The sequence below is a fragment of the Pagrus major genome, chromosome 23, assembly GCF_040436345.1.
Source record: "Pagrus major chromosome 23, Pma_NU_1.0".
In the NCBI taxonomy this organism is placed as follows: Eukaryota; Metazoa; Chordata; class Actinopteri; order Spariformes; family Sparidae; genus Pagrus; species Pagrus major.
The window spans coordinates 4,903,335-4,974,915 of record NC_133237.1 but is presented as its reverse complement, the minus strand read 5'-3'; the positions used below and the strand labels follow the sequence as shown (position 1 = coordinate 4,974,915).

Here is a 71,581-nt window from a genome sequence, read left to right as displayed (position 1 = left end):
TTAAGGTCAGGTGTGAATTGGTGGATAAGCTGTCAACTTATGATCGGATCACTTGGGATGGAGGGTAGAACCAAACGTAAACAGTCCCTCTCTCAGAACACACCTGTTTAGCTCCTAGCCTATTTATCTATGTTTATCTTTAATTTAGAGACCCCCACAAACTCTTATAAGTCGAACCCTGGATCACACATACTGCACATTACTGTTCTTGAATACAGTATTTCTTTTCCAATTTTCCAGAAATGCATGGAGTCCATAAAGAGGGAATTGTGGGCCCAAACTTTACAGGCTCATGTGTCATTCAGTGCTAATGTAGTGCTTCCTAGATTTACTATATCAAGTAGAATGAAAAATGACATGGAGAGCACATATAACCGGATGCATTTCCTCTGAAATAGTAGGTCACAGCTCTCATCAATCTTGCTTGTTCTTGTTCTGCGGCCCACCAATTGCCCCCCACCCCCACGCCCCCAGTTTTGTTGCCACTAACATGGCTGGATATTTCCCAGTTAAATGTTGAGACACTGTCTTGAAAGGTTGTCTCTGTAACAACTTCTCTGTAACTTCTGTTTCTGCCCATCACTACAGTTACCGGCAGCAAGGCATGTCTGACAGTGACCTACACACACTGCTGGACTCTTCAGCCTGACAGCAGAAGTGCAGGTTTGTTGCCTGATATGTTAGGACTACTTTGAGCTACAATGAACTGTTGCAGTTTTTAGCAGATGTACTAACGGTAATATTGCTATGTGTTTGTCTTACAAGTAACCCTGAATCTGTAATGTTTTACAAATCATCTGAGTGACCACATGAAGATCAGGTGTTCCTGCTGGACCCAATAGAGGAGGAAGTTATTGCTTGACAGGTGGCATACCTCAGTCAAGTGAAAATCAGCATCAGAAAAAGTTTGGGTATCTACAGAAAGATGCATCAGGACGAGCACTGTGACCTCAAAGCTCTATTACCAGCTGACACTTTAGTTTACAAAAACCCTTCATCTCAATGGAGGACATGATCTGGACAGTTTACATTAAAGTTGTGGCTTTGATACTTTTTGCATTTTATATACATAAAAAATAAGATATATACATTAACAAATTTCCATTTCATTGGCTATGAATAATGTACTTTATTTTTAAGGCTGGTTGGACCAACGACTCTGATACTCAGAGCTCACACGTGTCCTTAACGACTCTGTAAGAACACACCTACACAGAGTTAAAAAAAACCCTGCCAACTCCTCTCTAGTTAGTTAGAACTGAAGAAGCCTCTTGGATGAGAGGTGAAACGTCTACAAGAAACTGTAACAAGTCCAGCTGCCTACGTTACAGCACCTAGATTTATTTTTAAAGAAAATATTGTTCATGTAGCAGTAAGGGTTCTGTCACATTAAAGAAATATGTTCTTTACAAAGGTCTAATGTCATTTCACTGTTTAGAAAGGCGTCAAAACCTTGCATTTAGGAGGGCCAAAAGGCCTGGTTCATTTAATCCTGGCTATGAAGATGTTTTGCTAGTTATCCTTTGATACATGTAGTAAGCAACACAAAACGTTCCAGTTTTACAGTCAAACTTAATTACTGGGTTACTAAAAATTCTCTACAGCATTTTAAAAAGTATATCAAGCATGTCATCTGCAGCTTTGAAAAACACTTTCAAGCATTAATATGGTAATAACAGTCTGACAGGTAAAAACTTCAAGTGAAAAGATCAAATTTACTCTAAATCATGGACACAGTCTTCACAGTAGCTGCAGATACTTCAGTTACTGTGCAGGTTTGTCCACTACATATGCAAGTCACTATATATGTCACTACAGGAGGTTTATTGTCTCTCTTTTTTTTCCTTTTCTTTTTTTCCCCTAGAAATCATTTCAGAAATCAATGTGTCACATTGTCTGTTGTTTCATTGCTGTGCTAAATGCGCATGCTAACATGTTACCAATGGAGCTCCTCACATCAAATACTATAATGTAACTTCACTGTTAGTCGGTTGTCACAAATGAACCTGTAGAATACAAACGTAAACAGTGTACGTTGAGTATGTATGTATGATTCGGATTTGCTGTTGTGAACAACCGTTGGCTACCGTATGATACGGTGCCTATAAAAAGTAGTTTAGTCAGTCAAGTCAGTATTTAGTAGATGCACCTTTTTGCCGCAATCACAGCACTGAGTGTATATGGATAGGTCTCAATCAGTCCTGCACATCTAGACATTATAACTTTACTCCATTCTTCTTTGCACTACTCCAGTTGTCAGGTTGCACAGGGATCTGGCATGATCAGCCCTTTTCAAGTCCAGCCACAACTTCTCTCTTGGATTGAGGTCTGACTCGGCCACTCCAGAACATTCACCTTGTTGTCTTTAAACCATCTCTTTGTAGCTTTCGCTGTATGCTTCGGGTCATCATCTTGCTGGAAAATAAATCTTCTCTCAAGTCATATTTTTCTTGCAGACTGAATCAGGTTGTCCTCCAGGATTTTCCTACATTTTGCTCCATTCATTTTACCCTCTACCTTTACAAGCCTTCCAGGGCCTGCTGCTGAGAAGCATCCCCACAGCATGATGCTGCCACCACCATGCTTCACAGTGGGGATGATGTGTTTGTGGCGATGTGCAGTGTTTGGTGTCTGCCAAACATAGCGTCTAGTCTGATGGCCAAAAAGCTCCATTTTGGTCTCATCAGACCAAAGAACCTTCTTCCAGTTGACCGTGGAGTCTCCCACATGCCTTTGGGTGAACTCTAGTTGAGATTTAATGAGCTTTCTTTGAAAGTGGCTTTCTCTTTGCCGCTTCTCCCATAAAGACTCGTGAAGAACCTGGGCAACAGTTGTTGTATGCAGAGTCTATCCTATCTCAGCTGCTGAAGTTTTTACTCCTTCAGAGAAGTCATAGGTGTCTTGGTGGCCTCCCTGACTAGTCTCCTTCTTGCACGGTCACTCATTTTGTGAGGACGGCCTGCTTTAGGCAGATTTACACATGTGCCATATTTCTCCCATTTCTTAAGGATGGATTTAACTGAACTCTAGGGGATGTTCAGTGACTTGGAAATGTTTTTGTATCCATCACCTGACTTATACTTGTCAATAACCTTTTCACAGAGTTGCTTGGAGTGTTCTTTTGTCTTCATGGTGTAATTGTAGCCAGGAATACGGTTTAATAACCATGATTCTATTTATAAAAGCCATAAAAAGGAGAAAGCAATTAAGGGGGTGAATACTTTTTATAGGCACTGTATGACATGTACAATTTTTAGCATATCCTTATTTTGCAGACATGTCAAATGGCAACATTTTGTAGACTGGGCTAGACCATATTGTTTATTGTCCCAGTTGGGTTCATCAATCAAATCTTGTGACTCTGGGTTCCATAACAATATAATCTCAGTTTAATAAATAAGTTCAATAATGTTGTAGTAAAGCAGAGACTGAACATGGTGAGGTTAAATCCAAACTAATATTGGATGAGGGGCATGGAAAGAGCGCCAGGGCACTTCATGAGCTCTTAAAGAATAAGAATAGAATATCCACTCTTTTTCTTTTTGCCAATTACTCTCATGAAAAGACCAAAACCAATAGTCAACAGTCAACCAAGTCCATCTCTCTGTATTTTCCCACTTCCCCACCCTTTTTGTGGTACTCAGCTTCGAGCCGTTTTGAGACATCAGTCTTTAAATACGGGTCACATATAGTTTGAAAAAGGATCATTTATTTTCAAAAAAAGCTGAGCGCTGTAGTTTTTAGCGAACATTATTCAACAAGTAAAATGTGCAGTTGTTTGGAACTATTTTCAGCCACAGATTACTCCACATGAGGTGCTCGAGTGAGTATTTCCTGCAGCAGTACGGTGTGTGTGAAATTGTCTTGGTGTGTGCGCTGATGGCAATAATGGAACATGACACCTAGTGCAAGAAGCTCTGTAGCACAGAAGAATACGATATATCAGGCTTATGTTGAACTTGTTAGTTGAATCAAAGATTCATTTTCTATCACATCTTTTGCTACAGAACAAAACAAGAATCAGTTTAGAACTTTAATCAAAAGTCAATTCTGAACATTACATTTCAAACTCACTGAGAGTGACTGATTTTGCCTTTGCTATTTCTCCTCCTCTCTCTCTCGTTTGCTCCCTAAAGGTGTAAACTGACCTGTACGTGTTCCTACAAGCTACTGTGCATGAGCTCCGTCTCATTGCTGTCAGACGGTAACTCATCTCCAGTTGATAGCAGATGACAAATTGCCTCCCTGCAGGCCAACAAATCAGTGTAGTTGTCTGAACGCGGTCATTAGCCTGTGTTACTTGTTGAATCAGAGAGTTCAGCAATGTGCCTAAGTCGTAAATTCATCCATATTTGTTCTTCACTGTAATGCGGCAGCCAAAAAGACATCAGAACATACAACCAATGCAACATGAATAAAAACTTTGGCCAGGTTTGTGTTAAATGTGACAAAAATTATATGAAGTCTTGCATTCGTTTCAATTTCGAGAGCGATTCCTCATGTTGTGGACTTTACATTCCAGATCAAGTACTGGAGATTGAAATGGTGGAGACTTGGAACCCTTGGCCTAAATGCCTAAGAGAACCCTCAATTTTATGTCTTGCACAATTGAGTTTTAAAAGAGCGATAATTTTCTCCAATGTTGTGCTTCTCTCCAGCCCCGCCGACTGACCGCTTTGCCTTTTTTCAGTCGGCGTTAAAAAAAGCAGAAAGAAAATTTTGACGACTTAGCAAGATTGTGCCACTAAATAACAGCATTGACACAGCAAAGGAGGGTGTGTCTGGCGCTCACAGAGGTGTAGTCAGGGAGGGGAGGAATGTTGGCTGCAGATGAAAGCAGGAGTGCAGGCTGGGATGTGTAGTAACTCTCCACACATCAGCCTGTTGGTATAATAAGCCGGATCCTAGAGGCAGGAGACGAGAAAGGAGGACGAAACATGCCAAAACATCTCTCACTCCGCTGTGTGTGTGTGTGTGTGTGTGTGTGTGTGTGTGTGTGTGTGTGTGTGTGTGTGTGTGCGTGCGCTCTCCTCTATGCCGACAGTACGTTCAAACTACAATTTTGTCCGGTTGGTGTGACAAGAATTATGCTGTCAAAGCTAATACTGATGGGAGTAGCTGACTGTCATTGATTCATTCATACTTCAACTTCAATTCAGTCAACTTCATTGGCACAAATCTGCATTTCAGAGAGTCAAATCTTGTCTGTCTCTTTTTCTTTCTGTGTGTGTGTGCTTGTGTATGACAGCAGAGGCTTTAAAGGAGCTGTCAAAGCTAAGATTAGAGACTAAAGACGGACCCTCAGGCCTCCGGGGCCGGTCTGAAAGCATTGATATAGCCTGACTTTTAGCTCCAACTGGTAGGGTGGTAAATCCTCCAGGAGCACCAACAGTGATGGAAGTGTTCAGTTCAAACTTTTAACTGCCTACAAAACAGTTTCAGTTTAATACTGATGCATCTTTATAACCTACATAAGCAAACAAGACCATCAGTGAGAGGACTAGTTTTTTTGAATTAATATTTTAGTTATTCTTAATGACTGTCACCGGGTCGGATTCGACTTTAGGATAAGTTATTGAATTAAAACTATTTGTTCTGGCGGAGTGCTGAGGATGAATTGAGAAGGCTCACAACCTGAGAAAGAAGCTGCTCTGTAGTCTGCTGGTGCTAAAGCAAAGTTTACTTTGATTCACCATTGCCATCTTCCATGCACAGGTGCCGTCAGGATCAACAAAAAAATGACATTTTCTTGTAGTAGCCTAAAGTAAAAGTAGCAATACAACCCCATTAACATCCATCATTACAAAATAATGTTCTGCATTAAAAACCTTACTCAAAAAGTACAGAATTACCATGAACTTTCAGAAAACCTGGGACTGATTGCTAATACTGATGCATTGATGCATAAGCAGCTGTGTTTGCATTGTAGCTATTAGAGATGGAGTTATATTAAGTACTTCATATACTGTTAGTTTAGTACACTGGGCCCAGACTTAAGGCTCTGGGCCCTCTGAAGGTCACAAGATAAATGAGAGGGGTCATGATGCGATGAAAAAAAAAGAAATACTGCCACACAAATTTATTAAATTTTTAAAAATATTTTGTCTAGTGGCAATGCAGATAGCTCATAGTAGATAGAGCTCGGGATATGGCTTTAAAGTAATGTGATACTTTTTTGCTACATTGGTATACACAATATATATGTCGCTATTTCGAAATCCCCTCAAAAGCACTTGTGTTAAGCTAGGACTGGGTAAAAAAAAATCAATTATCACAATATTTTTGACCAAATAAGGGTTGGAAATTTGTTTAATCTTTACAATTTCATAGAAGCTTGTCATATGATTTTAAGTATAGCTGTCAAATATATGTGGTGGAGGAAAAAGCACAACATTTCCCTATAAAGTAGCAGAAAATGGAAAGACTCAAAATCATACCAAGTTATTTGACTATCTGAAGCTGTACTTCCTCCAGCTGAGCACCAGAGTATTCCCACACCAGCAGTGTGACTCCATGATGTTGGCTTCTCAGACTCAACCTAATGTCTAGAAGTCAGATTGCATCTCGTGTTTATTGCTGCATCGTGATAGAAGTAATGATGCGTTCCAAATGCGTCTCTGGTTTCCTTACATTAATGTTACTGAAACCATAAAGCCTCTTTGAGACAAATAAACTCAACGGTAACACTATTACAACCATCATTAATGAATGGTAAACTAGTTAATTAAACTTTAGTTGATAGTTCTCTCACTGTTAGGAAACAATAAAATGCTTTATAAACCATTTATTAAGCAGTTGTTAAGGTTTATAAAGATCAACTTTACAATAACCAACTGCTTTAATGGTTTATAAAGCATTTAGTTGTTTGTTAACAGTTAAAAAACTATTAACTAAAGCTTTATTAACTATAAATTCACCATGTATTAATGATGGTGATTCAAAGTGTGTACCAGGGCTATACAGTCTAGACTACAAACATGAAGTTGCAGTTATTCTCAGCAGCATCCTCCAACATCTTTATGCTGCGTTATATTTATTTACAGTGATGTGTCCATGTCTAATAATTCCACTGAAATGACTTCATCCTACAGTGTTTTTTACATTTAATCTGGTAATGCTGTGGATTTTTTGAGTTTAATTTGAAAGTAGGCCCTACAGTCCGGGATTTCCACCACAGATGAGCATAATGACCGAGAGCTGAGTGAAATTACAGTGTCCGAGCCTCTGCTCTGCCAAAATCACAAGTTTAGGGTTTCTCCAGAAGGGCGATGTTTGTTGTAATTGTCCCTCGTGTGGGACCACAGGCGGTGCCCTCAGTGTCAGTGTGTGTGTGTGTGTGTGTGTGTGTGTGTGTGTGTGTGTGTGTGTGTGTGTGTTGTTATTACGTTGGCGTAAAATCAAGCTGATCTCGATTAAGGGCCTGCCTTATCACTTCAGCTCTTTTTAGACAAAAGGAAAAAAAAGGAAAAATAGAACAATATGGTGTTTTTGGGAAATCGGATTCTTGTGGATTAGTGTAAGTGTGTGTTTAATCAAATAATTTGGATAATAAGGTCTGCGGCCTTTCACCAGCCGCTCGTGAAGATAATTTGGTTTGATCCGCCTTATTTTGCTTTTGGCAGGCGGGAAGAATTTCATTTTGGAAAAGCCGGTGGGTTTCATGAGTCAACCTGCTGCTGTCGCTTTTTATGAAATAAGGCACGGCTTTAATGGAGAGTTGCTTTTAAATATGAATTATTATAGTCTGTATGTAGACACGATGGCGATTTTATTTAATTTTACGCGAGAAACGAGATATTTTAACCTTAAGTTGCGTCTATACTGATTTATTATTAGCTTTTTAATTATTTTTTTATCATGATGCAAAGGATCGAGTGAATCAGAGGCCACAGGCAGTCATCTGTCGCCTCATAGATACATAATAGATGAGATCAAATCACTCTAAACCTGTTTTATGTATCGTCATAATAAACCCAATATTTTAGCAGTTATCATGACTTATTTATTTGTTGGTTGAGTCATTTATTTGTTCATTTAATCCGTCAGCCAGCTACTTAATTTGAATAAAGCGGTGACCTTGAATTGTATTCAGACGAGGCTTTTGTGGATATTTAAACCAGAATTTCACACTTGCGGAATCATATTTTAATGGTTAAAATGGCTCCTAGTGTGCATTAAGGCCTTTTTGTCCGCCAAAACCGAGAGCAGCCGGTGCTGATTGTGATTTGTGTGACACGGTGGAGCGCCGCAGCCAATGAGCGCGCCGTGTGTGCCAAGTGGAGGCAGAGAATGGTGCGTGCGGACGCACAGTGCGCTCCGAAGAGGAGGAACACACTCCACTCATGTGTGCTGCCAAGCGCCTCTTCACAACACGGGAGCGAACGAGAAACCGGACTGGTTATTTTGGACGGAGAGAAGGAGGAAAATAACCCGAGTTGAAGGATATTAAATCACTTTTACGGCCGCCATTTGTCAGGAGTTCCTGCTTTGTTTTCTTTCTTTTTCCTCCAAGTGCCGCGCGTTGGCCTCACACGCGCCCTGTCTTTGTCAATGGTTTTAAGCACTGCGCGTCACGTTTCTGGACCCTTCAGTCGGGATGTAGCGGAGGGCAAAGCCTCCTAAACCCGCTTTACCGTCGCCTTCTCATTCAAGAGGAATATAGTGACTTTTATCGCAGGTGAACTGAACGGCTGCTGTCGGTTTATGGAAAGCGAAAAACTTCCCTGAAAGTCTCCAGACTTTGTTAACATTGATGGTGGGTTGTCTTATGATGACCCCCGCCCGGAGGTCATAGCTGACTCTTCTAGTTTCCCACCACATCACTGCCCCTCACCCCAATGATGACTATGAGCTCTATATCGGACACTTTAGTCCCGCCCGATCCGTCCAAATCGGCGTTTTTGGAGTTCGGCGGCCACGGATACCCCGGACACCAGCAGCCCTCCCCCGGCCTGTCCCACAACCATTATCCGGTCCACGGTCTGCACGCCGTCGGGCCCTCGCAGCACGACGGGCCCTTCTCCTCCGGCGCATCCTCGTACGGTCGCCCGCTGGGATACCCGTCCTATCACAGCCCGGTGAGCGCGCACCATCCCGGGGCCTACCTCCCCTATCAGCACGGCGGTCACGGCGGCGCGCTCGGACACACCAGACTGGAGGATGCAGGTAGGTTTACTTACGAATATTCATGTTAACACTTTTCTTTTGAAAGTCACAGTTTGATATTAATATTTCAGATATTGGCCGTGTGGAGTCGTAGCACAGTGACATCGGTCATTAATTTCAGGTCTTTTCAGCCGCTTTTGGTCCGTTTTCGAAACATGCCAGAGAAAAGACACCAGCAGGAGCTTTAGTTTCACAGAGTCGTGGGTTATTTGATTTTTACATGCTGCTACAAATATGTTTTTCATTCACGATGCTGTGTGTCCTCCTGAATAAAGACTGACGTAACTGTCCAAGTCAAGATGATGCTGATTGTCCCATCACAGAGGACATTAAACGCAACAGTACGCACGGAGGGAAAAAAAGGAAGACAAAAAAAAAAAAAATTCTTCACAGATGTCTCAGTCCGCCCCATTAAAATACTTGAAGTGGGTCTACATTGTTTTAAAAACACGAAAATAAGTCAGACAATAATTGGATCCACACACAGGTCGGCCACAGTCATGTTCAGTGTACTTTGGGGTTGGACGGGAGATGAGTTTAAGGCCTGCACACACTGTGCGCCTCTCCACAAGAAGCAGCCGACACCGGCCCTGTGGTGTCCCGCAGCGGCCCGCGAGGCTGCAGCGCTCCAAAACCCAAAGCCTCAAAACTGAGCCCATCATCTCCAAATAACATCATCCAGTGTGTCTGCTGTCTGCTGTCTGCACACACACTCACAGGACACTCACATAAGACTACTACTAATAATAATGATAACCACTACAAAACATTATAATGATAATAGCAAAATGTCTTTCCTGTATTATAGATTTAACTGTCTTTCAAAATAAAATAATCTAATAATCATTAAAATAAATACTCAACATTACTTTTAAATACTATATATTTTTTTGTGGTTATCCAATTTATAAAAGCTTTATCAACAAGGCCCATTGTTAGGAAAAATGAATTGCTTGAAATGTCCATGAATGGGAGCTGTTATATTTGTTAACGTGCTGTATGTTTAAAACAAGTTACATTGCTTCAGTGCAATATGCCACTAAAAACATACAATTCCCCAGTTTAATTTAATGATATCAAGAGCACCAGTCCTGTTTACACTGACAGAAACTACAATAAAAGATGTTAAATTTATGTGTTCGGCTCATTTTATAATATCAGATGTTTGGCGGTGAAGAAGAGCGATCACATATATACATTTTGTTGATCATGTATGTTTAATTAATTGTAAAGGGATGTAGAGTCTGACCATTTATAACTAAAACTAATTATACAGGTCCTTCTGTACATATTCAATTAAATGAATACTTGACTAACCCTTTCTGTCAAAACTGTCACTTTCTTTCTTTCTTTCTTTCTTTCTTTCTTTCTTTCTTTCTTTCTTTCTTTCTTTCCTTCTTTCTTTCTTTCCACCTCCCATTTTCAGAACAAACTCGGCTTTAAATTCACTTCTCATCTTGTCAATTTAATACGTCGCCTATAAAGTACAAAAATGTGCAGCTCTTCAGTGATAGTTATAAAGATAAGAAATTAAAGTATAACACAGTATAATAATATACTGTATTATACTGTAGAATATTCAATTCTAAATTCTGTACGTCATTGTAAATCTATAAAAATAACTCTCAGCTTGATTCAATCTCAGTGACTTTAAGAAATGTGTTTTTGTGTGGTCTTATCTGCAGACATAAATCAGATGAAGAGGTGAAAGTGCCACATCAGCACTTTAAACTGTTTTTTTCATCTCTACATGTTATAATAATTAAAGTGTTTTAGCAGAAATAAAGCATCCTCCGATGAATCCACTGACTCCAGACACACACGTGGCATTGTTTTATCGCTGTTATACTTCATAAAATTTACTGACCTTATGAGAGTTGCCTATAAACGTGATTTTGAACTGATGACATATTGGCACATTACTGTACAACATGGTTAAACACAGTAGATTATTTCTTTGTGTCTGTGATTGGCGGTAGGACTTTAGCAATACGTCCCCCTTAAATAAGTTATTTTTATTTCTCTAATTTGAGTTTTATGTATTTATTTTTCATAAGAGGTCAAACAGAGAGTTCAACCCCTCCGGTGTGTAACTGACCCCAAACATAAGTCGGATAACATACTGTACATGTGTTTGTCTTTGTTTGACATTTTTTGGAAACAATTAATTCACACATGCAGCCCACATCACAGATAGAGATTACATATTTGCATATTTGGTTGGATTAACAATTTCTTATTGTTGTTTCTGGATGTATTACTGTTATCAAATGTCCAGGTCCAGTTTGTGGTAAAGTTAAGTGTTACCACCTCAATATTATACTACATATGGAGTAATGTTAGACCCCGTTGGAAAAAAGGTAGGAAAGAAACAACAGTTAATTTGACAAGCGTTTTTATTATTTTCATATATACAAATTAAAGCTAATGTCAACAAATCATAGAGTGTAAAACCTTGCCGCGCAAGTCGTAAATTTAAGTTCAGGTTTTCTTCCAGTGTTGATGTACTTGAGTGCGGCGGTGCTCAGTTACAGAATCTGAACATCTTGTGGGGCCTTGGCTCGTCCGCAGCTGTTCTCTCCTGCCACAGCAGGCTATAAGCTCATGTCATAACACAGATCAGTGTGAGCGCATATACACTGTCGTATAGCTTTCTTCAAGAAAAAGAAGAAGAAGAAGAAAAAAAAGGCTCCCAGGTTTGCGGAGGACAAAGAGGATTCATCTTTTTTATCTAAATCCTTTGACAGCCATTATACTTAATTTACAGCATTCTCATTATACTATATTTAACTGTGTGCTGGTTGTGGCCTTTTTTCCTTGAGCTCATAGCACTGTTAAATCAACCACCGTATGATTATGATCACAGAATTATAATGATATTCTATCACACAATATCAGAAAAGGGAAAAGCTTTTAAAATATAATAAAAACATTTTATTTTTTTAAATCATACGCACAAATTGCCTGTGAAATTCAGTTTACTCTTACCGACTCCCATCACACCGGAGGAGACATTCATAGGCTACTGCATACAAACAGAACTGATTCCTTAATTTCAGTTTAAACATTTAAATCTACATAATACTGACATTCTTCTTTCCTCATCATTTATGTGGAATATACATTTGGATTTGTCAGGAAAAACCCCACATTGTTTTTTGTATTTTTTTAAATGGGACAGACCTGAAAAGATCTTTGAGCTAAAAACTACAATATATATCCAGAAGCAGGATTTTAGCGGTTTCCTTGTGAGAATTCCTATTTTTCCCGACTTCTTGAAGCTTCAATGTGTTAATAGACATGTAAGATGAATCACTGCGACTGATCTTGTTATCTTTCCAGGAAGGCCAAAAGTCTGTCCCTACAGAAATCCCCCCCGTTGATATTTATCTTTGTAAAATTCTGCTCTCCAATTCCTCATCTCCTGCAGAACACGAGAAGCCCACAGCGGTGATAGAGAACGGAGAGGTGAGGCTCAACGGGAAGGGGAAGAAGATCAGGAAGCCTCGGACCATTTACTCCAGCCTGCAACTCCAGGCGCTTAACCAGCGCTTCCAGCAGACCCAGTACCTCGCCCTGCCCGAGAGGGCCGACCTGGCAGCCAAACTGGGCCTAACGCAGACCCAGGTACTATGATGGATAACACACACACACACACACACACACACAGAAATAGACACAAAATAAGCCAACATGGGCATGAATATTTTATACTAAAATATATATATATATATTGTTGTTGGTCAAAACATAAATATTTTAAATATGAAGTGTCGGCTAATTTCTCTAATTGAGGATGTACGCACATCACCTCACCCTAATTTCTGAAGAATATATGACACACTGTGAGGGAGACACCTAATTAATCACTGGAATTCATGACCAGAACACAGATATGTACACAACAAATGAACATGTTGTTTTTTAATTATGGTAATTACAGAAAGAAGCCCAATTTATTCTAGAGTCTGTATCTCTAAATTAATAAGTGGAATTGTAATTGAATAATTAAAGTTGTCCTTTGTCCACGGTGAACAATGTCAGTATAAAACAGGCACCGGTGCATTCTTGTTAACTGTTGTCACCTCACGTTCCTCTTTGTGTCATTACATACCGGTATGTATTCATCAGTCATGTGAAGTTTAGTCATGGATTGATTGTCATGAAATGGTAGCACGTAGGATGTAAAACCAATGACGCCGAAAAGAGAATTAAACAAAGAGCCGTGAAATGCACAGGAGAAGTTCAGAGCGTGTGTGTTAGTGTGCACGTGTTGGGAGTAACAGTGATCGTACATTTAAGACTTGTCCTGTCACTGGTCATTTTTTACACTCCCAATGCTTTTTATTTGTCTGTTTTGTTTCTCTCAGAACACACACACACACACACACATGCAGTCACAGGCAAATAAATGCCTAATGGCAGCCATTTTGTCTGTTACATGAAGTCAGTGAACCATTGGATGCTGTCACATTTGAACAAGTTATGTTTTTTAGCCTCTTGTTGAATATATATATTTAATTCATGTAGTTTTTTATGAGACGCTTTAGGATTCTATAATAGTCCACAACATTTTATTTGTCAGACTCTGATTAAAGCTCTGATATTTGCTGCTCTAAACAGTCTGGGAACATTCCCCTGATATCACAGGACAGATCTTGATATTGCATTTTTTGTTTTTTGCAGCCGTCTTACCGTCTGCAATTTTTTCATTCCTCTTCTTTTCCCTTTATGAATGAAAAACATGTTTTAAAAAAAGGGTTCTAACCTGTGAGGGGACTTTTTCATTACTCTAGAGATTCAGGTTGAGGTTTTGGACGGCCAAAGCTGTCATAACCCTGCTGTGCTTACCATTTACATGGTTCATGTTCTAGACTACTCAACAAAGGCAAAGAGCAGTAAATACAGAAGGCCCAAAGTAGAGAAAAGATTGTATCAGGCTTTTCAGGATGGAAAAACCATGGTTTCACAGAAATTATACATTTCTATGAAACAATACATTTTAAAACAGGCTTTAAAAAGGTCAGATTCAGGTCTTATATTTGACCAAACCTGTCAACACATCCTCATACCAAAACAAGTGGTTAGGTCAATTGCCAGTGATAGAGCTCAATGAATTCCATTTAGTTTTTTTCCAAATACCATTTTTTCTGTTAGCTTTTTACACAAATTTTATCAGCAGAAGGTGTTTAATAGGCTACTCGCACTTTCGGACAAGGGGAAGTCACACAGCCACAAAGTCCTGAACAAACTCTCATCTTGAATCTGCTGACGGGCTTGCAGCAGTGCTGGTTGTTTATCCTTGTTCTTCACATGGGCTTTAGACAGTACATGGTCATTGCACATACTTTTACAGGTCCAGTCAACAGCAAGTTGACACAAATTTGCACAACAGTTTATTGCCTGACTCAAAATAGTCATTTGGGTTTTGCTCTGCTCTGAATTTAGGGGTTAGTTTAGAATTTCGTAGTTTTTTTAGACGACTTGTTCATCTCAGACAGCCGCCTCATCATTGCTGTGACATGACGTGAGGCTGGTCCCATGTGCGAGAGGCCCCTCAGAACATTGTCCCCCCAACAAAACGCTCTGTTTTCTCCCTAAAACGGGAATCTCAGTCTAATTATGGAAGATTCTGCAACTTTCACATTTTACAGTTGATTCCATTTCCATCGCCCAATTTCTGCGATTCCGTCCGTGTTTTCCACATTGCGGAAATCATAGGGCCCTACATTGACTACTAAAAAAACATATGTATATTACCATTCCCAAAATTACATTGTTGCAGCACAAAAGGAGCCATGGTACGGTCACAGCTTGGTTAGGTTTAAGCACTTAAATTACTTGGTTAAGTTCAGGTACTCATGTACTTCTTGGCTAGGTTAGGAAAAGATTTTGGTTAGGGTTTAAATAAGTACATTTCTTATTTAACTTAACTTACATACATACGTTACATACTTAAGTGACATTGTGTATGTGGCATGAGTAAACTACACTTCTGAGTTAATTTAACTCACCCTCGAGTTTTGGTTTCGGACAGGACACGAACAGCAGTTTGCTGGGTTACAGTCAGTGTTTGACCTCACTGTCCACCCCGTTGTCCTCCCTATACTACTCTCACTCTTTATACTCTGACCTGACTTCCTCCTTTGCTGCTGTAATAATTACTACAGCCACTAGAGGTCGCCGCCTAAGAAGGAACATAAATATGGTTAGTAGAACGCTGCTTTCCCAGTTGATCCATACAGTCGGGTTTTGATACAGATGGGCTGATGCTAGTAACAGTGTTCTGGCTTTGTAGGGCAGTGTAGTTATTATTGAGCAGGTATCATCCGGGCTTTGACTGTTGGCCTAATCATTGTTCATCTGTGACAGAAGGAAAAGAGAGGGTGGCACATTTAGCAGCATCTTTGTAACCAAATAACTGGTTTAGTGACCTATAAATGGTTAATTTGTAAGGTGACATAATGCTGTGTGTACTGAAGTATTATCAAAAAGAACAATACACATGTCGAAATTGTTTGGGATAACCTCATTTGAAATATGATACCTGCATATGTGCGTGTGTGTGTGTGTGTGTGTGTGTGTGTGTGTGTGTGTGTGTGTGTGTGTACTGAGTATACATAAGCAGCTGATGTCATCAGATACACTCTACTAATCCTGTATGAAATAACTACCACAGCCATGTTTACACTGGGAGTAAGAGATGATCTGTTCGTTTGCCTTTGTCTTTTGTAGTGGCAAAGTGGTTTTGAATGTGGTCTGCTGAAAGTCAGACTCAAATGCATGATTACCAGATAACCCCCTTTTTTATGGATCAGAGAAAGTGGGCTTTAACTGATTGTATTACAGTCTTTACAGTATGTCATCGTTGGGCTGTTACTGTAGTGCAATTAAAGGATATCTCTGGCTATAGCTTGTGGAGTGCAGACAATGTAGTTGCATTTTTTTAAGCAGCTGATTCTTTCTGGCAAGTACTTGACCAGATTTAGTTTTTTTATATAAACAAGTCAGTGGCAAGGTGAGACCCCTCTAGACACAGCAACACTGCAAAAGGGTTTCCCACAGTTTGCCTGTTAAGAAATGTTTTGGTTCATGACGTCATTGTGAATTACACGTTATTTAAACTTCTAAATGCTAAACTTAGTCTTGGAGTCCTGTCATTAGCATCACTGCTCCCAACCAAGTAATAGTCCACAACGCGATTCTTTTACACCTCGACTTTTTGTACAGATTAAAACAAATAAAATAGAATATGTGAAATGATGCGCTTTAGAGGTGCTGTTGTTGGATTCTGCTTTGGACAAGGCCAGGATAGCTGTTCCAGTCTTTATGCTAAGCTAAGCAAACCAGCTGCGGGCTCTGGCCTTACAGAGGTGAGAGTGGTATAGATTTTCTAATCAAGCTGATTGAAAAAGCATAATTCCAAAACCTTTTCTTTAAGCAAAGCATTTGAGCTGTCTAACCTGCCTTACCTCGTCCACAGTTTAGTCACTATAACCACAATCTCTGACTTACCTGTAACCCAAGTGCTGCAATGTCAGAATACAGCAACATCATTAAAAATAAGTCAGACTAGTGCAAAGTTGAACCAGGAAGTCAAGGTGCATTGCTGCATTGATTCTGCCAAGGAATGCATTACAAGACAGCAACCCATTAAGTTCCTCAAAAGTGATTTACCTCTACACACAACCACATCGACACAATACATGTTGGCAATACATTCTGCAAGCCACGGATATGTTGAAGCTTCACATTTCTTTATGTTGCAACTTTACATTTTTGTACTTTCAAATGTATCTTGTGACAACCTTGTCCTGTGCTTATGGACTGGTTAGGTTTAGGCACTTGGTTAGGTTTAGGAAAAGATCAAGTTTTGGCTTAAAATAGCTAGTGGTTGGCACAATCACAGATGGAGATTGACTTCCTTTCAAAAGTCTTTTTTTTGGTTGCCTCACCAACAACTGGAAATTGTCTTGAAGTCACTCACAGATGTTAAAACATAGTCTTGAACTGCGGTCACTGGCTTGGCCACCTTCCCCCCTTATAACTCCACCAAAATCCCCTCCACCTCCTGATATGAAACTGAGGTTATAAACATGTAATGTGAACTTGATATGACGAGATTTGCAAAAATGTCAATATGGTGGGTTGCCTATTATAGTACAAATGTGAACGTATCAGTGGTTTGCAGAAACCAGAACCCGAAGATTATTACCTGCCAATATTTTTTCTGACTGGGTTGCTACACATGTCTTCCATTTTTCAAATAAATCTGACTAACCTTAGGGTTTGTTTGCAACCTATATGATTGTCTAACCACCTGTGTTTGTTGCCCTCATTGCAAATGTCATACCTTACCGCTAACCATTCAATGTGCCATATGAAGATAACATAATCCGGGGTTATGCAATATCTCTCTGGTGATAGGGTTGGTGCTGGAGCCTAACCTGTAGTATCCAAGTGCTAAATCCAGAGTAAATGCATTAGAGCTCAACTGAACTGCTGTAAATATTTACATTTGGGTAAAAATGATTTTCTATTATTCAAAATATGACACACTGTTGTTTTTTGCAAGCTTGTCTGCTCTCCTTTGGTCGAACAGCTTGTATTGAAACACACAGTCATGCTGCTCTCAGTCAGCTGTAATGAGCCTGGTCTGCATATGTTACTGTACAAGCACATACAGTATGTAATGCGCACATACACACATTCCTGACATGCATGGATGCAGTTTAGTCCAGACGGACACACACACACACACACACACACACACACACACACACACACACACACACACACACATATACACCCATGTATCTACTGAAACACATGTAGCTTGTGTGCATTTTCATACACATATACAGATGGAAACATAAACACATGCACTTGAAGATAGCGATCATACACCACATCTCTGTCCTGCCTTCATGCCATTAGGCCGGCAGCCAACCACTGACCACTTTCCATCTGAATCACTAATGTTCCCAGACGCAGCTGAGAAATGGCACGTAGCAGTTTTTCCTTCAAAACTCGAACTCTCTCACACACGCACACACACACACGCACGCACGCACACGCACGCACACACACACACTCAAACTAACCCGTACAGCTTAAACCACCCACCAAATAGAAGTTTCGAGAAAATGCAGACACACACTGCAAGTTATATCAAATTCACACACTTACTGTACACACACACACACACACACACACACACTCAGTGGCACCTGGCCTGCCTCTCAGCCACCCTCCTCCGCTAATGTCGGTGTCATTAGTCGCGCTCTCAGGGAAGCTGTCAGCTCCATGTTGCTGCTGGAATATGAAACCAATAATTACAGCAGAAATCCTCTCACTGAGGCTGCATTAACTTAACGTGCTGTTGATTGACTCCCGGGCTCATAAGCGTCGTTCCACATACTCACTTAAGGTTTTTTATCCGTGAGCAGCTACTACTGTTTAACACTGCAGGTAATTTTTTATACAGCAGGCGCTGCTGTTTGGTGGCTGTAATTTTTAATTACATTAGATCATCGTGAGGAGTAGTTTAAAATACGCATGCCTGTAACAACTAGAAACGAAGTTCTTAAGGTTTCAGATACGATTTTCTTTATTTTATATCTGTAGATTATTACAATTTAAATAAATAGTTATATAGTCAGAATTGGCACGCTCACAGTAAGATTTTAAAGTGCAAGTTGATTTCTTAATAACAGCATTGCGTGCTGTAATTATCATTGCATTGCAGATTTATGGAGTGATACTTTGATTTTATGTATTTGCCACCATACATACTAACTTCTAACAGGCTGTTATTGACGTCAGCAGATACACTGGAACAATAGAGATCAAATTAAATGTCAAATTTCACTCTGCATGACTTCTTGGCTGTTGGAGCTGAAAGCTGTGTGTAAAAAGCTGGGTGCCTTGTTTGATTATTGGGTAAAGGGATAATTTTTTCCACATATTCAGAGTCAATTAGGCCAGTCTGAAATTAGATTTTTATAGAATCCAATATCTCCCATAAACCACTTCAACCATCTTCATAAATACCTATAAAATCCCAGGGTAATAATTCCCAGGACTGTCAGTTGAGAGGAGAAAACTATTTTAGCGCCAAGAGTGTTTTATCTCCTTTTCTTTTCACTTTTATCCTTCTCTCCACTGTTGCCAGCCAGAACGTTTTTCTCCAAGCAGCACAAGTCCTTTGGGCGTTCGCTTTTTCGTTTGCGGCGCAGTTAAAACCTGTTTGAGACAAAAGTATCCTTCAATGACTGTGTGTAATTATTTATGATTCATGTGTTCCCGCTAAGATGACAGGTTGCCCGAGAGGCATATTCGTGTAATTTGATGCTCAATTTGCAAGCACGCTGGAAACTGAGACCATGCCAGTTATATCAACAACAACACAACTGAATCATCTCTGACCACAGAAAAACGATTGCAGGGACAATCGGTTCAATATTTTCAGATATTCTAGTTAGCACACATCGTATTCACATGTACCTTATCAGGACAGTATCACTTCATATTAAGTAGACGCTTCAGTGTTGAACCCATTGAATTATATCCTGCAAGTTTTACATTTAACATCTATAATGTTTTTTTATGTACCCTGTTAAAAAGCCTCTAGGGACGAACCACGTGTCTATAGAAAACACTTTGTGTTGCAATAATCTTATCATACTGAATGCGATGGTAGTTCTAGCTCCTCTGGTATCACAATAATATTATATGCTTAACATTATGTAGGGGTCAAAAGGGGTTAAATACATGGAGCCTTTAAAAAATATCCAGAGGATTATAGCTGACAGCCAATATAATGCACTACTGATTGGCTTTACACATGAAAAACTGTGCTGAGTGAAAGCAACATTACATTTGCATGCTATAGGGCACTTGATAATGGTACATTTATGTTGACTTACCCTTTTATAAATGTCTGTAAAATGGTGGATACATTTTGTATCGCAAGCCCCATGAAATGACTCGTTTCCCTGTCATAATTTGAGCCATTCAGTCTAATAACATTTGGAAAGTCTAGAAGAGCCGCACGATTAAATTATTTTATCCTCATTCAAGTTAGCCAGGCCTTAAACAGGAAGTTAGCCGGCTCGGTGGGCGGAAGTCTCTAGTGTGCACGCTCTACGGGCCACACAATGCGGAAGCTATGAGGAAGAACCCCGGCCGGAGCATGGCCAGAAGTCGAGTGTTTTTGGCTTCATGCCACAGCTTTCATAGGATGAATGGGGCTCCGCCTCAAGGGCTGTGTCCAGTAGTTACAGGTCCACGCTTATAACTGGTAACATTAGCTAACATTGCTGGCTAAGACTCCAGAACCACTAGTTAGAGTTACTGGTCATTCAATAAGACATTATAATTATTGCATTCTTTTGAACTTGTTCATCGTTAAGTTACTCTTTGTTGGTGAATGAAGTACACTTGGTCATAGTTTTTGTTATCAAAGGTAGTTTATTTTGTTTCAGTCTTTTTTAATACAGGTTATTTTTTTGTCAAACGTTTCTATTGATGAAAACACATTCTCCTTCCTTTGGGAAAAAAAGAACCTGATAAATCAATGATAGACCAGCATTAGCTGCACGATGATATTTAATATACAATACGTTCACTGATCCATAGCCTAAAAATACAACACAGGTCATTAACATGGGCATCCATGTTGTCTAAGGGCATGAAAACACTGACCATAATCAAAGGGCAGTTTAAGTCTGGCTGGGGATGAGGACCTTTACTGTATTTGTCTCCTTTACCACAGTTTTCAATCTATTCTTTCAATTTTCTCCCTTTCACTTGTCCTGCAGGTGAAAATATGGTTCCAAAACAAACGATCCAAATACAAGAAGATCATGAAGAACGGGCCCTGTGGACCTGAAGGAGACCACCTCGCCCCTCCACCACCATCCTCCTCTTCTCCGTGCTCCCTGTGGGACATCAGCATGGCCGCCAAAGGCGCGCCGGTGCACTCTGGAGGATACATGAACAATTTTGCTCACTGGTACCCCGGGCACCAGCAGGACTCCATGCCGAGGACTCAGATGATGTGACAGACAGGAGGACGCATGAATTCCAGGACAAATAATGGATTTACACCAGCAAGCTGAGTGGAGCTGTCAGGGACATAGACATTGTTAAGAGTCTGAGCTGCTCTGGAGGCAAAAAATATAACTGGCAGACATCAATTGCAGCAAACGGATATGTGGCAAGTTACTATAGGCTGAAAAAGGCAGGGGTAAAGCTAAAAGTATAATTTTATTAAGTATAGCTAAGATAATTAAAAAAATCAATAGAAAGTGTTCCTTTGAATTTACTTTGTTCCCAGCATTCACAAAATACAGTATGTCATCAGGACAGTAACCATAGCAACGGAGTAGTAACGGACCCGGCTACACGATAGCACCATTGCAACCAAAGCATTATAAGTAAGCCCGGTAAGACTGCTATTGAACTTCCAACCTGATTGATCGAACACTTCAATAGCCTGTTGATCTGAGAACTGAGCTTTTGGTTCCATGCAAAGCTTAGCTCTCGCTAGCTACAAGAGTATGCATAGTTAGCCTAGCAGACCTTCCAAACACAAGTAAAGGTGCAGACACACAGAATCTGGATGTATCTGGACGCACCGGAACACTAAGAGTTTAGGCCAATGGGTTACGTAACTGTAAATCAGGTTTTTGCTTGTCAGCATGGAAGCCGGGTCAAAAACGTTCTTCAATTGCAGCTAAAAAGCACACTAACATATGTTTCTGGAAACAGGTGAGGTGAGAAATAGGCAATGCAGTAACAGAATCTTGATTCATATTTGATCAGCACTGCATAGTTTGAAGATATGATCTAATTGTTTGTGTCACGCTGGAAGTTGAGGTTAACATCACGCCATATCCATTATGCACCACGTGGCCAGATCTTCTGTTCTCCATAGAAAATGTAAAGGATCTCTACATCTTTCAACTGATCCAGTGTGTCTGTACCTTAAGCTATGCTAGTCTACGGCTGTGTGAGGCTGGTTTATTTGATATCGCCATGTTGGTGTTGTTCCAGGACCATCATTGAAACTGACCAAGCATGCTGTTGTGATGTCATAGCTTTGCGACTCGCATTGGTGGTGTTCCTGGAACATCATAATGAATGTTGCTCATTTCAACTTATGTAACAGCGATGAAAACTGCATCTGGAGCAAGCTGTTCAGGCTGAGTGGGTGGGTAAGTACAGGTCTCGCACTCAGTAGACATATTATTATACTGTTCACTTATTTTCTGTTTCTTTTAAGTTTTCTGTCGTGGTTTGGTTAGGTTTAGGGAAATCAAATATTTGGTTATAGGTTTAGGAAAAGATGGTTTAAGTAAAAATGGCCTCTTACACAATGTAAAACACGTGTTACAAGGGATAACTTCTCCCGTGTGCATGATATTCAGGTCTTTTTTCCTGAATCGCTAAGCAGTGACAATGTGATTGGTCAGTTTCAATGGCGGTCCAGGGGCAACATGAGTCGAGATGTTCCCGTAAGAACACAAACACGGCGAATGCTAGTTTACCATTCTGTTTTGTAATGTCCTGAGTTCCACAAAAAAGAAACAATGGGGTTTAATGATTTTATTTCTAGTCTGTTATTTCACTGTATTCACTGTTTTCAATGTTTTTACTGTTTGTTTTCCCAGTTAGCTAAGTTGCAAATGTGTATATTTGACTTCACCCATAAAGTGAGACTGTGTTACTTTTGCTGTACACCATCCTTACAAGGCTACAAGTCACACTTACAAGATATTTGAAAATGCCAAGTTTGTTAACGTTAGCTCATATTAACGATCATAAACTACTGGTCATCCCAGACTATCTAAGGCTTTTCGCTTGGAGTGTGTACTGAATGGAGTATGTTTTTTATTATTTTTTTAATTTTTTATTACAAAAGTTAACATAGTCCCACTTTAAGACAGACAGTCAAGTTATTTGTCTCGAGGGGCTCTGCCTGCCAAGAAATGTTTGATAAAGCTACAACTCAAAACTAATACCAGTCCTGCATCTTTGTTTCTGGTTCTTCAGGGTTTCTTCACAGTTGTTTTTTATGGAACTTTTCTGATTTAAAGGACCCTCTGGTTTGTTAACGTTAAAATACAGATCAAATTAAAGAAATAAAGAAAAGGAGAAAAGTTAGTTTTATACTGACTAGTGTGTGTGTTTTATAAATTCTGACAGGGTGTAACTAAAGGTCCTGTGTAGCATATAGAGTGCTGTAGGGATGATGTGTTCTTGTAGGCTAACCCGGAAGTTAGCATTGTTCTGATTCCCTTGAAAAGCCTTGATTTTGGATTAGTGCAGAAAATAAGCTCTGTGGCAGCTTTAGAACTTGCTCCTGCAGCACTCTATAGACCGTTAGAGAGCCCAAATGAAACAGTTGATCACAGCACCAACATGGGCTGATAACGAATATGAGCAAGCAGCCATTTTATGGTTCTTATATTCTGAATGGACACTTTACTGTATGAGTCAAATTTTACATTAATATACATGTATGTATATATATATATATATATATGTATATATATATATATATATATATATATATATACATATATATATATATACATATATATACATACATATATATACATACATATATATATATATATGTAAACTAGTTCAGCCAAAATGAAAGTTCCAGAATGAAAGCCATATATTATAAGCAAATGACAACCGGTCATGTGCTGTTTTTGTCTTTTGCGTAATTAATGATTGAATTAATTTCAGTTGTGTCCAGAGAAAGTTGTTTTAATTGGTTTGGAGTCTTTGGTGGAGAATGATGAGCTGTCAGACACAGGGATGCTACAAAACAGGGTTTGATTCATTGCAGGTCTTATGATTGTGAACTTTACAATTTTATTTCCTTTTTATTTTCTGGTGGATTTAATTTTTTTGTTTCGTCCTGACTGTTTGTTTTTTCTGCTCCCCTTTTTGAGACCCTCCTGAACTTCTCATGACCTGCAGTGTAAGTTGTTGACTGGAATTTATTCAACAACGTCTTAAAATACTGAATTAATATTTTGCCAATGATATTTTGGCTGTGGGTCAGGTTGCACTATGTTATTTGAAATAAATCAAACCCAATGATCATTGCCACCCTATTTGATTCTGTTTATTCAACTTACATTCAACAGTGGACAGAAATTGTTTTTGCAATTTTAACAGGTAATATCAAATTCAGGCCTCAGTGTAAAATAACATATTCCTTCTCAGTGTGCCCTACTGCCCTGGAGCCATTTTCTCTTAAGTCATAAATCAGAAGGAGCAGGTCACGTCTTTCACCCCGCAAACATCTGGAAAAGCGAAAAGAGTCGTCAAACATCATCAATGATTTTATAAAATGACCACGTCAATTATAGGTAATTTAGGACACAGCTTGTTAAATAAAGCTTTCACTCCAACGTTGTAATTATGTGTAATTGTCAGTCAAGGGAATATCCCTCTGCCTCCGGCCCTGAAGGCAAAGGCTAGGAAGTAGTGGATTACATCAAACTGGATTACTGGGGGCTTATCCTTTCACAACAAAATTGATCTGTTTAATTAATACTGGAAAAATGCATTCATACATTACTGCATTATGCTGCTTTATGGTAGATTTTTAAAGTTTGATCCTTTTCAATTTATTATGTAACAAATCATGAATGTTTAGTTTAAAGTGTATATTCAGTTACTGTGCTAGAGTAATCCAACAGTCAAGTCACTGTTTTGACTGGTCAGACAGACTGAAAGGACAAAAGAAAATTACCTTCATTATTATGGGAACAGCAGGCCATAATGATTTCATGTTTGTATGAGAGTAAATGTGTCTGTGTGTCTTAAAAGGTGATAAAATCATTCCTTCTTCACAGAGAGAGAAAGATGCATTGTTGCACTGCCACACCATGGTATGATGAGTCTACTGCACTCATGAACACATCCAGTAGTGTAGAGACATATAGCACTGGTGTCATGCTCTACATCATTATATTATCACCTCAGGGTGCTTCATGTTCAGACCTAAAGGTTTGTTGGTAACAAACTAGGATGGATCAAAAAGAAGAAGAAAAGATGGGGCTATTAAAATATAATGACCTGTGTAGGTGCCCCGTATACTAGTTATTTCATGGCTTAACATAATGTTATTTAAACTCTAAGTCTAAGTTCAGGTCTCTTAAGATCCAGACAAAGCAGATGCCACGTGGCTTTTAAAGAGTTTATGTAGCAACAAAAATATAGCTGGATATATGGTTTCACTGGGCATGAAGGGTATGAAAACTTCTGAAAAGCAGTGGAGTAAAAAGTACAATAATTTCTGAAAATGTCACAGAATAGAAATATCTATATACACCTAACATTAATAGCCAGCTGTGACCCTCCATAAACCCTGAGTTTACACCGTTCAACCCTGAGATCCATCCTCTACATTATACATCTGTGTATAACTGATACTTAGTAGTGTTAATCATGTTGCCATGTGACATACAATCGTAACTACAACTATTAGCTTACCATAAGGAAGAAAAATGTCAAATGATATTCCAATTGCACCAGTGGAGTCCATATCAAGCTGATCACTTAGATACACAATCCCTGATGAAATTGTTGGAATACTTCCAAAACAAATTAGGATTTACATTTATTTTACCAAATTCAATCCATTTTATTCAGCATTAATTGATTGCTCAAATGTGAGTGTTTACAGTTTTACGTATGATGCAGCACATTTTATACAGTTTATTCACAAAATCACAAATGAAATGCTAAATAATGTGCAACTCATCCATCACCATTTAGAAACTTATTGTTGAATTTATGTATATTTATTGCATTGTTTATTGTTAAATAAAAAAACATCAATATGTTTATAAATGCTTTTGTTCAAAACTATAACTCTTCCTTTAAGGCATTCATAACTGGTGCCTAAACAGTTAATAAATGCTTGATAACACAGTAAAACATAGTTGTGATTATAGATTAAAATAGTTACACACATATTGTAATAAATGCAACATTTAATAAATGCTTTATAGCAATGTATATGTTATATAGTATATCAATAATATATCATATAATAGCTGTTTTTCATTGTAAACTATTTTTAAGCCCCCATGTTAATTTAGATATTCTTATAAAAGAACAATTCAAGCCGTAATGCAGCATGTGAATCAGTGTATCCACCCGTCTGTTCATCCTTCTGTTTTTAGAAAAGTCAACTGCTGATTTGTTTACCTTCTGTAAGCAGACGTGATGTCAGGAGTGTGTCTTTGGGACATTATTTATCCCACAAAATCACTTTGTTTCTGTTCTGTATATTTAGACTCGGGAGCTGTTCCAAGATGCAGCTTACTGAGCTGTCTGGAGAACTTTACCGTGTAAAAACCTGAAAGATATATATATATATATAAAAGACTGCTGCTGGGATGACTTAGTCTGGTACACTGACTAATTCACTAATAAATACACAGATATGTTGTGTTCACAGTTATTCATTCCACTGTAAAAGAGTAAGAAAAGTGTGCACGTCGTATCTTTGTGATTATTGCATGTTAACTAGATTACTCATCATGAGTGAAAGAAAGATTCACTAATGTGATGATGCTCGCAGTGTTAGTTAAAGATGAATTACAGCAGTTTTATACATTAATGTGTTTAAATCTCCTGACGACATAGACATTTACTTAATGAAGCATATATTAAGTTATGAATGCCTCATAGAAGGGGCTGTCAACAAATACATTCATAAATGTGTTGACGTAGTGCTTATTAATGCTAAAAGTGTAAGTAACAACAACAACACTTCCCTGTTAGCTGGAGAATCAGTCATCTGTACCTGTGGCTTCACTGTCGGGAAGAGATTTGGGCGTAACAGTAAAGCTGCACACCGTTGGCGTTGCATGGGAGACTTTGTTCCTGTTCCTCTTAAATCCAGTGGAGACTGTTGACTGCAGAAATACATGTTGGGGAACCTGAATATTTTTTAATGATATCAGTGGACCACAGAGAAATATCAATGGCATCACTTATTTACATTTGTGGCAAACTCTCATCAACCCTCATTTATAATTTAATACATCTTTTCTCATTTTCTTTTCCTCCGAGGATCAGGCGTCACTTTCAAAAAGCCAGACTGTGGAATTTCTTTTTAGAAGGCCCCGACTTATTTAATCCGCTACTTGGACCAGCATCCTGTTGCCTCTGGCGATGTTCACACTGTAGAGTTTTATAGAATACTGTGCTTCACAGACTTCAGACACGTCGTATTGTCCTAATGAACTGATGGAAGCCTGTCGGGGGTCAGAGGGAACATGGTAACACAACGCTGCCGAAAGAGGAAGACCGCAACGGAAAAAGAGGACCTCACACTCACTCAAACACACGTACATGCGACTGTGAGAAGCATTGAACAGTTTTAGATCGTGGACTGTGGATGTTGTTTCTTATCTCCTCCACCGGTGCAGAGCAAAAAAAGTAGTGTGTTCACAGAGCCAGTTTCGACGGGAGGAAGGCACCAGAAACTCTCTGTCATGTAAGAATTGTAGAGCTCCTTCAGACGGGTTATAAAACATCTAAAATACATCAGAAAATAAATCAATAAACTACTGACGTTCTTAAAATTCAGCCCATCTTCATCAGAAAAATAACCATATAGGTCGACTTTGAAAGCAGCTTATTATAACCCATATTTATGTTTGTTGTTAGATGGTGACCTCTAGTGGCCATAGTAATTATTACAGCAGTAAAGGAGGAAGTCAGATGATGTACCATGAAAAAGGGTGATGGAGTCCACATAGGTAGTAGGATGGGGTGGATGGTTGGGTTAAAATAAAGCAGTACTTTCACAGAGGAGACTGCTGTTCATGTCCTGTGAGAAACCAAAAGTTGACGGAGAGTTGTTTGTACTCGTTAACGTAGATAACTTACGTGACGGACACAACGTAACTGAAGTTACATACTTAAACTGGCAATGCACAACTTCTGTGCCTTTAACTTGGCACAGAAGTCTGTGAATGCTGACTGCGCAGTGTAATGGCGACACCATCTGTGGGTTTCTCAGGGAGAGGCATCGTTCTCCCCGGTCACCATCCCCAGGTAACAGTGGAACAACTGGAATAACTGTGGAAACTCTACACTGCAAAAGATATGTTTCCTCTAACCAGTGGGACTTGGGATGGTTCAAAACCGGCATTCTTTCCACTAGATAAGTACGTAACAAAACCTGCCTACTTGTTAATACAAGCGGATGTTTTACTCTGTCTTTTCATAGCACTGAGATCAGGGTTCCTAGGTCAAATTGAGACTCTTACGGTTGTTTTTTGACCTGGACAGTAACCGGGCCTTTATCAGTAGCCATGTTGCTAACGTCTTCTCTGCGGCAGTGGCAAGGGACACCACAGGGAAACGCTAGGATGGCAGAAGTTTTCTTTTTCCCGCTTTAAGTTAAGTATTAGCCATTTAACCCAAACTATTAGGTTTTTCCTGAACCTAATCACATAGTCTTAGTGTCTGAACCTAATCAAGTGTTGGCCGAAGCATAATCAAACTGCAGCCGTACGACAAAGGTTTGGCAGGCCTGTCAACAGAACACTTTAGGTTCCAAAATGACGATCATGTCTGCAGAACAAAGCAGAGCCCTGTGATGCTCTGGTACTAATTACTCCATGATCTTATACAGGGTCTCTGCAGGATTCACCAAGTTCAATTTAAGACTTTTTAATAGCACATAACGGAAAATGTAATGAAACTCTCACAATAATACTTTAGCCACGATAGCATGAAAGTATGATGTAAAACCAAAAGGGACAATATGGCCTTGAATAATAATAATGAATAATTTTCCGGTGCTGCCAAGCAATAAACAACATTGATTTCTAATTATATTAATAAACAAATATTTATTAAATCAACGCAACTGTTACAGCCCTAGTGTTGTGGGCATGTTTGTGTTGTGTTTTTGTGTTGTGTTTCCACTCAGGTGTCGCCCTCGATCTCCCGCTCCTCATTGCCCGCGTGTGGCGGCCCACACCTGGTCCTACTCGCCACTTAGGCCCAGGTGGTATAAAGTGCTGCTGGTGCCAGTGGGCTGGGCAGCTGTGGTGTGCAGGAGCCAGAGTGGCTCTGGCCAGTGTTTCATTTGTAAATAAACTATTTTCTAGCTAAAGTACTACCTCCTGTTTCTTTCCCCTCCTTTATGCTCGGTTTTATTTTACTATGTTACACCCCTCATCCCCTGGCCTTACGGGGACGTAACATATTTGGGGGCTCGTCCGTCTAGTAAAAGGCGCCTGAGAAACTGTTGGTGGAAGTTGTCCATCTGCGGTAGCTGCCGTGGTGAGTACTGCTTGTCCGGTTTGCCAGTGTCTAGCCGTTGCTACCTTTTGTGAGAAACTGCTCCTCAGGTAAGATAGGTGAGTGTCCAGCTGGGTTGTTTATCAGCCTTTCCTTCGAGCACTCTTTTGTCATTTTGCCTTTTTTGTTTTCGGAGTAATCCTGGGCAGGGATAAAGTTCCCTGTTGGAGGCAGGCGTTTCAGGGCCTCGGCCGCTGATTCAAGTCGCCTCGAGCCCGGCATGCTCCAGAAGATACACAGGTAAAGTTTTAATAGGTAGGATCTGAGGAGTTTGTTCTCGTACGGCCGGACAGTTAATAATTGTGTGTGGCATCGGGCATCAGTATTATCGCGTTCGCTGCTGGTAGATGTGGTTGATTTGTTTTGTTTATCGACCAGCTGTAATTTGTTTGAGAAAATAGTGTGCTACTCTGAACTAGCTGTCGGCTAGGTGTGTGATTTCCCTTTGTCTGCTTTACGTATGGCGACTTCTGTGTTAGGTGACCTGGATATCTGGATGAATGGATCGACTATTTCAAATTGTGCTAAAATCTTGTCCATCACACTGAGACAATGAGTGTCCTAGCTCCTCTAGCTGCAGCAGTGACAGTGTTTGTATGGCATATATGATATTTGTGTGTACAAAACCCACAATGTGTAATTTACATGTATGCACTTTATCTTGCATGCAGCTGCAGTCGTGACAGTGTTTATTTTAGGTTTGCTGATGGTGCTGACTGAAACTCCACTGGCACAACAATCCCACTGTAGGTCTACAGGTGTGTAACATCATGCAGTTGGGTACAGCATCATTTTATGACTCACATGACTGCCTACAGCAAGCAAAAGAAATGAAAAAATAAATCAATAAAATCAAGTCTTTATAGAAACAAACTTCAATGTTTTTAAGAGTTTTCAGGACATGCAGATACCCTGTAATAGCACAGACTTTAATGCGACTTGTTCGAAACAGTTGTAGTTGGAAAAAGTAATTGACTTTTATATATCAAAGATATGAGCTGTTCATAAATAGCGTTTACTATAAGCAGCTGCCCCCCATGCTTTATAATATGGAAACTTCAAAGAATGGAGGTGTGAGGAATACAATTTTCACTCCTCAGCATTTCACACATACAAGTACATACATTACTGTTTATTTTAAAATAAAAAATAAAAACCAAGCTTGTGGAGGATAAATTGAAAATGGAGGGGCAAAAACTCGAGAGCTTGCGTGAGGACAAAAATGTAAAAACTATAAAACTGAAGACTTCACAACTCGCTACTGGGCAGATGACAGCATCCGACCCCCTACAGAGTAGAAAGCAGAGAGAGAGAGAGAGATTCATAGAACGAGACATATTGAGAGAGCGAGAGACGTGGAGAAAAAAACACATTAATTAAAACAAGTCTTAAACAGTAGGGGTCACTTTATATTTGCTTGTTAAACCTGACCCATGCCGCGCCAAAACACATACACGCTTAGTGCAACTGAGATACTGCAGAGCTGTGAGTGTGTGTGTGTGTGTGTGTGTGTGTGTGTGTGTGTGTGTGTGTGTGTGTAAGCGAGAGTGTTCGTATGTGTGTATGTTTGCATGCATATGTGAGGGTTGGAGTAATGCGCTATGCATCGGTCAGACCGATATATTTGGCTGATATTGGTGGGCATGTTGTCCACTGTCAATATTTGTATGTATGATAAGGTAAAAAAAAAAATTATATTTGAAAAAACTGTTTTTTAAAAATAGTTTGAGCCTCGGTCAGATGACAATAATGTTGCTTGACCCTTACAAAACAAAGAAAATAATGTCTATGGCATACACACTGCATCCTGCTGACAAATGTAATTTGTAAAATGTAATCAATGAAGCCCTTTGGACTTTAAAAGAATACTATGGAGCAATGTATCTTTGAATGGGTCCCTACGCATGCAGTTTGACAGCCGGTGTGCACAAAAATAGTGTCGCCCCAAATGAGAGCTATCTTTGTGGCCATGTTCCCTGGTGATAAGATGGTTACCTAATTAGTATGCAGAAGTTCACAATGTGGTTGGTTCTAAATACAGCAGATTCTTATTTCCCTTTCCTGTGACAATCACGGGGATGTTTAAGAATGGCAGAAAAGAAATCAAGGTTTCAGTTAGAAATACTTGGATTTAAACCGCAAACAAATCTCAGTCTGATGTGAGAGTCCTGTATTGATTCATCCACCCTGAGCTATACAGACTTTGTCACTCTTTATATACTATATTCATCCTTTGCTTACTGGTACATACCTACTTATGTGCATAACTTAACTCATGTAATTACATAATTAGCATACTTATTCATTATCTCTTCCTAAATCTAACCAAGTAGTTTTGATGCCTAAGTCTAATCAAACTGTGACTGTTTCACAGCATTCAATATGTAACCTCCTTAACTACGTGCAAATAGCAGTTTGCACTGGTGAACGAGTCCCTCAGTATCGTGTTCTCAGCAACAGAGATATCTCCCAAACCAAGAAAGTAAAGGAGAAGCAATGAACAACATTCATTTCTAATTATATTAATAAACAAGTGTTAATTTAATCAAGGCAACCTTGACCTGGATACCTGGATGAATGGATCAACCATGCACACAGCAACAGAGATACATCCCAAATGCAGAAAGTGAAGAAGAAGCATCAAGAGTTTAACAATACAATAGATTTCAAAAGAATATTTTGGCATTTTGGGGACTATGTTTATTCACTTGCCAAGAGTCGAATGAGAATGACATCACTTTCGTGTGGTAAATATTGAACTACAGCCGAGACAGCTAGCTCAGCTGTGTCCAAAGGTAACAAATATTATTAATTAACACGTTTAATCAGAGTGCCTGGTCACTGTGTTGCCAGATTTACGATAAATCTAGTATTTTAATGAAAATGTTGCCCTGTCTACAGAGAATGACCATCAATAAAGCCAAAATTGCCATAATATACAATAATTTGACCATTGACCATTAACCTACATTAATTCATTTAACATTCACAATTTGTTTATTCATATTCTGTCATGGTCAAAATATGTATTCTACTGACTACGTCAGTCTCCTGCGACGCGACACTCATCCAAAGCTACTTGGAGGGCGAGCTTGAACCTTCTCACTAGGGTGTGATGTGTTCTTGTGGGGTTGAATGCACCAGTGAGCCCGGTTTTTCTATATATGTTCTGTAAAATTACACATTACACATTACACCTATTTGTTCGCATGGTGACAATTTCACCTAAAATCTGATCATTTTAAGCTGCTTCAGATTGTTTCCCAAAAAGTTATGTTTCATATCGGCAGCCATACTGTATCCCTTGGTGGAATTCTGTAAAAGAAGAAAAATACAGGCGTCAGCGTGAGTATCGGCTATTAAAACCAGACATCAGTCGGAGCGCAGTGTGCAGATCATGGCTGTAGGCAGGGAAAGGAAAGTAACGTCAGCTCCAAATCTTTCATGACATTGTTATAAACTTTCCTTCCGCTGCTGAGTTTTCCTCTCCCCTCAGCTCGCAGCAGCTGATGTCATCACCTCGTCTCACCCTCTTCAGCCTGCCTGTGAGTGCCAAAGAGCAGAACTGTCACCTCAGTTCACCTTCCAAACACTCCGTATAACTTTTCCTGGATAGATAAATGATCAGGCGTTCATTTTCTCCATGTATCGAGGCAAACAATCACGAAACACTTTGGAAAGGTCATAAGATTCACTTAAAGGTGCTATTTGGGATTGTAGGACGGGTCGGCCGCCATCCCAGAGTGTCCATTTTTGAGGAGTTGGAAAAACCCAGAGCATCATTATTTAACGAGTTGGGAATGAGACACAAAATATTTCTTTTTATAAATAGCACCTTTAATTCATGACTATGAAAAAGCTAGATGCACAAATTCGCCTGGCGTGTTTGTTTGGATGTATATTGCTGTTAGTTCGATGGATATATGGTGCTGTTCCTTTGTTAAAACCACAATCTGTTATCTAGACACCCACAATGACTTTGGTGGAAAACGTTTTTCCTGTGGAGTACCGGTCACAGGTTGCTACAAGTCGCTGTTGGCTCTCTCTGTCTGTCTGCCCGTGATGTTTAGATACATTCCTCTCTGACACCTGGAAGCTGAGGGCTCAGCACAGGAAGGTAAGAGCCTAAACAAACATGGAAGGTGTCCTTGTGGATGTGTGGTTTAGGGTCCACACCCTGCACACTTGTGCGTTCAGGTGAACATGACATGATAATGTGTCTTCCCTACTGCAAGTCACGTTTTTTTCTTCACTACACTTTTAAACTTGATGGTTTATCATTCTACAGTCCTGTTTATTGAGAAAAGGTTGATCATGTTCACCATCTTAGTTTTGCACGCTAGTGTTTTAATATTAGCAAATATCAGCAATCGGCAGAATAAATGTTAACTAAGTACGTTTGTGAAAAACCTCAGATAAATCCAAAATGCACGTTTCTTTATGTTGCAACTTTTTATGTTGTTTAGGTCCACTTTTCTATTTCTTTTGTCATTAACTTTGTCCGTATGCTCTGGTTTCTGCACAATAAAAAACACTGGTTAGGTTTCTGCACAATAAAAAACACTTGGTTAGGGTTTGGAAAACATCATGGTTTGGCTGAAATACCTGGTTTGGTCACTACAAAAATGCCTGGAGATAAAAATAGCTGATTTTGGTCAACACTAAAACAGCTTGAAATGTCCCCACAGCCTTGTTGGCTTGTAATAACGTCACCTCCTTCCCCTCCACCTCCTAAAGTGAAAGCCTGCTAATATATTTAATAGAATGTGAACGGGAAATGCCACATCTGGTACAGATGTCAACCTCGGACATATCAATGGTTTGCAGAAAAGTTAACTGCAAGTATTATATCCTGGTGACTGGGCTGCAACAAACACAAAGTAGATAAGGCTGATAGGAATAAGCCATTGATCAAAATGGGAACTTTGACTTGATGCAACATTGCAAAAATCAGGAACATCCTTTCTCAAACGATGCAGAAAAATGGGTCCATGTTGTTACTTCCAGGCTGGATTATTGTAATTCCCTTTTAACAGGCTGCCCCAATAAGTCTCTAAGACTCTTTAACTAAGTCAGAATGCTGCAGCACATGTACTGGCAAGAACTAATATGAGAGATCATATTTCTCCTGCTCCTGTTATATTTTTTATTTTTTAACTTCCTAATATGAGTGTTGGCTTTGGCCTCAAAAATTGAGATTCAGTAGAAGTTGTGCTAAGTGTAAAAAATGAAGAGAAGTGTAGAAAATGTGGGTAGACGCTGTAGATTATTGGTATCATTGCCTTGACGTCACAATGAGAATGCCAGACTTGACATCATAATTCCTGTACAGACAGCAAAGCTCGTGCTCAGGGACCCATTTGGCTGAAGCCAGGTACACTGTCAAGAAACTGCCAGGAAGATTGATGAAGTGTTGTTCATCAAGAAACAGCACCACTAGTGACAGGCAGTTATGTTTGGTTAGGTTTGAGCATCAACGCAACTACTTGGTTAGGTTTAGGAAAATATCATGATTTGGGTTAAAATGTGTACGTTAGTTACACCAGTTAAGTCACGTACATAAGTTGGTGATACCAGTGTGTATTTTAAGGAGCAATGGGCCTTTTGTTTTCGGGACAACGGGCTGACAAATGGGCTTAGTCCAATTGGACTTTATTCAGACTGTTGGGGTTTCGGAATAATGGGCCATCTGAGTCATGGCATGGCACCGGTTTTACGGGTTGCCTGGTGTTGTGAGTAGTTGTGAATGCTTGTCTTAGCAAAACCGTAAACTTGCTAAGTTAGTTTATAATTAGAATGATACTTGCTAATGATTATTTTGTGGTCGTAGCCTGTCGTAGCGTAGCATTCCTTCAATTTAATAGAAAAAAGGGGTTTTACTGACATGATTATTAAAACAACAATATTGCCAGAGCTTGAAAGTACAATTTGTTCAAAAACAGTGCCAAAAAACTGTATATGTATAAACATGTATATGAACATCGACACGACAGGCAACCACGCACCCCATCCGAAATAATTATCTGCAAATAAAATCAGAATCATAAGCTAACTTTTCCAATTTCACTGCAGTTCTGCATGTGATCTGTCCAAGTGGTGTTGCCATACCTAGCTGTCAAACAAGATGCTGGACATTCTCCTCAGATTGGACAGCTACTCTTCAAGCTCCAGAGGTGCTAGTAGGTCGATTTTATTATCTTAGCTCGCTAAGATTTCCCTCTGTTGCTAGTCTTTTTGCTCAGCTTAGCTAACCAGCTGCTGGCTATAGCTTTATTTTTTGCAGTACTGACATGAGAGTTTCACCATTGTTCTTGGCTACTCTTGGTAAGAAAGCAAACAGTATTCTAAGTATTTTACATGAGCCCTGTATTTGTGTCTGTGACATTGTTTCATAGTGTCCCTCTATGTTTTTCTGCCTCGTCACACCCTCTTCATGTTGGCTAACCTGTGGGTTTGGTTGGTTGAGAGTGGAGAGCATTTTGTTTGTCTCACACACACACACACACACACACACACATACACACGCACACACACACACACACACACGTACACACGCACACATCTCTCCTCCCCTTTCCAACTGTGTGCCACATGAAAGCGGTGTACACCCTTCGCTCTCTGTGTCAGCGGTGTGTTATTAGTATCCAGAGACTCCAGAGTGTCTGCTGCACTGTCACCTCCCACAACCTTCTTCACACGCACTGTGTGTGTGTGTGTGTGTGTGTGAGTGCGTGTGTGTGTGTGTGTGTGTGTGTGTATAATATATAGATGGGTGCAACCTGTATCTGTTGTCTGACTCACTCTGAAAGGCACACCAGAAAAGCACCGTCAGCACGCTTTCAACGCCTTTTGTGTGTGTGTGTGTGTGTGTGTGTGTGTGTGTGTGTGTGTGGGCTGCATTCACACATAAACTATACACACAATAAACTACAGGATGATTCAAATATAGACATTTTATTTTCTACTCATTTTGACAGTAAAATTGCTCCTAAGGCACACACTGTTGTGCCACTTTCAATCTACAGTTGAAACTATAAATAACAGACCTGAGTACAGCACATGTGTTAATAGAATATATACAAGTCCTTTTTCAAAGGTTTTAGCACCGGCAAATGTTTTTAGTATTGCTATCAATAGTTTTTTTTGAAGAAGTCTGAGAAAATGACCCTTATGAAGTCATAGTGACATCATTATCTTGGATGAATGAATGAACCTATCACCAAAATACTAAAATGTATGTCTTCAGAAAGTTGTCTCATGTGGACGATTGGTGCAATTTATCCAAGAGAAATTTCCGCTACCTTAACTTCGCCTACAAGCAGGCTCGTTTCTGAACCATTGCTCGTACCCAACAATTTTATGCATCAAGCCAGTTGTTTTGCCGCCTTTCAGTCGCTGGATTGTTGCCCTCCATGCCAAAACTGGCTTCAACAACAACAACAAAAAAAAAAGACCATATAGGTTGACTGTGAAAGCAGCTTATTACAATCCATATTTACTTTTCTTGTTCGACGGTGACCTTCAGTGACTTTAATAATTATTCTGGGCGCAAAGGAGGAAGTCAGGCGAAGTAGTATAAAGTGTGACAAGCACAGGAGAACGCTTTCTGTGTCCGTGTGAAAGCAAAGCCAGCTACGAGTTACTTTAACTTACTAAGGTAGTGAAGTAACATCATGTAACGTAATCGTTACTTTAAGTCCAACCACAATGTTTTCCTAAACATAACCAAGCAGTCAGTGGCAAGCAATCTATTCAGCCATTTAGGTATGGGATATGTTGAAACTGGCTGAGCCGAACTGCTGTCGATGTCGACATTATAAGGTTTATTATTATAAGGTTCATTACAGGCAATGTTGACAGACGACACACAAGTCTTCAAATGCTAGTCAGTTACAGTTTTGTGTTTTGGGATCCAATTTCTTTAGCAGATGCCCAATGTGGTCCAACTTGAAAAATCTGACTTCATGAAGTTTTTTTATGTTCACACTGATTAGAGGGCATTAGCGCTGGGTCAGTGGGAGAGAAGACGTTTTAAAAAGGGACATGTTTTGTGCAGTAGTGTGAACATTTTTATGTATGCCATCGATTTAGCATCGCACTCCTACAGCACAAGTCAAACGCACGATGGATGGCTTTTTTTTTTAAAGGACCAAATGCAGTAGAAACAGAGATAGCATAATTTCATCTCACGCATGATTCTTGTCATAAACTTCGCACCTCGTGCTTAATTTATCCACAATGCAACTTGACTGCCGACCAGTTTGATCAAGATTCGGGTGTGTTATGCTAGTAGCGGCTGGTGTCTCAAGCCTCTTTAGCTGCAATAGGCATTACATGACGTGACGTTCTCACCCATTGTCTTGAAAAAGTGTGTTTTCCTCGCCTTTTCTCGACACCAATCGCACAAGCTTGAGCTTTTCATCTGCATTACAGCCCCAGTTCACACACAGATCTACTTTTACTAGCTCCTGGCTTGTTTTATAGGAAAAGAAAAAGCCTTTCGACAAACAAAAAACATGGATGCAAACATTGTTCGGATAGCACTTTGTGAATGGCAGGTAAAATGTACATGTAAATCCTCCACTGAATCCTCCTTGATAATGTCCGTGACATGTCACGACGCACTCTGAGTGGGCAAAGAGTATAAATTCAGTTTGTAAATTTAACAAAACACCCTCTCAGGGATCATTTCAGTGTCCCTCTGCAGTTTATCTCCTGTGTTTGGTTGATACTGATGTTTTATTTGAAAATGTTACCAGCTTTTCAGTATTGTTCACCTTCAACGTGGTGCGTGAGCACAGCTGCAGTAAACAGTCCTGTTTTCTGTTCCTTGCATATTTTAAAGTTCCCCATGCTGGTGTGGCGGGCTTTAATTTAGTCTGGAGGAATCTCAGTAGTATTCAGTTTTAGAGTGTAAAAGCTGTGTCGGAGGCCCTTTCCAGGGGAACATTTTAAGGGAAAAACTGAATCAATTCAGTTTGTAGTATAAATATGGTCATATTTAAAATATTAAATACACAAAATATTATCTGTGAAATCAGTGATTTCAAATAAAAGATGTCAGTGTCGGTCTCAGCACCGAAAGCAAGCCACATCAGTCACCCTGATCTCCATCGTAACCTCTGTGTTAACCTAGATGAAGGCTAAATGGAGGCCAGCACTTTTCAGTCCACATTTACTGTAGAAAAAAAAGCCTCCTTTACATTATGTGTGTCAGGTCATGACTCGTGTCTGATGGTCAGTGTCAGGTGTTTCTGGTCACAGCAGCGCTCCAAATCATCCTAAAAATACCCCCTGGTGTTGAAGCGCAGGGGTCCAGTCACTCTGCTGTGCACGGTGCGTGTTTCAGCGTCAGTAGACGGCTCCCATACTCTGTGCGGCGGACGGTGCTGTTGATGCTGCGTGGCCCGACTGTGACAGACCTAAATGCGCACCCTGCTGCTGGTACCAGTTCTGATGTGTGTAATCTGCCATGCAAGCAGGCGAGGAATCGACTGGAGGCTGATATGGAGCCTGCCCCCTGCTGGTAGGATCCATCACTGCAGTAGTCTTGACGCTGCTGCTGCTGCTGTTGCCGTTTGTGTTGTTGCTGCTGCTGTTGTTGTTGTTGTTACTGTTGTTGTTTTCCCACACAGCCGGGGATGGAGGAGAGTTGCAGGCCATGGAATCGCTGGCGTCTGGACTGTGCTCAAGAGGAATATCGCCGAGCGGAAACTCTCCATTCTTGTAGAGCTTCTTGAACTTGGAGCGGCGGTTCTGGAACCAAATTTTGACCTGGAGGGAAGAGCAGCAAATGTTGAGGCAACTTAAAGAAATCAAAGAACCGAATCGCCAATGTTCATTCTTGTTTTAGCTCTGGTTCGGTCTTCACCAACTCCTTAAGGCAAATATATGGCCTTTCAGCAGGTAAATGTCCCATTTGAAAACAGCTGCCTGCTGAGGATAGAAATAAGGTAAAAGTGAACCAAAACAGTTAAGTTGTGGGCCATAAGACCAAAACAATCAGCTGAAAGAAGCTAAATCACTCTGTAGCGCTAAGGGGAACTTCTTAGTTGTCTGTGCGTGTGAAAAGTTGCATAATTATTCGACTGAAGTTTAATATAAACAATTGATTTGAGCAACTCTAAAGTCGTCCTAGCTTTTTTGTAGCACTTGAGCTTATTTTTAGCCTGTTTTAGCTCATTACAGCTGCTAGCTGTGAAAAAAACTCTGATAAAGCCACTGTACACTACATGCCCAGCACAACAGCAGACAGGCCTAGTCACAAATAGCTGGTGAACGTAGCGGAGTCTTTAGCGGCTAAAGATATGCTTCTCAGAAAGTGGTGGAGACCAAAAACGGAGCTAAAAGAGAGTTAAAATTGGACTTACATTCATCAATCAAATCCCTGATCTAAGCTCTTCCTTAAAATACAACTATAAACAGTTGCGGTTTAAAATAAATAAACAAAAATACATTCAATAAATAGGGCAAAATGTTTATTAAATATTTGTACTAGTAATAAACCAGGCAACCAGTAAGTAATATTTTACTTCCTTGGCACATGACGCTAAGAACTATTATTGCCCAGCAGAGATAATGTCACAGATTATTTACGACTCCTTTAAATGTATCATTATGATACTATGAGAGCTATTGTAACACTGTTATTTGTATAAACAACATTTAATCCGTGAGGACATGGTAATCAAATGTTCCCAGATGCAGTGAATCTTGCACATGCCTTTGTTTTCTCAAAGCTTTTGCGTGTAAGCCATGCATTAGATGGAACAATGATTTACAGCAGATGTGATAAAGAAGCCTGTGCCACAAGTGTTGTCTTTTATCACTAGAGCGAAGATAATACATATCGCAGTAAATCATTATGGCAGGACGGGTATGACTGCATAAACCAGAGTGACATGACATTAACAACTCACAGGGCAGCCAAGGATCACTGCTTACCATTCTGTTCTTCTATTGTGTTGTATTATATGTATTGTATTCTGTTATTCTTATTTTATTACAAGTTATCTTTGTAGCATAGTAGCAAAAAATAGATTCATTAATTAAAATTATATTTTAGTTTAACCTATTGTCTCATAATGTAGGAGGTTTCAACATTATGCCCATCTTCAGACCTTTTCACCTCCTCTTCACCCTCCTCATACTTTCACCAAGAAACTTCATTTAAACTTTACAACAGTCATCATATTAGTTCAGTGTTTTCATACCTGTTATGTAATACCAGTTCAAGTTCCTTCTCAGAGATTCTTACATTTTCATTGCACTTGCATTGACACTGCATTGACACAATTTCTGCTCTCATCCTCCAGATGACAACTGACATTTCAACTCATTTTCTCTTTTTAACTCTCTTTATTCCTTAGAAGCTCCGATCAAATAATCTTAAAATGTCAATTGGCTGTAAATCTTTGTTTTGAAAATATTTTCGCTTCAGCTTCAATTTCCAAACTTCATCGGTGATAAATTCAGCTGACATTTCAAGAGTTGTCAGTCCTGATTCTTCAAATGTCAGTTCAGTTCCTGACGAGCTGATGACTCAACCACCAACGGGGTTCAACTTGAACTTAAAACATCAAATGCTTTGAGCTACCTTTTCAGTACTTCAGCTTCGACTGCTTCAACTGCAACTCCCATTCAGTCTCACATGCATAGAGTTAACATTATGAGCTGTAAACAGTGTTTGCACCTGTGATTTTCAAGATTTCTTTCAGAAAACATAACCGTCTCTCATTTCTACTGTACTGTATTATATTTCTATCTCGGTATTGAACTGCTCTGGGTCTGCGGCCTCACCTGTGTCTGTGTAAGGCCCAGCTGTGCGGCCAGCTCAGCCCGCTCCGGCAGGGCCAGGTACTGTGCCGACTGGAATCTCCTCTGCAGGACTGCTAACTGGTAGCTGGAGTAGATGGTTCGGGGCTTGCGCACTTTCTTGGGCTTCCCGTTGACCATCCGGACCTCCATGTCTGGTTCCTCTTTCACTGCGGGTGTAAACAGTAAAAAGACATGTAATATTCCTGTGGGGACTTTTAGTCAAAAAGTCACGGTGCTGTCGCCTTCTTGTTCACTGCTTTTATAAAATGTAACCATATGAGACTTTTGTCTTTTCCTTGTGTGAAATGAGCTTGTTTCAGGTCTCCACAGGGCAGTTTGTGCAGAGAAGTTGTAGCACAAAAATAGCCACTGCTGCTACAACCCCGAAATTTCAAAGAAATTCCGCCAGGACTCTTAACTTATAATTTTGGTCTGAGTGTCTCCCACAGCCGGGGAGGGAGACAGAGATTTATAGGTGCTTTTCATGTAGCCTTGAGGCTCAGTTGTATACATCAGTCCCCATTTGTGCTGTGATTTTTCCTTCGTTTAGATATACAATCAACTTTAGTTAAACACATTTGTTGAACACATACACATACACAAAAAAACATTTAACCATATGGTTTAAATGCAAATTGTATAGGGAATGTAATTCAGTGACAAATTATGTGTAATATACTTAGTATATGTTTATAGTCATATTTATTGAACAGATTTAAAGAAAGATATTTTTAAAAAATATAATAAAGTTCATTAAAAAGTTCAAAAAATTGCAAGTTGTTTGCCATTATTTATTTATTTATTTTACTAATGAACATATATTTATTTTAAAAGAGACCTTATGGTCAATTACTGCGTTAGTTTATATTACCATTAAGGACACTGATGTCCTGTATCCAGTCTTTCTTTCTCTGGATTTTAGCAGGCTAGCGGGGAGTTTACACTATACAACTAAATAGTGGATGTTTTGAAGGCTGATTCCTGTGTTTTAGGACTCAATATATTTAAATGGGCCTTTTTCTGCATCAAAAGGAATAAAGGAATCCATACCCAAGTTTTTATGTCAGGGTCGGCACTGAAGCAGTATTTTTAAACCTTCATGTCAGGATTCCAGACTGTATGAGTATTTTAGCAATTAATTAAATAAATAAAATATGAAAAATGAAAAACTATTTCTTAAGAATTAAAGACTTTTTGTAGTGTCAGGTCAACATTTTCCAGCTTCTCTGGCTACGTTCTGGTGCTATTTGTCCCTTTAGTTCATTTGGATATTTTTTCATCTATGTATCATATTTTTATTATTATCAATTGGGCTTTTGTTTTTATCTATGAATTTATTTTCCCCTCTATTTGTGTGTTTATTTATTTATTAGTTCGGGCGTGGCCACGGGGCCTTGCATGATAAGGAGCCCGTCCTTCGTTGGATGATTCAAAGGCCAAGGCTGACTGACATGTCGTGACACCTGATGTGCGTGGCTGTGGGCCAAAGTCCCCTGGGGCCATTTCCAGGAGTCAACTCCCATCTGGAATGTCAAAAACAGTACACCAGTCTGTCGGGTTTGTTTTTCCTCTGTAGTCGTGCAGAGACGCCAACCAGGCCCGAAAATGAGCCAAAGGAGAAAGTTTTTTAAACACAGTCTGGCTGTAGGCGAACTTAAATTGAAGTTAAAGAGCCAAAATGATGTTTGTTGTTCCAAATGTTCTCTTTTATGTTTCTGTAATATCACTGTAGGATCTGTGTGTTGAGTTTTGAGTAACCTTATGGCATGACTCTAACATCTTATGATGTTGCCTACAGGGAGTTATTATCCAATATTTTGACCTTGTCGTACATAGTACAGTGCGATTAGTTTATTTATGTCGGCAGAGACTAGTCATTACGTATTGAGCGTACATAAACCGGTTGCATGTTAATAAATTAGTTCTTCATTCCTGACACAGGTAGAACGACGCCGTGGCTTCCATCCAAAAGCTTTAAGGTTGATCTCCATTGACCTGTCAAAAGAAAATCTTCAAAGTATTTCAGGGACATGATGATAAAACAGGTGAGCTTCAATTTACAGTAAATAACAATGAAAACACAAATGAAACACAAAACAACTAGATGAGTTTTCCTCTGAAGGACTTTTTCTCCAAACTTGCTGTTCTCCAGGTTGAAATTATCTCTTGTCCCCCCCCCCCCCCCCCCCCCCCCCCCCCAACTACAACGAACACCCCATATTTAATGTCTGTGAGCCCAGAATCCTCTTTCTCTTAATGCTTCTCAGTTTGAAAAGTAACAAGTCATTAACCTTGAACACTGGCATATCTCTGCCAAAAATATCTACATTTGAAAATATAGATGTATGTCAGAAAATACTACATCTGCATTTGGTATGAATATTACTCTAAGAGCTGAAAAAACTTATATTTGTTGTATCTGTGACGAATACAGTTTATCTTTTTTTCATCTTGAAAACACATACATGTACACAACAGTGTATGAGGTGAAGAGGAGTGACAGTCTCACTCTCCACTAAGTGCACTGTAATTCTGACTCATCTCCTTGTGATTGAGATTTGGAGGTTCAAGATTGAGAGAGAATCTCCCAAACGCTCCAAAAATATTACAAAGGACAATGTGAAAAGAGTTTAGGAGGCAGTGGAAAAGCCATGAATAAAAATAACTTGTTTATCACCGTGCGTAAAACTCTTGCGCAATTATTGGGTTTATCTGGCTAGACATGAGCACTTGCCATACATCAGCCTCTGGTGGTCAGTGTGGCTTTTCCTGGACAAAGGTGGAGGTGATGGTGTCTGTGAGAGGTCCCTGCAGTGTGTTTGACCCTTAACACATAACCAGTGATCAGTCAGGTGTGCCATATAAGACATATGTTGAAGTTGTAACCTACCACTGTCCTGCAGCGTTGACTGGACCTCCCTGCTGAACGCACCGTGCTCTCTGTAAGCTGCATGTGGGTACGGGTACTCTGCTTTCCCAACGGGGTAGGCGCCGCCTGGGCCCATCCCGTTCAGGTTATAGTGGTGGTACGCGTACGGGTTCATGTGTTGAGCCGAGTACTGCTGCTGCGCCTGGTAGAAATCCTGCGAGCCGTGGAGCGCACTCTGACCGCTGTAGAAGCCCATGTCTGTGGATGAGGACTCCGGCAGCGTCGGGGAATCCTTGGTGGCCGAGATGGAGCTCCCAACCACGGGGAGGGAAGGTTTCTTCTCCTCGAAGATAGGTGAGGATTGCCCGTTCATTCTCAGGCTTTACACTTGTGTAGCAGCAGCAGCGTTGAGAAGTCCTCACAGTCTGGAGCTGGCGTTCCCAAACTCCCTTGACGCAGCAGCAGCCGGGCTGTCCACCGTGGCGGCGCCCAACCCAACTAGAGCTCGTAATTACAGGGCGCGCCGAGCTGAGCCAAGCCGGGCAGGACAGAGGGGAGTGGATGTCTCCTTCTCATTGGCTCGCCTGCTCGCTCCCTGCCTCTGCCCCGCGGCCAAGACAGCGCTGACTGTCGCCTGTCTGGCTCCCTTCTTCTCCCCACAGAAACCTCCAGTAAGCCTCTCCTCGGGCCCGCACCAGAGCGCATAAACAGTTGGCAAGCCCTGTAAAGTCCTCTAACTAACATTTACCTCGACATGTCCTGAAGACTTAACAACACTCGAGATTCTCAGCAGAGCAGATGAAGATTTACCAACCCAAACCGCGCATAATGGTGTTGTGATAAGGAGTGTTTACGCATGAGCTTTACGCCTCTGCCCATTCAAATGCAGATAGAGAGCCAAGCGCTGCTGTCGACCCATGGTGGGAGTTATTTACAGTTAATCAAGACTTATTTTAAAATAGGCTTCTCCTGCTTTACATGTGTTGACCTGAGCCTCAGGCTGCTCCCAGAGAAGCATAAACCTACAATACACTACATTCCTAAAGGACACTGTAGGTATATGATGATGGCACCTCACTTTAAATAGACTAAATCTAAATAAAAATGAGCTAAGAGTGATTTATTTAAATCCAACTGCACACAGACCTACAAATAAAACAATATCTTCTGAACTTTTCAGTTTCCATTTGTAAAGAAAGTACAAACTAGGCTACAAATACTGATAACTACAATAAAAATACATTTAATACACAGGAAGGAGCAGACCTAATGACATTTCCACTTCTCCAGAAGATTTAAACCAGGTAAGTTACACACTCTCACCACCTGGTGTCACTGTTGAGACTAGATAATGGCTTCAAAAACTCTTCCACTGTGTTCAGCTGTGGGGCCCAGACATTTGTGCCTCCTCAGATGAACTGAGGTGAAGCCGGGCCTGCACACTCACCAACACAAGCAGTCACATCAGTATATGTTATTTCAGTCGTTGATAGTGGATGTTATTTTCAAAAAGGATACATTATAAAAAAGCAACTTGTTACAATATTATTTTTTTCATTTGATTATTAAGTTTGCATTCATTCAGCTGCTTGTCCTACATGAACTGAACCTAACTACCTGTGAATGATTGATCCAACAACTTGAGATAACTACTTTTACTTTGAGCTAGCTATTCGGAACCATTCATTCATTAGTTTAAGCCAACTTCCCACTACTTTCCATTAATTTCAAAGCTAACGAGCCTGTTCATTAATCTTAGTTATGCATTTCAACCTTATATTCAATATTTTTTGCTCACTAATGCCTTCACTTCGAGCTGTTATTAGTTATTTCAAACCATTTATCCCCTAATGTGTAGCTAACATCTACATATCAACCATTTACTCATCATCCAACTGCTGCTCATTACTCTCCAACCATGTATTCATTAGTTTTAGCCAACAACTCATTACTTGTAGCTAACTCTTTAAACCACTTATTCATTCATTTTGGCTTTGGTTTTACACACTCTTAATCTTAAAGGGTAACTCCACCAATTTTCCACATTAAAGTGTGTTTACAGGTCTTGGGGAGTATTACAGCATATGTACAAATAAAAAATAGGAAACTGCATAAAATCTGATAAACTGCCTCCGGTGATGGCACTCAGTAGCTTCATTGTATTGTGGGTAATGTGCAGCAGTCCCCTGGTCCAGCATTGCACTCACTGTTTAGACTCTTTGGCTGCATCCAAATCTTCACCCTCCAGATTTGCAGACTGAGCTCCTTGTGGACTTGTTGTACGTATTGCGACATTTTCCATTATCACGTCGAGTCTGCAAGAGCGTCAGACTGCAGGGCTAATATGAGCCACTGACAGGCCTATGGCTACCGCTACAGCCTGAACTTCTACATACTTCTGTATCATGATGTGGTTGAATATTATTTCTACTCTGCACTATTCAAGTCATGTTATAATAAAGTAATTGTTTTTATTATTCATAATAAATTCTACAATGTTCGAGCCCATACTGCAATGAACTGTGGGTAATCAAATCAGTGAAGTCAGGTGATGTCTGCAGCCCAAGCGGACCCCCTGGAAGTCTGCATCAGGTCCATTGAGGGCCCCTGTGGACTGGATGAATTGTGAGTTTGGACAGACGTCAAGACTGGAGGACTTCCCGCGAACGTGCCCGCAAAGTGTGTGAGTCTGAAAGTGAGAAGTCTGGAAATTTGGATGCAGCCTTTATGGACAGTTTAAAAACAAATCATGGAAATCAATACAGCAGAACAAGAGCTGGAATTTTTTTTTTAACCTGGCACCTACATAACCCACAATGCAACTTAGTCACTAGGTGACATCACTGGAGGGAATTTATGAGATTACATGCAACTTCCTCTGGAGCCACAAAAGGCTTTATACTACTTTTACACATATTCAGTAGTACTCTCCAAGTACCATAAACACACTGTAAAATTGGCAGAGTTGCCCTTTAATGTGGACTGATCAGGCTTGATTTTACAGAGTTAATATACAGATTTTTTATTTAAATTAAACCATTTGGATTTAGTTTTGTCTGAGTTTCTTCAAATGTAATGAGCTACTTTATAATCCCCCCACTCCTGGCAACTGCAGTTGGGTCCCTGGTTGGAAATTACTGGACGAGAAATTATAAATATATTTTTAACACACAGCTTCACTGAAAAAATGTAAAAGGCACACAAAGGGAACGCAAGAAGAAGCTTAATGAGCCAGAGGAAAACCTGTTACACATCGTCACTTCCAGGATCCTCAAACCACACAACTTGCAGGGTTAATTTTTTTTTTTTTTATTAGCATTTCTTTCTCTATGTCATATATGATAAACCCTCAAAGTCCTTGCAAAATTAAGTTCCCAGAAATGTACAGCTTGATTTTTCTTCAGCGAAACCCGTCCTTTTCTTTACAACGACCCATCTCATCTCAGAACGCAGAGTTCCCTCTCCAGTCACATGTTGAGCAAAATCAAAAGCACTTTGTGTGACTGACCCAGCTCTCAGTGGCGAGGTTTATTCTGTTCTTATGCATTATAAAAAAAGGGGACAGTGTGAATACATCAGGCCTTGGATGAACAGAGGCGCTTGGCAATGTTATATACAAACAGGAAGTAGGAGTGCAGAGGGGACGAAGGGGGGGGTATAGGAGAGACCCCGATGTGGTGATAAATGTCCTCCTCTCCTTGTAGCATGGTCCCAAAGTGGATAGAAGAGTAAATTCCCTGTATGGTCCACAGATTCCAGAATGCCTTGTGAGTGAGTGAGACCACTCAGGGTGAGACAGGTGAGGGGATGTGAGGAGAAGGGAGGGACTGTTCTTCAGGTGACCTCATTAAATGTAGGGCGAGTGTTTCAAAACCGCAGGAAAATCAGGAGAATTTCAGACATTCAGCTTCAGGCCCGGCTGGCAAACAGAACAGGTAGAATCCAGTGGGGGAGACACAGACTGACCAACCAACCCACGTTTACCCCCGGTTACACTCTGAAAACAGACCGAGCATGATTTTTTAAATATAATACATGTATGTATAAGTACTGTATATGTATTTTTTATTGTTATATTACAAGATTCCCTGATGGCCAGTGCAGAAAGAAACAGAGGGGGATAAAGGGGGGGGAGGGAGGCTTGTTGTCCAATTTGACATACAGTAGAAACCAGTGATGGGAGAAGAGAAGAGAAGAGAAGAGAAGAGAAGAGGGGCACAGTGCCTGGATTTGTCCATAGGGAGGAGCACGTTGTGTCAAATCAACCCCAGTCAGATTGGAAGGAAGAGACAGGAGGGAGGGAGAGCAGAGGGCTGAGGGCGGGCTCGGAGGTCCGTCCAGTCACTTTTGTTATTCTGTCGGGTCGTCTTCACGTGGTCAGCTGGTTTGTTTGCTTGCTGGGTTGTTAAGTGTTTGTAATCTCCTCGTCCTCCTCCCCTCGTCGCTCCCCGGGTTGAAGTGATCGATCAACGGAGGTGAGCTGACTGGCCCGAGTCACTCCGAGCAGGAGGACCGATGGTTTCGCTCTCTCTGAGGGGGCGGACAAAGACAGGAGGAAGAGATTCAACACTGAGAAACGTCTTTATGTTGAAAAATGAATTTTACTAGCTATAAGTTATATTCAGGTTGCTATATTGTGTCTCTTATTACATTATCACACATAGACACCAACATTATCCGTTCTATCGGGGCTGACCTTATGTTAGCTTCTTGGCTTTGTTGTAGAGCGAGTCGACCACTTTGCTCATGTTCTGAATGGTCTCCAGGGCCGCCTCGTATGTCTTGTCCACCACCGGCTCATCGAAGACAATCAGCACACCTTCGCCTTGGTCCAAAATACCTGTCAGGTAGGGCGGGGTGGGATGACGAGGGGAGGAACACAGATAAGGAAAAGCAGTAAAAAGCTAGTGCAGGGCTGTCGTGTACGGGCACACTAACTTATTTAGTAACAAAACACCTCAACAATCAGCAAACTGAAACCGAATTAGATGAGAGGAAGTCTAAAACAGATCCAGCTGATATTCACAACAAGGAATCACTGATATTCAGCCGCCTCTTCATGTACTGAAAGAGCTGCAGACACTCACCGTGAAACTTCTCGTCCAGGATCATCTGTGATAATTTCCTCTCCACGTCTCCCTGCAAGGCGGACACAATCAGCTTGTAGCTATTTCATTCGAAATACCTCAGGAATTACTTAAAATAGGTAACTCATGTATAATGAAAGCGAATGTCTAGAAGGGAACACTGAGGAAGATGAGCTCAATCTTACCTTGGAGAGTTTGATGAGGGAGGAAATGTGTGCTATCTGTTAGAGGAAAGAGGGACAAGCATCAGACACCTGAAGAACACTACAAAGATAATATTAAGTACAGTACGTTTTCTTGGTATGCCTGAATTTTATTTGGTCTCCATGAACCTTTGAGGATTTTTTTTTTTTTTCAATTGAACTAAATGTGTCTGATTTGAATTCTAGGGCACTGGGCTAAGTCTCCATATCCTGGATGACTGTGGTTGAATATGGTTACCTGGACCCTAGAAAAGGGTTCGATGACCCTGATGAGGTTCTGCTCCAGCAGGTTGTCGTACAGCTTGGTCAGATGGGTGCTGATGATGGGGTCATCCCTCAGCTCAGCTTTGTACTCTGTTAGTGCCTTGGGAAGGATGTGAAAAACATTTTGATCACAAATGAGGACGGAGGCTCAAACATCAAAGAATCAAACAAGCAGAAGGAAAAGAACAGCAGCTTTGTTCATAATGTTACTGAGGAGCATAAAATAGAGACACACACCTTTTCAAAGTCTGCCAGCGACCGGTTCTTGCTTGCTTGTGCCACACATTTCAGTGAGTCTGTCTGTAGATAAAGAATTTAAAACATAAAGGTTATGGGTGCGTGACAGCAGATGAACAGCTTTCACCAAGACTGACTGAAGCATCCTGCACAAAGACAATCCATCTAATAAGTTTTATGTACATTTCAATGCCCTCGCCCCTTAGTAACTGCTGATACCCCTGTCAAGCTTTGTTTTCTCACGTCGCATTATGCGGTTTACAATGATAATGATGGCAAATTAAAAAAGTTATTCATTGCCATCCATTGGGGGATTTGTCCCAGGGTGGCAAAGTCATGACCCATCATACTCTGCCTCTGATTGGCTAATACCTGTTGGCTCTATTGGTTGGGTTGGTTAGATTTAAGCACGATGAGTGAGACTGGTTAGGGACAGGGTAGGAACATAAGGGTAAGCCAATCAGAGGCAGAGTAGGGCGGGTCTTGTCTTTAAAATCATGGCAAGAACAACTAATGCATTCAGAGGAGGGGTGTAGCAATTATAAGTGAAGCAATGAAGAGTGATACCTGTCTGCCAGCATACCGCAGAGCTAGCTTGCCACTGATGAGAGCCTGGACATCCTCTGGCCTGCAACAGACACAATATGCATCAGACACAGCAGACAAACTAAATGCTACTAAATGATTTGTGCAGGCCTGTGTAAAGTGATTTGGTTTTGCAGCCTCTCGTGTATCTGAGCAGTATAACACTTACAAGTTGAGCATGATTTTGCAGAGCAGCATGTATTTGAGGGCTGTGATGGCTCGTGGGCTGTCGATGGAGTCGTAGCCCTCAAAGGCCTCGTAGAAGTAGGAGTACGCCGTCTTCCAGTCTTTCTCCTCCGCTGCGTGAATGATTCCTGGAAACCGAACACACACAGAAAAGTCAGATCAATGGTAGCAGAAAGTAGCAACTTCACTTTTCTTCACCCACATTTCTGGTTTAGTTGTTCAACAAGTAGTCTATACATCGAGAGCTACTTGCAGCGGAGCAAGAGATGCATCACAACAGTGATTTGTCCTGTTTTGTACCTGACTGCATGTCTAGAGCTGCTTGTAGTTTAGGGGGGCAGTAGATGGCGTTGGCGGTTGTCCTGGCAGATGTGAGGGCGGCGCGGGCCTTGGGCAGGTTACTGAGCGCGTGGTATGTCTTACTCTCCAGCAGCTGAACCTCCACCAGCAGGGCCTTGTCGTCCATCTTCTTCAGCTCCTGCAGCAACTGGGATTCTGGAGTGGGGAGGAAGTTTAGAGTCAATGCATCAACGTTGTAGAACTTCCCCCCATTAGAAAAATGATGCAATTATAATTTAAAAAATCCCAACTGTCACATTTTAAACCCGAGATGACGAAGAGAACTAAAGAGGAAGGTACATGAGTCTGAAACATCCAAAGCAGTTTTATACATGAGGTGACATTCTGTCATTGTCAAGCTAGTTAAAAACAACAACACCAGGAGATTCAACACTCACCAAGTTGGAGCGCCTCCTGGTAGCACTTTGTATCAAAGTACAGTGAGATGAGACGAGCCTGAGGAGAGAAAAGAACAATAACCATGTCAAGGCCACTGTTTGCCCAGGAAGAGAAGACTAAACATAGATCAGCTTTTTTTAACCATTACCCAGATTCACCAGGGTAACAGAGGATTCTGCTACACAACTAGGAATGTTTATTTGTCAAGGAAATTTCTTCATAAATTATTGGATGTATTAACAACCAATAATTGGCTACTTGTGCACATTTTCCCATAATAACAGTGTTGTTAAACGTCTGGTGTGGCCCAAAATCACCACAAAATCCATGGTTAAATCATACTGAATAAGCTGTCGCGCTGTGTGCCGATATTGTTCAAACTAAGTGGAGTTTGTCTGTGGAAACACTTCAGACATGTCATCTATGACGGCATCACCAAGAATTTGTTTGTTTGGCTACAACGTGCCTTCACATGTGCGTGTTAGTCAGTCTGTGGTGCTGCTCTGTAAAGGCAAAAGTTGTTCAGGAATTATCAACAGTCTTGGGATGGAGCATTACTGACGTTTGTGTTACTTATTTTTCCTTTATGACAACATGACAGTATCTGGAGTGCCTTCGCTGTTACATTAAGGATTATGGACAATAAACCAATCAAATGTTTAAAGTTTTCCCAAATATAAATGACACAAATGCTATTTACGACATGTTTTTTGTTTTCCCTGTTGCAAAATATACTAAACTGTGAGTTCTGTTCCATCAAACCCCTAGAGATTAAACATACTGGACGGGGCTTGCACTTAATAGACAGTCCAGCCCATTTCTTTCTGGTATCTACATGGTCGGGGATAGTTGAGCGCTGTATGTTCACTGTATCTAGTCTAGATGCTGAAGACACATTCTCATGTGGAACAGTGTCCTGTAGAGTTCACCTATCCTGGGAATCTTTCAACATTTCACTTTGATTGGGTAAGGGCTTTTCTTCTGATCTTGTTGTAAAGTACTAGGTAGCATTAGCACTGTTCTCCTCTGTCAGTTTTGCATTAGCATGAGCCACTGACAAGACAAGTCGATCCCTAATTGAGGTGGCCTGTCTGCTTAGGGTGCTGGACAAAAGAGCAACAATGAACCACATCATATTGTATCTGCTGCCACTGGACTAGGACCAGCCGGTTCTTACTCATCCAAACACACCTGAAAAGAAAAAGCTCCAGAGGCTGAACAAAGTGCTCGTGTGCACTGGTCCTGCAGCAACACCGAGTCTCACCTCTAGTGCCTGTCTGAGGAAAGTCCTCTTCTCAGCCTTGGCCCACTCTATGCACTCCAGACAGAGCTCCACCTCCTGACCTGTGGCAGCTTCCATGTCCAGAAACAGGTCCAGCAGGGAGCGCACCAGCCGGGCTGCCTTGGCCTTGGAGATGGAGTTGAGGAAGGGGCGTACATATTTCAGCAGACCCCCGAGCTCTGAGAAGAGGTTGGGAGGAAAAGAAACAAGTTGAAAACTCGCTCAAAATAACGAATGATCAACCCGCTACTATGACTAATGAATGCTAAAATGCATTAGTCATAACAATTGCAAAACATGACAAAGGTCATAGTTTCCTTCTGTTCTACTGTTTTGATGAATCACAGCAGGTCAACCGGCCCAAAAGTCAGGCGGGGAAAAACTTTTAATCCAAAGGACACTCAAGCTGCTACCTGTTACTACCTCCCTCTGCACAATGTGGTTGTTTGGTTTTCTTTCATAAGAAGATTCTTGGATATTTTAGAGCAGGTTTGCTGAAAGGGATTACATCTCAACTAGACCAAACAACAAATTCCCTATAGATGCCAACTGAAAAACATTCTAGGTGAAGTATCACGTTAAGTCCTTGTCTATCATATGCTTTACAGTGACTATCGCTTTCCATGGACATGTGGGAAAAAAATGTTCCGGTGAATTTTTATAAAGATGGCCTTTTGATATAAAAAGATGAAGACTTAAGGAGAATCCTGATGTTGTACAAAGATATTAGGTCAATGGTCCCAGTAGTGGATGACATCACAATCACTTAATAATGTTTAGTAAGGAGGGACATCACTTCCCTCTGCATGGAAATCCATTCAGCGAGGAGGGTAGATGAGGTGAACATTTAACATTTACATCAGACAAACGCTTGTTAAAGTGCATTGCTGCTCACATTCACAGCTGGATAGTCTTCTTATATCAGGTCACAACAGACATGTGAAGAGGTGCTCCCGTTTAAAGAGCACCGCTTTTGAGAGTCTTGTACGGTGTGAAAACTGTAGTTCAGTGAGTTTTAAAGACATCTATTAAAACAGCCATGTTGTGTGTGTGTGATCCCCCGAATAAAGCAGTAGCTACATGTATGAACACCATGTCCTGTTACCTGCAGCCTGTCCTGTCTTGGCCAGCAGCCCACCCAGCTCCAGGATGCTCTGCTCTTTAACACGCACCGCCTCCTCATCGCTCTCCTGGATGTCCCGCTTCACTACAAGGCACACATACAATGATGTAATCAGAACGGCATATATCACCGCGATATATAAAAAAAAGAAAGTGACATACTGTTGATAAACTCTTTCCTTCTGTCTCTAGAGACAAGCATGCAGTCAAGTTATATCATGAGTAGGTTAGGTTGGATGGCGAACAGCCAAGTGGCTAACGAAATATCGAACTTGTCTAATTAAACAATAAACGATAATGACAGCGACATGGCTGCGCGTTAATAGTCAACATAAAGCAATATATGGTGCATACGCATACAATGGAGGCTGTGACAAAGTAGTTGAGGTGAAGAGAGTCAGCTCAGTTTCACATTAATTTCCTTCTCGGCCTGGCATCTGACAAGACGAGCCGTAGCTGCTAACAACGCTGGCTGCATGCTAACGTTAACTAGCCAGCTGTCACCCAAGTTCCTGTCAAATGAATGAGCCGGAGTAGCTAACGTTAGCATGTCGGATAAGCTAGCCGGTTTGCTGCTAGCCGGCTAGCCCACTGCTGCTGACTCACTGTGCAAGCTAGGAGAAAAAAGAGACGGCAAGCATTGGGCTAGCTAACGTAGCTTAGCTGCTAACTGGCTAACAGCAAAGATGGCTAACTCAGCTGCTACACATTAGATAGAGGGGTGTACAGCTTCAGTGTCTGAGCGTAAGAGGATTTTCTTTCCAGTGCCATACTGTGTTGATCATATTTACCTATTGAATGTAAGATATCGATAGAGGCATTCCGGTCTGTTCCAAGAAGAGACTGTGCTCTCTGAAACTCAGCCACTGCCGCGGCTGCCATCTTTCCTCTGCCTGCCTGCGCTCCGCTCTGCCTGGTTGTTTTCCGGTCAGGTCATTCACATGGTCGGAACAACGCTGCCTCCTAGCGGTGATGCAGAGTTCTGCAGATACCTCAGAAGTCACTTTCTTATGTGCCATACTCTCAAATATAAATATAATACTCACTGCCTTCTGCATGCTGATATGTATATATGTGTGCTTATAGCTTATGATAATTGAGAGTGATTTATGTTCAATGGGACGCTGGAGCAGTGTTTCATTTATATGTCTGAAATGTGCAGGTTTCTTGATTAATACCCCCACAGGTTGCCTCTTTTCTTCTTGTTATTGATGCCTTTTTGAGTATTGCATGTCAGGAAGCTATAATATGCTTTATAATCAGGTTTTTAAGTGCCGTAAAATTAATGTCAAGTATCAAGTTAAGCCCAAACTGTGCTGGTTACACCATTTAATTCAACTCAAAAGTTGATTTTGCAGGTTCAGAAACATTCATTTCCTGTTATATGTGTGGAATTCACTATTATTATATTAGGTCATTTGGACCACATTTCAAAATGTGTAAAATAAAAGGGAAATGCTGCACCAGAACATAAAAAACTGAATTTAAGAACATAAATAAATAAGTTAAGTTTGAATAATTTGTCGGTCTGCAATGGGCACAGCAATATCCCTTTGTGTTATGGGGCTGGGAGGTTGCATTACAGTTATAGTTGGTTACTGTGACAATGGGACAGATTGAAAAGGTGGACTGTGCAAAATTCAGGTTACATCTTCAGGTCCATACACATTAACTTTAAATCATAGAATTACTCACAGTATTACCATTATGTAGGAGTCAAATAAAGATCCAGCTCCCTGTGTAACAGAAGAATATTCTTCACATTTAATAAGCGTCTTAATAGTTTCAATGAAAACACTGATAGTAAAATGACGCATACATAAATGTATTATAGCTTAAATAAGACTAAGAGGCACATTACATGTATAAAAATATCTTTATTTCAAAACATACAGAGCACAAAAAACTCCAAATCAAATCTCACGAGTTAAGTCACTCATGGTCGCACTCATTGTCTGCCTTCAAAGCACGATGGACAGGTAGTCACACACCTGAAAGCACAGAAAACAACATTGAACTAAGTTGTGACAAAGAATTTGTCAGTCATAACTGTTACTGTATAGAACAATGATTACTTTTTAGTATCACACACACACACACACACACAATAATAATAACAAAGAAATACAGCACTACAGAAGTAGATCTACAGAAAGAAGTCTATAATAAAGAGTTGTGCATTTTAAGTTTCAGGCAGCAGGAACAGATGTGTCTTGGTATGAACTTTCTGAAACTTTGTTTAATAATGACTTGACAGTGGTATACCTGGCAGCTTATCATGAGGTTGGGAGAGCCGTCTGTGTTGGGAGCTAAGGAGAAAACAGGATTGTGGACACAGTCCTCCATGTGCTCCGACACCCTGGCCTCTAGAAGATGCTGCAGGACGTCAGGGGTGATGTTCTGTTTCTGAAGACAAGGTGTTGCAGCATTTTAGCAAAAGTCTAAAACTTTTTAAACTTACTTAACTTAACTCTGAGTCCTTTCTCTTGGTTTTCCTTTATTTACAGGTTTTTAGCAGAGTCACAAAAACACACATTTTTTTATACAATTTGAATTTGATTTTTTAAGTTGACAGATTTTCAACACAGGTCAAATATCTCTATATGAAAGGATGGAAGAGAGTCTGTGTCCCAGGAATATCATGTTGATGGGACTTACTAATGTTTTAGTTCTGTTTAAAAAAGACTTAAAAAAAAAAAAAAAAAAAAAAAGGTGCAATATGTAAGAATTAAGGAAATAAGGAGCAGCATATCAACAGAGTAACTGCTACCTGCCATTTGCTAGTTAGCTCAGTTGGCCGTGCAGTTAGCGGTCCGGACTAGGAACTTGTGTATTTGTTTTTGCATCGGAGCGTTACACCGAGATGTGCTGGGGCAAGCTGGTTAGCATGCTAACTTCACAGCAACACAATGAATTGACGGCATAAGATCAATACTGTTATTTCTTCATATTCTGTCGATGATTTTAGTCCATTTTTGATTATTTTTTTCCTAAAAGCTATCATTTGTGATTTTTCTCAGATTTTCTTGTGGTTGTTTTTGAACGCAGGATGTGTACTGTATGTTTGTAACATTGTAAATATAAAAAAATAAAACGTGATGACATGGGTCATGTCTATGAGTGCAGATTTGCCAGTTATGAATCTGAAAACAAGGAAAAGTCAATTTTGATACAAATTGCAACAATCTGGCACCAGGGGTAACACACTCTGCTTGAAAAGATGAAAACAGAGAGGCTGCGAGAGGATAAAAAAAAAAAAATACTTGTGTCCCTCATTTTGAACAAGATAGAGTTCAACAAACAAACCTTGGTGTTAATGTACAGTCCACAGGTGCAGGAGATAAAATGGCTGTTGATGTTTAAGTTGTTCCTGCAAAACACAAGAAGCATGATGATTATACATAATGTTGAATCATAAAAAAACACAGCTCCTGACAAAAGCCTGTAGTCATAGATTTTCATACGTTTGCAGCTAAAACTTATGGTACAACCATCGCAGCATCTTGTGTTACGGCAGCCATTTCTTGGACTCACATGTGACATATGGGGCAAATAATGTGCATTTTGTCCATCCCTTCGACAACAGACGATATGTACTGCTGCTCAAACTGCAGGTTCCTCTCAAACTCTTCAATAATAGACATTTCTGTGGTGGCACAAAGAAAAAGATGGCACAACTTAAGAACTCCTTGTTTACAGAGCATCTGCAGAAATATCTCAGCCCTGATCATATCACTGTACGATACATTTTTACACATTTACATTAATTTGACTGGAGATTTCTTTTTATATCTACACTCTACACTGATTGGATGGAAACAGAAGCACATTACCATGTGACATGAGCTCCTGCTGGATTTCTTCAAGCACTGCCAGTTCATCGTACTCCTTCATGACACTGAACATCTGTTTAGAAGAAGAAAAGAAGCACATCTCCATTTATTATGAAAATAAAAAAGCTTTTATTAAAAAGGTGAAGTGCAATCTGAAGGTAACTTCAACTTGGTGTCTCGGGGAACACACAGTAACAGTAAATAGGAACAGAAACCCAGGAATGGAGAAAGACAGACAGAGAGAGACCGACCTCTGCCATGCCCTGCGGCCCCCACAGCGAGGGCAGCCTCCGGTCCTCTGACTGCAGGGCGGTCCACTCCTCCTCCATCACCTCCTGGACGATGGCAGAGGCCCCGGGGCCGCTGTGCAGCTGGCCCTCTCCCGTCTGACGATACCTCTCCAGCAGCCTCGACCGGCTGTTCTTCAGTCTGTCTACACACCGCTACGAAACACGAAGACACACACAGCAGCACCATTTTAAACTCTGACCAGAGCTAACGCCACTAAAGTGAACAGCGTCCCGACATGTTAGCTAGCTAGCTGACAGTTTCGCTTGTGATTTCTCACCCGGCGGTAAGTTTCCTTCCATGGCGGCGTCGTTCCTTTATAAAGTGAGCGGTGTCTGTGCAGAGCGTCCATCTGTAGTGTTACCAGTGAGTGTTAGCTTAAATACATACAATTACTTGGACAAACAAAGTGGCTAAAAGTAGTGGAAGACTTCAAAAACAAAACATTTCAGCTTATAACCCCGCGACCCGGAAGTTGATGTGCGCTGCCGCGGAACGCATGCTGGGATATGTAGTTCTTCCTTATATGGACGTCTATGGGTTTAACTGCCAGCAGTCATGAAAGAAAGGGGGTGATATATAATATATAATATAGTTAGATTTAGCTTTTTCAGTTATTTCCACACAAAATCATCTTGCAGAAAACCATAACTTTGCTGGGGTCGACTGCACAAGTTACACAAGTCACAACATAAACTGCCCCTGTCCACTCTGAAATAAACCACCCTGGATCAAAATCATTGTATCACTTAATTACGGAAGCAGTCCCGTTTATTTTGCTCTGTTGTTTTGTTTACTCGGCTGTTTACCTTGTGAAAACTGAAAATCAATAAATATATTCAGTAAATCCGTCACACTGAACCTTCTGTCAGCTTTCATTACCACACATCCTGTATTAATTATACATGTATATATGTTTTTAGACACAGCCAGTCAGCAGCCAGTGTTGTGTTCATAGTCTAGAGGTCAGCTGGCGTTCTTCTTCTTAGCATCCAGTTGCAGCATCCTCTTTAAGATTCAAGATTATTTTAATTGTCCTTACACAACACAAAACTCCAGATGTAGTCCCCCAAGACGAACGCAAAAATGCTAAAACTATACATATAAATGAATATAATAATAAAGTCATTCTTCCTAGCTACGTTCTAGCTAACATCCTCCAATCAGGCTTCATGGAGAGACAATACATGACGCCAGCTGCTCTACACCAGGTCTGGCTGTCTGTGATGGGGTGCCACATCACTGCGTCTTCTTAGATACAAGGTTCCTGAGGTTTGGAAGACAGCAGGCAAATATTACAAAGCATTTCCACGTGGTTTAACATGTGATAGTCTGAGAAGCATTGCAACCGAAGGAGGAGATACATGACAAAGAGATGAAGAAATCACAAAGGGAAAATATCACACAAGGAAACAGGAGGTGACTGCTGAAATCACAGCTAATAAACAGAGGTTACTCTCTTAATGTCTCTGTCCACATAAAGGTCAGCTTTGTCAAGATGGCTCCTATTGCTAAAAAGACTGCATATATTTACTTTGCCTCAGCAAGCGAGTCCACTAATTGTGGTGACTCAACTGGAAATAATTGGATTCAAATGCTTGTGTTACCAAGGCTTAAAGCTTGACAGTTGTGTAACAGAAATCTTGTGTTATGGGGAGATGAAGTTGTGATGATGTGGGTATTCAACCGCCAGGGAAAGATTAATGAAAGACGCCATTGAGTTGTATATCTCAATGGCATCATTTTGACTCTACTCTTTTTAATACATGTCTTGCAAGTCCCCAGCGTCCCCAGTGACATGCTCCTAAACAGCAACACCACAAAGACTAAACAAAGAATGACTGACATAATAAAGCAAGAAGAAAGAGTGAGGCATTATGGAGGAGTGGAATACAATGTTAGCAGGCAATGTTTCTGCATACCACATATAAGTCCACAGACATTTGTACCAAACATGTAATATCACAGTCACGTTATAATTATAAGCTAACTTTCACACTGGGAGGTGGAGGGGACGGTTGTGACATTACAAGTCACGAGGCTGCCAAGTGGGCAGCTGCAGTTGGACTCTGTGGGGAGATGTCCATCTGTGTTAGTGGCAGTTACATTTTTTAAAGGAGACCTGTGGACAGTTCCAGCCCTTAAACAGGTAAAACAGGTAGACCCTTTTCAGCCTAACTGTGATGTGTCCTTAACCCTGACCAAGGGGGTTTTGTGCCTAAATCCGAGCAGACCATAAGCACAGCATTGTAACTTATCCGTGGTTTTGCAGAAACATACTTAGCATTTAACATTTATTCTGGCGATTGAATTGAAATTCAGAGCTGGCCCCTCCTCCCCTGCTCTCAGCTTCCTCTTGGATGGTGCATCGATCTGGCATCTGTTTTTTTAATGGAGTCTTGACCTCACAACCTGTGTGCTGCTATTTGCTGGAGGCTACACACCACTGCCCAAAGGCTGAAGCCAACATTCTGAACACAGCAAAACAAGAGAATACAATCAATAATTGAGAGGGATTTTCTTAGGAAACCCTACTCATTCTGCCTTTAATAATAAAAAGTTACCTATGTTATTTATGTACTAAATAGAGAAAATAAAGACGAAGTTCTGTTCTGTGTAATTGAGGTAGGTCAACTGAAGATTCTCCCTTTCAGATCAACTGGAAATCAATCCTTCATTTAAACCCAAACATTCAGTATTAATTTATTATTGAAAACGTTATTTGTTGAATTGTCACCTGTAGTTAAATGTTATCTGCTGTGCCATAAACTAAATCATCCTCATGTTACATTTAATTAATTGTATGGATTGTAAATATACCAATTGAACCAACTGTCTCCCAATAAGAATGACCAAATGATATAAAACATTTATTGAATTTACTGTATCGTGTCATAATGTTCATTTCAGTCAAAGTTGTATTCAGATCCTTTAGTTAAGTAAAGTGCTCATGTGAAAAATCCTTCAGTTCAAGTAAATGTCCTGCAAACAAATCTTACTTAAGTCAAAGAAGTATCATAGGCAAAATATACTTATCCAAAGTACTCGTTTGCAGAAAAATGTTTCTTGACTAACATAAATATGTAACATAATTATAATGTTACTACTGATACATTGATGTGTGAGTAGCATTTTACACAAATCTGTAATCCTTTTCTTCACTTTTACGTGAATTATTCAATAACTCCCCCTCTTCGGGACAGTTTTGTGAATTAAAAAAACAGAGAAGGAGGGAATGTGTCTTTGGTGGAACAGCTAATAACTAGACATCTAAATCAAGCAGGTCCCAACCAGACACTGGCTTTGTTTTTGTTTCAAAGGCTGGGAACCACCAGTCAAAAATGTGTTTGACCTTCACTGTGTAGAATGATGTGGTGGCCTTTTTCACATTTATCTGCCAAAAGAGAAACATGTCTCTGTGTGCATTGAAAATGAGCTTGATTTGAGACATTGCAAATCCTGGTCCAATATTCAGCATACAGCAGCGTGATGTGGAAACTTGAAGCCTCCAGTGCACATAGAGAGAATGCACTTTATAGCAAAGTAGGAGGCATCGTGTGGCCAACAGCTTAACTTCTGAAGTGAAAAATATTCACATATCCATATATTCTGGATTATTTATTGACAGAGAAGGAGTAGGCTCCTTTTTAAGGATTTTAATGTGGTAATCGTGCTTGTCAGATACACATTAGAGATTTTTTTGTATGGAGTAGCACATTTTTGGAGATGATCTTTAGCAATTTTATAAGCATCATATGTCATGTTATATAATCAGACTAGTATTAAGTAGGAAATACTCAGATGAAGCCTACCACTGGTTGATCTCTAGTATAAAATAAATGGGAAGCGGTCCCCCCTCTTTCTAATACCGAGAGGAGCATGAAGGCATGCAGGCTTGTGGAGTGTCAGTGCAGCGCATGAGCACATTAGTCTGCAGGAGGATTTAGCACCCCACAGTGTTAGCAGGGCTCGGCCAAGTGATTCATAAAATCCTCCTTGTTGATCTCGAGCATCCTCCTCCTCCTCCTCCTCCTCCTCCTCCTCAGCAGCAGCAGCAGCTCTGACACATCTGCTCGGCTGCTTCAGCACCTCGGACAGCGAACGCTCCGATAGGCTGGAGCCGCTCGACGGCCAATGGCTTCACCCGCGCGGCTGAGCCAGCGACGTCCAGCAGCAGCAGCAGCAGCAGCAGCATCCCGGCAGCAGCCAATGAGAGGCCGCCGTTTCTCTCCCACATCCAACCCGAATAACTGCAGATGCCCGCATCAAAGCGGCGGCTCTGTCTCTCTCTGGCAGGTTTGCATAGCTGAGCTATAAGCTGCTATTTTTGGAATCCATAGTGGCCATTTTTTTTCTCTCCTCCTCCTCTCACGGTATTTTCTCCGCCTTTGTTTTGATTTAGAGTTTTTGGACCGATGTTTTTTCACTGACGTGTGAGAGAGGTTCGTCCAAAGCCGCGAGCATCGTATCGGGACGTTAACAGCCGTGAGAGATTTTCTGCTCTCAATGGAAGACATCTTCCCACTCGCTGCGAGCGAAGGACTGAGGCACGTTTCGCATCTGCTTCGCATCTGTATTCCCATCGACGAGCGAGGGACTTTTTATAAATGAAGGTTTGAGGGGAAAAAAAGGCAGCAGCCCAACCGGGAGACGAACCTGTCGGCCTGCACCACCGGGGGGGCTTCCACACCATCAGGGACCGAGCCGTCTGCACGCCCTGGACCCTGGGCAGCCTGTGCTGGAGCGCGTTTCTCACATTTTGACCGCAGGAGCGAGCGGGTCAAGGTGTGATATATGGATCCCACACGGAGAGTCGATTAATCAGAAGGTAGGAGAGCACACAGGGCTGTTTTAACAACATGTTGTTGTGTCTGCACATGATAAAACATAAAACACAGCCTCATGAGGGGAGCTGAATAATGCAAGAGCCAACGATACAGACACATTAATCACGTAACGCACAGGGAATCAGATGAACTAAATCAATGGATCGCACCAACATTAGACACATGGCATCGTAACTGTTGTGTGGAGGCTGTGGATGTGTGAGCGCACAGGCCTGGAGCTGCCTGGTGTTGGAGGGGCTGTTTTCAAGGCTTCCATTTTGGAGCTAAGATGGATGCTTGCGCACAATTCTTCCTCCTGCCTCTGTGGCCTTATCTTATATAACACATGAACACTGGAGCGGCGGCAGGCCCGAGTCACACTGACGTGAGAGACGGCGCAGAGAGATGCGAGCAATCGGTGTTCAGTCAATCACATTGAGGCTCAGTTGGTGGTCAAGAGATGAGATTCGCGGTTGCAGATGTGGTCTGTACATTACTGTGAGGGAATGTCACCAAATGGTGTGGCTCAGTGTAGTGAGGGTTTCAGTTTCAGGTTGAGATCTCAGCTCTGTTAGTCTGGTTAATATTTCATCACGTGTGGAAGAATTGTTCTGTAAAATGCAATGATGATGTCATTCAGTGTTTTTAAAGGGTTTCCTCTGACTCACTCTCACATAGACAAGAAGAAAAGTGGGTTGATCAAAACAAGAAAAACAAAAACAACTGCTCAAGGTCCACTTACTAGTTTTCTGATATATGTATTACATTTTCGTCATACAGACAGAAAAAATGACAACTACAGACAATCTTAAAAAACATACACTGAGTAGTTTTTGTGAAGCTTTCAGCCACATCAAGGTCCACTTACTTATGCTGAAAAGCATTCAGAGAAAAAAAAAAAGATAAGTGTACCTCTATTAGTTTCCTCCTTCCTTACTGTTAATAAAGCAGTTTAAGGCTCATTTGTGAAGGTTTACTCTTGAAACAATACCTTGACAAAGTAAAGAAATATAAAAAATTAAACATTAAAAAAACTTAAAGGATAAGTTACCCAAAAAATGAGTTTCCTAGTCTATGAAACATTTCTGGAGCTTCAAAGCAAAAACAGTGTTGCAGCAGTCTATTAAACAACTGAAGTAGATGGGGATTCATTTTAAAACCTTAAAAAACAACAGAAATATGATAAAATTGCTCCAAACAGCTCGTCTAGTGTAATCCAAATCTCCAGAATCCAAAATGATTTAGAAAAAAAAAAGTTATTCACACCCTCGATGCGTGGTCAAGCTTTCTCTAAACTCGCACCCACTTCAGACAGGGTGCGTGCTAACTTTTAGCTGAGAAGCTACTGTGAAAAAGTCTGCTAAAAAAAACCAATCAATTTCTGATCTCGGGGCCTCTGGAGACCTGGGTTACATTGGATGATAGTTATGTTTTTTCATAAGTCAATTCTTTTTACTTGTTTTTTCTAGAGCTTTTCACCGTATCTCACTGTCCTACTCAGCAGATGGAGTTCATTTGATTGTCACCATGGATGCAGCTCTCTAGGCAGTTATATCCGTGAAAACGTCATGAGCCCCATCTGCTGAGGACGACCATCAGATGGAATTAAAAGGCCAATAAATGGACCATGAGCCAATATATTGTCAAATTAAAGAGTCACCTTTGCCTCACTTAGCTAACATTTTAGTTGTTGTTGATGGCTTGTTTACTACATATAATGTAACTAATGCAGTATTGCCATTACCTCCAGGTTCGACCTGCTCCAAAAGTGAGACACACACCTTGAAGCTCTTTGTCTAGACCATTCAAAGAGCTTTTCCCCCACTCCACCCTTCCTCCATCCCACTGGTACATCTCACTCAGACGTCATGGGTACGGTGCTGTCGCTGTCTCCCAGCTACCGCAAGGCGGTGCTGTTTGAAGACGGCCCGGCCACGGTGGGCCACTACACGGCGGTCCAGAACAGCAAGAACGCCAAGGATGCAGCCGCAGCGGCCGCAAAGTCCCTCAAACGGCCCTCTATTATCAATGTGTTGCCATGGAAACGCATTGTGGCTGTATCGGCGAAGAGGAAGGGCTCGAAGAAGCTGCAGTCAGATGCCGGCGATGGTGGGAAGGGGAGCTCCCCGGATGGCCAGGCCACTGCCATGGCCAACTCGGCCTCCAACAGCCTGAAGCTGAAGAAGTCTCAGTCCTGCGCTAACCTGTCATCTTTCACATCGGGCCAGGACCCCTCAGCCACCAGCACCACTACCTCCTCCCATCTGCCCACCTCCAAGACCCTGGCTAATGTAGTTACTGTCGCTGCCAAAAAGAACTCCCTCACAGGCTCTGGACTCCAGCCGTCTACTGCAGCCGGCACGCCAAAACGTGTCATCGTCCAGGTAAACCCAATCTCAGCTGTTTCTCCTTGGTCTTACACAAGTCCCTTCCTTTCTTACTATCCTTTCTTTTCTATTTTGTTGTCTCTCTCCAACCCAGGCCTCCACCAGTGAACTGATGCGCAGCCTGGGTGAGTTCCTGTGCCGTCGGTGTTACCGACTGAAGCGTCTATCCCCGACAGATCCGGTGCTGTGGCTGCGCAGCGTGGACCGCTCCCTCCTCCTACAGGGCTGGCAGGACCAGGGCTTCATCACGCCGGCCAATGTGGTCTTTCTCTACATGCTGTGCCGCGACGTGGTCTCGTCCGAGGTGGCCTCAGAGCGCGAGCTGCAGGCCTCGCTGCTCACCTGCCTCTACCTGTCGTACTCCTACATGGGCAACGAGATCTCCTACCCGCTGAAGCCCTTCCTGGTCGAGGCAGAGAAGGAGGCCTTCTGGGACCGCTGCCTGGAGATCATCAACCGCATGAGCGGCAAGATGCTCCAGATCAACACCGACCCGCACTTCTTCACCCAGGTGTTTGCTGACCTGAAGAACGAGAGCAAGAAAGAGGAGGAGAAGACCAAACTCCTCATAGGCCTTGACCGATAAGAAGGAGCTGGGAGGAAGGAAGGAAGGAAGGAAGGAAGGAAGGAAGGAAGGATAGAGAATTATTTAATTAGGTTGAGGATGGGTGGATTAATATAATGCAGTGCAGCATTGATACCTTGGAGCAGTACTGTTGTCTGGCGTCTCTACTGTTTCACCATTCATCCAATTTCCTGATCGTAACCCAGAACAAGGAGCCTCTGGGATTAAACAAAACATTCAATTTCGGTAATGAGCCACCTTAACACTAACAAAGGCAGTTACTGAACTGCAGTGTTAGGGTTAGGCTCACCTGACTGAGTAGGTGAATTGGCCTCCAAGGCACTTTTACCCCAACAAAGCAAATAAAAATAGGTTACTGTAGCGCTGGTCACACCATGAGCCACGTCATTTGACATGATTGGATCTGGTTAGATACTCAAGACCAACAGGTATCCAATCCTGGCTCAGGATGTGACAATAAAAAGCTTTAAGGCAGAGAACAGTGTAACCGATAACACAGATGAGGGCTGGTGGTGTGACATTAACAGGCTGTGAGAAAGAGATAACCATCATTTGTATGTGTTGCCTGAGGTCCAGAAACACAAATCAGTCTGACCCGTATCTTGTTTCAGCGAGATAATGTAAATGAATGGATTTAGAAACGCCAGACAACACAGATGAACTCATTTTGGGTGGATATTATAAATATAAGGATACAGGATGTTGATACGATGATATAGTGTGGTAGCATCCAGGCATTATCGCTATAGAGAAATGTCAGGGTGATGAGAAACACGGACCACCTTGCATGAGGTCACTTCATACATCCTTGCACATGACCCCCCTGCTTATTGCCAACTCCACTTTACCTTATTCCCATTGTCCTGCCCAAGCTTATTGCACTCACCAACACTGGCTGTGAGGTCCACTGTTGAAACTTTAAGAGCATTGAATAATACCATCACTTAGCCACAAACGCAAAACTTGTCAGACTGTGAAATTTAAGTCACTATTTGGCATAATTGTACTGTAGTGGATTTATTCATTGGCATCTTACATAAAGTACTGTACTTTTAAGGGATCCTTCAAAATCTTCTATGAATTGGGAGATCGGTTATTTATTTTTAAGAGTATGAATTGCTAATCCCCAGGGCACAGATTAATAATCACTGAACGAGCCCTTCTGTAAGATGTTTACATTTACAAAAACGTGGGAAAATGCAATACTGACCCCTCCAGGGCAAATTTATCATGGGCAATGATTTCATTCCTGCCTGTACCCCTGCACTTTCTCCTGCAGTCCAGGAAGGAAGGAAGGACGGAAGGAAGGAAGGAAGGAAGGAAGGAAAGAAGAAAGAAAGAAAGAAAGAAAGAAAGAAAGAAAGAAAGAAAGAAAGAAAGAAAGAAAGAAAGAAAGAAATAAGAAAAACGCTGCACTCATGTTGTGTGCTTCATACTGTATGAATGAGCGGTGGCGCTGGGTCGTGGAGGACATGTTCAGAGATCATGTGATCTGTCTCGACCAATGGCTGTTCACGTCAGAATGAAAGGAAAATGTGATTATATCCCAGCAGGTGTGTGTGGGCGGGGGCAGACGCTACAAGTGTACATGTGACTTTTTCTTCCAGCACGACGCTTTGATGTCGCCTTCGTCGCCTCAGTGGACTTCCTCTGCTGTTTAAAGCGTCACCTCCCCCTCCCTCTTTCCTCCGCTCATTACTCTCCATGGAAACAAACTCAAACGACACAGATTCTCTCTCTCTCTCTCTCTGTCCAGTCTGAACTGGTCGTGTCCTGTCTGGTGCGGTCCTGTCCAATCCAGTCATCCGATATTTAGAGACACTCTCCGGTCGTGTTGACCCGATGGCTTACTTATTCACTGAGTTGTTTGACATGCATGTGTGCTTCTATAGGTTTCCTAGCATGCTGCTTTGTGTTGGGCACACCGCACCACATGTTACAGCAGAGACTGAGCGGTCACCGTGCCGAACTGCTGAACACTAGACTCAGTGATGTGACATCCAGGCGACTCGGCACAAAGACTCTCCAATGAAGGAAAGCTGGTTGTATCCTTGCCTGTGCTGACCCTTATCGAGATCCCCACTGTTCTTGGTCTCATGGTGCTCAGGGGCCGAAAAGACCCCTGCAATTTAAATTTGGATATTTAAAGGGCATTCCAGCAATTAAGCATGGAAGTTTAATAAGGTTGGGGGCTTCACAAGAGACATTTTAAAAAAGGAACAGTCAAGATCGAAGCAGCAGATGCCAAGATACCCTAATGTTTGGTTGGGTCACGCTCCAAAAATGCTTAATCCCACATGTCCCATAATGCAAGTGGATTTCATGCCCCATTCTTTCAAATCTCACACTACCAGTTTTCTATTAAAAATGTTCAGGTCTGAAGCCCAAGCAGAGATGCTGGAAGACCTCATACAACTGAACTTCATGTCAAAAAGTCAACCGCGTGCCTCAAGAGATTCCTCGCCCTGATGATGTCACATCACTAAGTCTAACCGCAGCCAATAAACTGTCTACAATTTTAGAAACGCTCCGCCTTCTCAAACAGGGCAGAGATCTTGTGCCATATCGTTCTAAAGACTCATTATTTCATACAAAACACAAAGAAACATGAGCCAACTCAAAGTCTCCGAACCGCCGAACAAGAAAGACTTTAAAGGAACGACGATGAATAAGCTTTTTCACGATGTTGCTACGTTATCGTCAGAGATGATGACCATGAAAGAGGGACTTTGTTCAGGTGGCGAGGAAGTGGAGTCCAAATGAAAAGCTTGTGATTTTTAATACACGGTGAAGTTTTATGTGTCACTTTGCGAAAATGTAAGCCAAAATTGGAGCCATCCAAAGCTGGAGCATTCATCATTCTGTTAGTAAATTTATAATTTTTGAAAAGCTGTATTCGGCCTCTTACATGATAAAACGTTTGAAATAACAGCTCCCTATTTGCTTAGAAACATAGGGGAAAATGGGTTTTAGAAATTTGTTAACAAAACAGAATATGGTGTCTGTTTCCAGACTGGGTGTCTCCATGATGCAGGTGATGTTTTAATTCTGGTTGTGTTTTGTGTTCAGATGATTAGTGACCGGGCTGCAGTAGGTACCATGCTGTAAAAAATAATGTAGCCTTGATGCAGAGTCAGACCTCATATGAGACAAATATGCACATGAAGAATGAATCCGTGGCAAACTAGCTTGTTTACACATCCTTCCTCCTAGCTGTTTCTGATGGGTTGAACAGTATACAAGTAGCATTTCTCTGAACGGCATTCCCAGGAGGACTGTTTAATGATCGTTTTCTTTTTTTCCATGTATTGTACCCAAGGATCCAAGCTGAACATGGTAGGTTTGATGGGAAATATATCACAGCAGGTTAATGAGCAAAAGACAAAAGGTGACACATCCTCCTTTGGTTAATTGAAAGAAGTCTGTGAACATAAATTCTTTTTTTTAATTATTATTTGACTGTCACCTATTCAGTGGAGGACTGATGATTTTTTTGTGTTGATAATCTGGGTTATCTCTGGTAAATATCAAGGTTTAATTGACCGTTTCGCTAAACGCTGCCACCTTTAGTCCCTGTTGCTACGCCTGTCAAGCTTTCTGTTGTTGCATGGCACATATGCCAGTTTACAATGATAGCGATGAAAGATTTATAAATGAAACTGTGTGTCCTCAATATCAGACAGAGGTACACAAAACATCTGTTTTTTTCCAGATGGCAATGATCAGATTTGATCAACTGTAGCTAGCTAATTAAGCTAATGTTAGCTCAACATGTTGGATAAAAATGCGGTCACCTCCTGACTTTTTATTGTTTCCAGCTGACTCATTATGTCAAAGGGCTCTTAAATATGCACATGATGGCTATCCTACATACACAATCTCATGCTAACGCTAGGTCCTGGGGGAAAGCTAGCGTTCTAACCAGCTGATGATCTAACTGGTGTTGTTTTTCTGTTGCAGTTTAGAGCTAGTTAGTCCCAATATTGTGACCATGATGAGGAAAAAGTAGAGTGTTTATGTTTCACTTTTAACGTTACAAGAGTGTTACGCTACTGTAACTTTAATGTAACACTAGCTAACGCTGGCAAAAGCCGGCAGTTGTTGCTGAAGTGTAAGCTGGCCCAGATTCAGTGAAGAGCAGAGCTGCTAAGTTTTTAGCCTGAACTCTGATAGCCTCCACAAATGGCGTCCTCACAGTGGAAAAATGCTACACAGGGGATTTGACTTTTTTATGTAAACTGTAGCCCCACAAGCTAGCTAATGTACTGTAGCCTATGTTTTCCTTGTCCCTGGAAGTAAAGCAGGGTTGGTAGGCTACTGTAGCTAGTAAGCTAGTTAGTCGTTCATGATTCCAACATACCTTAGTAAACAAACACACTGTTTAATCAGTTTCTTATACTTTTGAACTCTTGAAATGAGTCTCTCTACATAACTACTGTATGTACACGACTTCTACATGTAGAGGAATCCAAAGCTTGACAGGCCTGCTGTGTCTAGATAACGTTGTTAATGTTACAGGTGCAAACAATGTTCGAGGGAGGGATTTAGCGAATGGTCAATTTGACTATTTCTATTAAAATAGTTTGACACCTATCCTATGTTGAAAACACACCCCCACACACAGACACTAAGTGTATTATATGTTGATTATTCAAGACCATGTGGATGTCAGATGACAGCTTTTAACAGACAAGAGGGGATTTGATACATTTCTCTGTGAAACAAAGGAGTGGACAGGCAAAAAATCCAGTCCTTCCAGCTGTGCAGGGACAATAAAAAAAAACAGACAAGGAAGAATGAATCTTTTTCTAGAATTGGAGAGAGAACAGTATGGGTTGATGATCCCCCCTCCTGTACATGCTCTCATCATCGATCGACTCATAAATATGTGCCATATTTTATCTTGCAACACGTACAAGACAAAAACTATCGTGTAACATATGAAGCTTATGATAATGATGATGAAGTTATTATGGTTTTTCCTTCCTTTTCATTTGTGACTCATGTTGTGTAAACAAGAATCTTTGTTGAACAAAAGTCAAGGCTACTAGTGTTACTAGAGTGCTGATGCTGCAGTCTGTTACTATGTGGATGTATGAATATGTATGTGAGAAATAAGAATAATTTGATCAACTGTTACAGGTACTTTATATAAAAACCTTTACAAGCATGGTCTTCTTTGTTTACTTCTCAGGTCACAGTGAGATGTCATAGATAGACATCTTTAGAGATAGTTCTGAGTCTGACCACAGCAAGGCAGCACTGAGTTGTTGGAGTGATCTACACCAGCTGCAGGTTCTTTCAGGTGTGAAGTGGTATTTGGGGAGTTTTTGAGAGCTCCTATCCAGGAAAAAGGCCCATAATAGGCGATGCAATCATCACTTGATGGCTCTCATAGTGGATGTGGTGTTGACAGATGTTGTTGCGATGCACCCACAGAAATGTTAAGAATGTGACATTTTCTTTCATTTATCTTGAAGGCAGTGATGAGATGGAGACCAGTGTCTGAAAACTGTAAACTTCTCTGAGGACTTGTCCTTGGTGATGCAGATGAAAGATGTACACATACAAAATGTCACCTTAAAACATCAAACATATGGCTTTATTTGTTAGAAGGACTTCGCTCACTTTTTTCCAGTCAATATTACCAACAAAAGTACTCTGTTAAAGCGTTGCTGTGGGAGTAGATGTATAGTGACAGCACAGGTGGGACGAGACATACCTCCCGCCTCAGTGAGCAGAACT

The 71,581-nt window shown here is 40.9% G+C and overlaps 5 protein-coding genes across 5 annotated transcripts; 2 read left to right on the top strand and 3 right to left on the bottom strand.

Annotated features, from left to right (window-relative positions):
* Positions 1–8,837: 8,837 nt before the first annotated feature.
* LOC141019936 (homeobox protein Dlx4a-like) lies at positions 8,838–21,230 on the top strand. Its single transcript, XM_073494975.1, has 3 exons — positions 8,838–9,165; positions 12,596–12,792; positions 20,988–21,230. The coding sequence occupies exons 1-3, from the start codon at positions 8,838–8,840 to the stop codon at positions 21,228–21,230; spliced, it is 768 nt and encodes a 255-aa protein (XP_073351076.1).
* A 17,647-nt stretch (positions 21,231–38,877) lies between these two features.
* Positions 38,878–44,585, bottom strand: LOC141020055 (homeobox protein Dlx3b-like). The gene is made up of 3 exons (XM_073495098.1): positions 44,234–44,585; positions 41,326–41,510; positions 38,878–39,300 (listed from the first exon to the last, which is right to left on the bottom strand). The coding sequence occupies exons 1-3, from the start codon at positions 44,583–44,585 to the stop codon at positions 38,878–38,880; spliced, it is 960 nt and encodes a 319-aa protein (XP_073351199.1).
* Positions 44,586–47,505: 2,920 nt separating this feature from the next.
* LOC141019914 (26S proteasome non-ATPase regulatory subunit 11A) lies at positions 47,506–54,836 on the bottom strand. The gene is made up of 13 exons (XM_073494942.1): positions 54,708–54,836; positions 53,900–54,001; positions 52,777–52,973; positions 51,512–51,569; positions 51,075–51,269; positions 50,758–50,902; positions 50,571–50,631; positions 50,004–50,066; positions 49,741–49,866; positions 49,485–49,520; positions 49,300–49,351; positions 48,909–49,052; positions 47,506–48,742 (listed from the first exon to the last, which is right to left on the bottom strand). The coding sequence occupies exons 1-12, from the start codon at positions 54,796–54,798 to the stop codon at positions 48,910–48,912; spliced, it is 1,269 nt and encodes a 422-aa protein (XP_073351043.1). The 5' UTR covers positions 54,799–54,836; the 3' UTR covers positions 47,506–48,742; position 48,909.
* Positions 54,837–55,773: 937 nt separating this feature from the next.
* Positions 55,774–58,515, bottom strand: rpain (RPA interacting protein). Its single transcript, XM_073494636.1, has 7 exons — positions 58,318–58,515; positions 58,001–58,192; positions 57,750–57,822; positions 57,451–57,562; positions 57,223–57,286; positions 56,182–56,322; positions 55,774–55,907 (listed from the first exon to the last, which is right to left on the bottom strand). Exons 1-7 carry the CDS (start codon positions 58,387–58,389, stop codon positions 55,878–55,880), a joined length of 684 nt encoding a protein of 227 aa, XP_073350737.1. The 5' UTR covers positions 58,390–58,515; the 3' UTR covers positions 55,774–55,877.
* Positions 58,516–64,731: 6,216 nt separating this feature from the next.
* Positions 64,732–65,836, top strand: LOC141020120 (cyclin-dependent kinase 5 activator 1-like). The gene is made up of 2 exons (XM_073495179.1): positions 64,732–65,247; positions 65,345–65,836. The coding sequence occupies exons 1-2, from the start codon at positions 64,732–64,734 to the stop codon at positions 65,834–65,836; spliced, it is 1,008 nt and encodes a 335-aa protein (XP_073351280.1).
* Positions 65,837–71,581: the final 5,745 nt, after the last annotated feature.

Bases quoted from the DNA above. Each gene is read 5' to 3' on its own strand.
- LOC141019936 (XM_073494975.1), top strand. From the start codon at position 8,838: ATGATGACTATGAGCTCTATATCGGACACTTTAGTCCCGCCCGATCCG. The intron at 9,166-12,595 runs GTAGGTTTACTT...CATCTCCTGCAG, and splicing joins CACCAGACTGGAGGATGCAG to AACACGAGAAGCCCACAGCG. The intron at 12,793-20,987 runs GTACTATGATGG...CTTGTCCTGCAG, and splicing joins TGGGCCTAACGCAGACCCAG to GTGAAAATATGGTTCCAAAA.
- LOC141020055 (XM_073495098.1), bottom strand. From the start codon at position 44,585: ATGAACGGGCAATCCTCACCTATCTTCGAGGAGAAGAAACCTTCCCTC. The intron at 41,511-44,233 runs GTAGGTTACAAC...TTACACCCGCAG, and splicing joins GTCAACGCTGCAGGACAGTG to TGAAAGAGGAACCAGACATG. The intron at 39,301-41,325 runs GTGAGGCCGCAG...TCTTCCCTCCAG, and splicing joins TGGGCCTTACACAGACACAG to GTCAAAATTTGGTTCCAGAA.
- LOC141019914 (XM_073494942.1), bottom strand. From the start codon at position 54,798: ATGGCAGCCGCGGCAGTGGCTGAGTTTCAGAGAGCACAGTCTCTTCTT. The intron at 50,632-50,757 runs GTAAGTGTTATA...TGTCTGTTGCAG, and splicing joins TGCAAAATCATGCTCAACTT to GCCAGAGGATGTCCAGGCTC. The intron at 49,352-49,484 runs GTAAGATTGAGC...TCCGCCTTGCAG, and splicing joins CCCTCATCAAACTCTCCAAG to GGAGACGTGGAGAGGAAATT.
- rpain (XM_073494636.1), bottom strand. From the start codon at position 58,389: ATGGACGCTCTGCACAGACACCGCTCACTTTATAAAGGAACGACGCCG. The intron at 57,563-57,749 runs GTAATGTGCTTC...GTGCCACCACAG, and splicing joins GCAGGAGCTCATGTCACATG to AAATGTCTATTATTGAAGAG. The intron at 55,908-56,181 runs GTATACCACTGT...CTGTGCTTTCAG, and splicing joins ACCTCATGATAAGCTGCCAG to GTGTGTGACTACCTGTCCAT.
- LOC141020120 (XM_073495179.1), top strand. From the start codon at position 64,732: ATGGGTACGGTGCTGTCGCTGTCTCCCAGCTACCGCAAGGCGGTGCTG. The intron at 65,248-65,344 runs GTAAACCCAATC...TCTCCAACCCAG, and splicing joins CAAAACGTGTCATCGTCCAG to GCCTCCACCAGTGAACTGAT.